General features: G+C 43.5%; 6 protein-coding genes across 15 annotated transcripts; 2 read left to right on the top strand and 4 right to left on the bottom strand.

Moving 5' to 3' along the window:
• Positions 1 to 1,314: 1,314 nt before the first annotated feature.
• Positions 1,315 to 9,524, bottom strand: prph2a (peripherin 2a (retinal degeneration, slow)). Its single transcript, XM_037081303.1, has 3 exons — positions 6,806 to 9,524; positions 5,072 to 5,318; positions 1,315 to 2,758 (listed from the first exon to the last, which is right to left on the bottom strand). Exons 1-3 carry the CDS (start codon positions 7,384 to 7,386, stop codon positions 2,552 to 2,554), a joined length of 1,035 nt encoding a protein of 344 aa, XP_036937198.1. The 5' UTR covers positions 7,387 to 9,524; the 3' UTR covers positions 1,315 to 2,551.
• A 139-nt stretch (positions 9,525 to 9,663) lies between these two features.
• tbcc (tubulin folding cofactor C) lies at positions 9,664 to 15,219 on the bottom strand. 3 transcript variants are annotated; one of them, XM_037081306.1, is made up of 2 exons: positions 14,754 to 15,219; positions 9,664 to 11,725 (listed from the first exon to the last, which is right to left on the bottom strand). In XM_037081306.1, exon 2 carries the CDS (start codon positions 11,596 to 11,598, stop codon positions 10,573 to 10,575), a length of 1,026 nt encoding a protein of 341 aa, XP_036937201.1. In that variant the 5' UTR covers positions 11,599 to 11,725; positions 14,754 to 15,219; the 3' UTR covers positions 9,664 to 10,572. The 3 variants fall into 3 exon arrangements, with proteins under 3 accessions (XP_036937201.1, XP_036937202.1, XP_036937200.1); XM_037081307.1 differs by lacking the exon at positions 14,754 to 15,219 and adding an exon at positions 14,679 to 14,696; XM_037081305.1 differs by lacking the exon at positions 14,754 to 15,219 and adding an exon at positions 14,188 to 14,320.
• On the top strand, positions 12,755 to 22,020 carry bicral (BRD4 interacting chromatin remodeling complex associated protein like). 4 transcript variants are annotated; one of them, XM_037081291.1, is made up of 13 exons: positions 12,755 to 13,029; positions 15,206 to 15,257; positions 15,431 to 15,476; positions 16,007 to 16,055; positions 16,142 to 16,207; positions 16,580 to 17,848; positions 17,932 to 17,980; positions 18,082 to 18,122; positions 18,246 to 18,295; positions 18,412 to 18,557; positions 18,677 to 18,771; positions 18,860 to 18,962; positions 19,102 to 22,020. In XM_037081291.1, exons 3-13 carry the CDS (start codon positions 15,436 to 15,438, stop codon positions 19,593 to 19,595), a joined length of 2,403 nt encoding a protein of 800 aa, XP_036937186.1. In that variant the 5' UTR covers positions 12,755 to 13,029; positions 15,206 to 15,257; positions 15,431 to 15,435; the 3' UTR covers positions 19,596 to 22,020. The 4 variants fall into 4 exon arrangements, with proteins under 4 accessions (XP_036937186.1, XP_036937187.1, XP_036937189.1 ...); XM_037081292.1 differs by having other exon boundaries at positions 15,191 to 15,257; XM_037081294.1 differs by lacking the exon at positions 12,755 to 13,029 and adding an exon at positions 14,376 to 14,515.
• A 5-nt stretch (positions 22,021 to 22,025) lies between these two features.
• si:dkey-21c1.4 (uncharacterized protein C17orf80 homolog) lies at positions 22,026 to 27,612 on the bottom strand. The gene is made up of 5 exons (XM_037081301.1): positions 26,734 to 27,612; positions 24,702 to 25,982; positions 24,234 to 24,344; positions 23,696 to 23,812; positions 22,026 to 23,601 (listed from the first exon to the last, which is right to left on the bottom strand). The coding sequence occupies exons 1-5, from the start codon at positions 26,741 to 26,743 to the stop codon at positions 23,573 to 23,575; spliced, it is 1,548 nt and encodes a 515-aa protein (XP_036937196.1). The 5' UTR covers positions 26,744 to 27,612; the 3' UTR covers positions 22,026 to 23,572.
• Positions 27,613 to 27,994: 382 nt separating this feature from the next.
• Positions 27,995 to 38,471, bottom strand: LOC119009746 (guanine nucleotide-binding protein subunit alpha-13-like). The gene is made up of 5 exons (XM_037081302.1): positions 37,844 to 38,471; positions 35,335 to 35,561; positions 32,382 to 32,432; positions 31,164 to 31,364; positions 27,995 to 30,318 (listed from the first exon to the last, which is right to left on the bottom strand). Exons 1-5 carry the CDS (start codon positions 38,124 to 38,126, stop codon positions 29,947 to 29,949), a joined length of 1,134 nt encoding a protein of 377 aa, XP_036937197.1. The 5' UTR covers positions 38,127 to 38,471; the 3' UTR covers positions 27,995 to 29,946.
• Positions 38,472 to 38,716: 245 nt separating this feature from the next.
• On the top strand, positions 38,717 to 51,903 carry LOC119009744 (regulator of G-protein signaling 9-like). Of its 5 annotated transcripts, XM_037081296.1 has the most exons (19): positions 38,717 to 39,237; positions 41,317 to 41,413; positions 42,240 to 42,290; positions 42,384 to 42,490; positions 43,872 to 43,923; positions 44,006 to 44,064; positions 44,155 to 44,231; positions 44,321 to 44,402; positions 46,332 to 46,394; positions 46,745 to 46,774; positions 46,874 to 46,935; positions 47,037 to 47,150; positions 47,235 to 47,350; positions 47,449 to 47,536; positions 47,876 to 48,014; positions 48,120 to 48,202; positions 48,380 to 48,497; positions 49,498 to 49,901; positions 49,973 to 51,903. In XM_037081296.1, the coding sequence occupies exons 1-19, from the start codon at positions 39,169 to 39,171 to the stop codon at positions 50,133 to 50,135; spliced, it is 1,974 nt and encodes a 657-aa protein (XP_036937191.1). In that variant the 5' UTR covers positions 38,717 to 39,168; the 3' UTR covers positions 50,136 to 51,903. The 5 variants fall into 5 exon arrangements, with proteins under 5 accessions (XP_036937191.1, XP_036937192.1, XP_036937194.1 ...); XM_037081297.1 differs by lacking the exons at positions 49,498 to 49,901; positions 49,973 to 51,903 and having other exon boundaries at positions 48,380 to 49,069; XM_037081299.1 differs by lacking the exons at positions 38,717 to 39,237; positions 41,317 to 41,413; positions 42,240 to 42,290; ... (2 more) ...; positions 44,006 to 44,064; positions 44,155 to 44,231 and having other exon boundaries at positions 44,363 to 44,402; positions 46,332 to 46,401.
• The last annotated feature ends 9,045 nt before the right edge of the window (positions 51,904 to 60,948 follow it).

Genomic DNA, 60,948 nt, shown 5'->3' with positions numbered 1-60,948 from the left:
CCAGCTTCAACATTTAAGCGAGAACACATTAACTATCAGATGACAGACGATCTTTTGAGGTGATAATTAGTTTCTGTGGGATATCTTAACATGTTTTCCTCACTTAGTGGATAATAATTAAGTCCTCGTTACACCAGTAACTGGATTCAGAAGCACTCTGAGGTACTGACGGATGTAATTAAGTACATTTACTCAGAAACTGTGGAGAGAAATACTCGTTCTGTACTCGAGTATTTCCTTTTTATGCCACTTTATCATTCTACCGCAGAGGGAAGTATTGTACCTCTCAACTTACTTTTGATTCTTTAAAATACATTTTTTCTGGAAATACTTCTGTGTGTCTATGAGTTTGAACTTTACCTGTAACGTTATTTCACTGCCTGTTTTTTACTTTCTCCTGTTTGTTTTCTGACCCTCTGTATCTCTGACTGTGTGACGTGAGTCCGGCAGGTAGGACGTCACCTGCTCACCTGGCTGAGGGGCTCATGCTAATCTAAAGCCGATTAGGGCTTCTTATCTACTCAGCGCTGGTTATGTGCTTTGGTCCAACAAAAATACCGGGAAACAGTTGGCCTCTTTACCGTTCCTGCTGACTCTTCACAGCTCCCCACCCACTCCCCTCCACAATCTGCCCAACTGCACTGGCTTCGATATCACGCCTCCTGATTTTTAATTTATTGGGTTTGCAGAATATATGTGGATCTCACTTCAGGTGCAGCGGGTTGTGACTGCACCTTTTATGGCTTCTCTATTTATCAACAAAAAAGGGGCCTGACAGGATCAAAGGATTTGTCGCTGAACTTCCTACCAAGTCAAAGCTCAGAGCTCAAACCCAGAGCTGATTTAAAGCACAGAAATATCACATGGTGGACGAAATCAAGAGAGAAACGGAGAAGTTCTACCTGGAAAAGTCAGTGTGTAACGTTCACACACACACACACACACACATCTGTTTGTGAATGCATCCAGTGTGTAACGTTCACACACACACACACACACACACACACACACACACACACACACACACACACACAGACACACACTCGTGCTTGTATTGGACATGTGAAGAGTCATCCCATGTCCATGTGAAAGCAGTAATGCCATAATTGCCCTCATCCTATTGACTTAATCAGGAGCCCTGCAGCGCTCGCGGCGTGCCCCGCCTCTTGATCTCAGGGATTTTTTTTTTTTGTGACTCAAGGTCAAGACAACACGACATCCTCGTTCCACTGTCAGATCACATCTCTACAATCCTTTATTCGTGTATACAATCAGCAGTAATCTTCTACACAGACACATGAAGCCAAAAAAGAGAAGAAAAATAAAATAATCATATGGAAAAAAAAAACAGTCTTTACATGGATTTAAATAAAAGATTTAGCTTAATTACAATCTTGTTTAAAAAAGTTAAATTCTTTCATCGTTTTTTTTTTCTACACTATGTACAAAGAAACTCGGTTGTTAGAATATACATACATACATACATACATACATACGTGTCAATATACAGATACTGAATGCACAAAAAGGGAAACACCAACGAGGATCTGAGATTACAGTACAGCGGTCCGGAGCCAAGATTTAGCTGCCAGTTTCAGTCGTCGCCTCCACAGGTTCGAGGCCCTGCTTCTCTCCCGGGGAGACCCCGTTCTCGCGCCTCACTCGGCGACCACGTGCTGCAACATTCACACATAACTCATACCGATTCATTCAAATCATCGTTTTAACTCCATCTCAGGAGCTCATCCAGAGGATCTGACGGTGGACTGGAGTATAAAAAAAAGGTCTTACTCAGTTTGATTTGTCTATGTACAGTATGAGCTACAAGCCAAAGTGTTAAACAGGTCTCAAAAACCACCGCTGAGCATCCGCTGCCGTTGCACCAGACTACAGAGCAGCCGGTCGGAGAATGATGCTGAATCTTGTGTCTGACAATCCTCCCAAAACTTCTCACACTTCCCGAGCTTTTTACCTCCATCAGCGTGTTTACCCTGCTGCCGTCTGACAGGCGGTACAGGAGCGTCCGCTGCCGTACCTCCAGACTACGGAGCAGCTTCTCTGACACCCCACCTGCAATAGTTTTCTTAATGATTCATTATTTTGTCATCCTTTTTTTATCTAGAATTTTGCTTTTTAAAAGCGACATAAAGGGACTTCAAAACTATCATTTTGTTATACAATCTTGAGTCTGACGATTATATCAACACACATCACATTTACCTGACTTGAAATGAAAACGGCATTTTTAAAGTAAGTCGTGAAGCAAAAAGTTGGAGCCTGAGATGGATTCATTCGGTGGAAATGAAAAAAAAAAGCAAAACAAAAACCCTAACGTAACTCTTCTTACTCTTCATCTCTGTCTATGTTTGGACATAACAGTTTATAATTTATTCATGCAAGGAGTCCGTTTGGAAGGAGTTCATAGCCAAATCTGTGTGTGTAGGTAGTGTCTACGTAATAAATGTTGGTAGAAAAACGTTGTGATCTCACACGTCCCCCTCAGCTCCTCTTCAGGTGGGAGCGGTGTCAGTTTTTGCAGGAGGGGGTTCGCTCAGCTCACCGTGGCCACCGCTACCTCGCCCCCCTCCTCCACTTTGGTTCCTTTGCCCATGGCCTTCATTTTGGCCATGATGTCGGTGAACGTCTCCCCCACCGTCTTCTCCAGGATCCAGCCCTCGCTCTCGCTCTCCGGGTCCTCCGGGTTCACCAGGGTGGACAGGGAGGTGTTCACGTACTGCAGGCCGATGGTCACCGCAAACTGAAGCGGAGGGACACATGTTAATCAACCTGAACATGAGACGTTCAGATATCACAATATCTTCTTATATGCAACCATAAATCCTGATATAGCCTGTTGTCATTGTACTGAATGAAGTGGCTCATCTCCAAAATGCAAAAGATACACGGAAGAAACCTTTATATGGACAAATAAGTCAAATATTTGACTTAAGAAACTCACAATCATCAAGATCGAGACTGTTTGTAAAGGACAAGTAGTTAAAAGGTTTTGTGTTATGATAACTTTTCATTTAAATCTTATAACTTTGCCAAATATTTTATTGATCCAGCTTCTCAAATGTGAGACTTTGCTGCTTTTAATTGTCTTCCACTGATAATAAATATAATATCTTTGGATTTTTCACTGCTGCTTGGACTAAACAAGACATCTGATCAATCTGTGATGGGTAATTTTCACTATTTTCTGAGGTTTGTGGAGCAAACAGTTTATCAAGAAAATCAATAATCAGCAGAGTAATCAGTATTGTTAAAATAATTTAGTCGCAGCTCTATTTTAAATGTCCTTTAAATATTTACAACTATATTTAAATTCTTCAAATGTGCTTTAAATTATCTTACATTATGGTAAATGTAATGAATTTGGATTTCAGATTATTGGTTGGACAAAACAAAACATTTAATTCAATTGTTTTCACTATTTTATTTAATCAAGAAATAATGTAAGTAACTATATCTTTAAACCTGTCCTCTTCTTTTTAATTAGTTTAATGCGACATAAGAAGAGGCAACATATTTTAGACGACAACAAATTGTGCAAATATCAAAAAACGAGGTCATGAGATATTTTTTCATGCGTATGTGTGAAACTGTGTGGCGTCAGGTGTGTATGTGTGTGTGATGAGAAGGGAAGTGTTTGTGTGAAGACGAAAAAAACATGTATTAAAATAAACACATATTAAATCAACAGCCTGGATGTCCACTTTGTCATTAGATGTGTTAAGTAGTAATTTAGTTTGTAAACGGTGACTTCAGATCAGATCTTCAGAGCTCAAGCTTCAGGAAGTCCGTCACGTCACGTCCTCCAGATTAACCCATTACTCCAAATTGATATCTGTGTCAGCACAGAGCTGCTTACATAACGGCTCTAAAATCTGGGATTCCTCCTACTGTGCGTCTGATCAGCTTCTAGGATGATCCAGATCTGTATTGTTTGAGAGAACAGGTGAGTGTATCTGTTTGTTGCCGAAAACAACAGCAGCTGTCGGCATTGGAGGCTCGGGGAGGAGAAAGCTGAGGAGAGGTGAGGTGCCATGTGGCAGCGGTAGGATTCTGGTAGAAAGTAGCAGGTGAGATACTGAAGGTAAGCTGCAGGTGCGTGCGTTGCCAGAGGTGCTGCAGGGCAACTTCACAGGTGGGCAGGAGGAGGAATGATATTTAGGCAAAGAGGATAGAGTTGTTTTGGAAGGAGATGGAGTAAGTGAATTTTAGATGGGGGAGGAGCCACGAGAGGACGCGCCAACTGGGTCACAGCTTCGCACGCTCACCTCACTAGGCGCTAAAAAAATCCTCACCTGACTCCAACAACAATCCCTCCCTGAATGTTTTAATGAATCACTGAGGAGATCCACAAAAAACTGTGATTTAAATATCTGGATGTGAGGATTTTCTCTGCAGATATTCTTCTTCCTTCAAGGCTCCTCTCTTGTAAAACCAAAAGACAATGTTGTAAAACATAAATCTCACCTTTGCATCTCTTTTCAGATTGATATCAGTGTAGAATGAGCTCATTGTTGCCCCACTTTAACTGACCTTTATGGACCAGAGGGTGTTTTCCACCATCCGGCCTCAGGACACCAAACCAACGACACCAAACTTCAGTGGCATAAATTGCAGCTTTATGGTTTTTATCTAAGTAATTTCAAACAGTGTTGTTCTGGTTTTACAAGAGAAAAAACTGGTTGGTTGACTTTCCCACCTCCATTAAAGGACTGCAGCACCAAACCAGGCTGATGGTGCGCTGCAGCTGAACTGGAAGTCAGAATTACTGCGTTTCCAGTCGGTCATTTCAACTGGAATGCTCCCTGAAGGTGGATTACCAACTGGGGAAGTCGGATGCAGTTACCAAACCTGACCGCCACATCAAAGATGGCCGCTCTGCTGTATAAAACTATAATGTTTATCAGCGACGTCTCATTAAATCAGTTTCACACACAGTCCAACTCTATTTGTGGACATGTTGCTTCAGTGTTCATGGGAACTACCAATCATCATTTCTAACCTATTAGAAGTGACGGGGATATAATTATGTTTGTGTGTTTGTGTGGATGCTGACCTCCAGCATCGTGACCAGCACCACCAGGGCTCCGATGGTGTTCATCATCCCTCCGTAGTAGGACAGCATGGCCTCGCGGCAGCCGCGCCTCCACACGTTGAGCTCCTCCGTGTAGTGGTCGTAGCTGTAGTGGGCGCTGTTGTTGGTCATCTGGCCCTGGATGCAGGGTCTGGGGGAGCTGGGGTTACAGCAGCTGAACGGGACTCCGTCCATCAGATACTGGCCGTCCACGTTGCTCCCAATGCGGCTAAGAGGATGAAGCAAAGTGTCATGTTAGTGTCATGTTATGATAGGATGAAGAGAAAGGTGAGTGAGATCACAGGTCATGAACTGGCCATGCTACACCTGCAGTGTGTGTGTGGAGTCAGACTTCAACCAGAATAACTACAAGGTGTGATGATTGTTGATGCAGATTATTTTTCAAATTATCAAAACTCTGCTACGAAGCGCAGTCAGAAGGTTTCTGAGTCGGTGGTTGTACTGACGGCACACATTCATGCAGCTACACTACAAACTGTTGAATAAATATGAAACATGAGCATAATTTGGACATTTTATGTCATATTTGACAATATCATACAGGAAATAAAAGCATAAATTGAACATTTAAGAGTGCTGATGAAGTGATTTATGTTGTTTTCATTGTGTTGATTCTTAATTAATCTTTTGTTTTCATCTATCACCTGTAGAGGCTGAACAATATTGTCATTGAACCACTTAATCATCTCTTACAGCATGTTCAATTACAATCATTGTGAAATCGGATGTCAGCCAAAATCTTCTTGTTCAAAATGTCTAAACCTCTAAATATAAAACTAATAACTGTGTCATCACTCAAACGTGATTGATGGTGGTGTGTCGATGGAAACAAACGTACAATCAAATCATTAAGAACTTAAGGAGGTTGGATATGGATCAGCGATTTCTAGAACCATCAGAATAACATCACAGAACAAACAGGAAGTACCACAGTACACAGGAGAGTTCGAGGTGTCCTGACATTTAGGATAATTAAGTGAGGATTTGAAAGACTTGGTCGAAAATGACAGAGAATTTTTAACACCTGTCGAGTTTTCACTGTCATCATTGTAATCAGGCAGCCAGTCTGTATAATGATTTAAAATCACAGCCACACTTTGTTTTGTTGGACAGTGCTGTTCCTGGAGTGTTGCCAGGTGCTCTGCTGATTGGACAGGACACTGATTCCTGAAGGACAACGACACTGTAATCCCTCAGATTAAAACTCTAATTAACGCTCAGAAATGTCCTGGTCACAATCGTCTTCAAAAAGTTGAAACTGCACCGTGTTGCCCAAAATCAGTCGATATCAACAAGTTCTCACACTGACCTCATATCGATTTCAATACATTGAAATCATGAACCTTTAATTCCCCTCGTGCCTTTTTGAACTTGTGTTCCTTTTTCTGGACCTTAATCACCAAAGTCCCTCCTCCCACAACTTTATCCATAAAACTGCCTAGTAACCTCTTCCGTCTTTGCAGCCCCGATGCCATGACCCCCTCACAACCTATTTCTGTCACCATTTCTGTGACGGTAATCCTTCCCGAGGACGAAAGTGAGTAATACACCTGCTCTGACATACCTTCAAATCCACTCCAGACTGAACTCTACCTCAAGTATCCCTCCACCTTGAAACACTCACTGATGATCTCTGTCACAGCAAACATTAATGATCTCTAACTTCTAATGTAATTGTGAATCCCTCCTACTTACTCTTTGACTTCCTTTGAGCTGAAATCAAGGTAGCGGTTGCTAACCCACTGAATCTCGAACCAATCTCTGAAGTTGTCATTTCCGCAGCAGCGAAACTCCATCTGCATCAGGTCCAGGGTCCTCTTCATGTAGCAGCGCCCCGGCGTGTCCGTGTCCTTGTAGAACTTCATGCCGTTCCTCAGCCCCTCGGCCAGGGTGAACTGCAGGGGGATCCTCATCAGGAAGCACAGCACGGCTGTCACGAGCAGCAGGCAGTTGAACACAACGCACATCACCAGGAAATTCTTCAAAATGGGCTTCCACTTCATGAACTTGGTAGGATCCAGCGAGTCGTAGCAGATTTTGCCTCCCAAGGCGTTGATGCCGCAGGCTACTAGACCCATGAATATGAGCAGGTTGGGCAAGAAGTGGCTCTCGTTGTTGTCCATGAGTTCTGAGCGCTTTCGCAGCTCGATCTTAAAGAACAGGCCCATGCTGAAGACCAGCACGCCAGCCATTACGGCGAACCAGTACATGAACCAGACCGTCTGGGCGAGCTTCACCCGCTTCTTCAGGTCGAACTTGACCGGCATCAAAGCCATTTTTCAAGCTGTGATGCGTCCTCGCCTGTGAAGAAGAAAGTCGATGAGGATCTAGAACAGCAGGAGCTATAAGATTTCCAGTTAGCCCCTCAGTTCAGGGAAATGTTTCTTGAATGCGCCAACCTGCAGCTCCTGTATTCCAGTCTCTTCACTCTCTGGCTGGTCCAACAGGGCAGGAGAGTCAGCTCAGCCTGTAATCCATCCCACAGCAAGGGAGCAGAGATGAAGAGCCCAGGGTGACCCGGGAACAGCCAAGAAATGTTATTTCTCCAAAGCTAACTCCTCTCCCATTGTGACCGAAACTTGAACTTTCTTGACGCTTTATTTTCCCCAAACTTTTACCAATTTGTCTTCTTTAACACACAGGTGAAGCTAACCGTGGTGTTGTTTCTCCAGGAGAGGTGGAGGATTGCCGAGGATCCTCATGATTGAACTCAAAGTTGCAGTACGTCATGCTAAGCCCCTGTAAGTAGCCTGATCCAATTTGCCAAAATCCCTCTACACAAGATGAGCCTGGTCGTAAGCCGCTGCCAGGGGCCATAATTGGTTTGAGCGTTCACGTGGTCATGGTCGCCTTGATCGAACACACCAACTAACTAACTAACCACGAACATGGGAATGGAGCTAATCACAAGAGCAAACCCATTCACAGGTGGAGGGTCGACAAGTTCAACACAAACAGGATGTCTTCACCTTCGGGCACTTAGGCCGTTTTGTTCAAGCCCCAGCATCCCATTGACTGAAAGAGAAAAGCGTCCCGGATCACATCTCGACCCCTTTATTACCACTGAATATGTGATTAGTTTATTTATAGCTGCACAAAAAGCACAAACCTGAGACAACTTGGCTGGATGGTCACACAACAATAAATATGGACGTTAATCTTGCGAGCTAATACGTAGGTTTAAGTCCTCCAAATGATCTTATTGTCTTATTACCACTCTATCTTGGCGGTAAGAATCAACGACTATCTCTGGCACAAACATGAGCCTGATCAAAGCCGAGCCTTTCCCTGAATGACTCCTTCAACACATCACTTTGACCTCACATGAGGGTTTGCAGTGATGCTTATGACGCGTCACAGCTGAGTGGTTGCTGTTCCCGCGGATCGCTATTCAGAGTCGTCACTGCACGGCTTCTTTACGCCTCTTTCATCACATCTTTCATCCACCTTTTTGTAAGGAACTCCTTAATTGCGTCTCATTTCAATAGGTTATACGTTTAAAACACATTGCAGGGGCTGGATTTAGTTCCATTCTGTATGATTGAGGCAGCAAAGAGGAGTTGGAGTGCTATTCACAGCTGGTGGCATCAAGAAGCATAAAGGCAAAGCACTGAAGGAAAAGGCTTTTTATCTGGCCTCACTCCCGTCCCGCTGCAGGGTGGGTTACACGCTGATTGAGCAGAGTAACTCTACAAGAGGTTCAGGGGTTTAGTCATTAATATCACACCTGGGCAACAGGAAGCTGAAAATTTCTTTGCAGCGATGACTATCATTAACAGTCCATTCCAGTGTTCAGATGATTGGTTCATTATGCTTAAATATCCACCACGGCTCCTGGAACACTCTCACAAAAATGTTGTATCAGATAAATGACCCTCGGCTTATAATTCCCACATTTTGAGAGCACGTTCTGATAGCAACAGGAAGACTGGTGGCAGCAATTTCCCCCTTATTCATACCACAGTTAAAGTTGTTGAACGTTTTCTGTAAGAATAAATCAGCAGGAGGTGAACTGTTCTAATAAGTTGAGTGCACAGAAAGTACAGACTGGTTTATATACTGGGGATGTCAGTCATTGTGAAAGTACCAACCAGCCCCTTACTTCAGCTTCGCAACTGTGAGAATTTTAAACTTACCTTTTTAATGTGTCAGTAAAATAACCATCTAAAGGTTTTTGACCGATCAGCAGATGAAGCAAGTGACCTGGAGATGTCGGCAAGCGCCTAAGAAAATTGTGATCAGCATTTTAAAACTATTTTCTTTCTGTTTGATAAAGAAAATATTCACAAAATCAAAAATCAATGTTGGTTGCAACATTAATTAACCACGTCTTGCCTTAATAATGCTGTATCATACATTCCTGAAATCATTTTATAACGTTCAGTTTCATTTAGTCTTATTAACTTTGTGGACATTTTGGATGTGGACTGTGTGGTGCTGCAGAACAGTTCTGCATTATACTGAGAGATGTTTCTGTTATGCAGCCGACCCTGGTTGGTATAAACTGAATGGACAAAATAATACAAACTGTGGGTGTAAATAACTTCATCATGTTTTTTTCATGTAAATCACATTTTTATTTTGACTTTTAAATAGTTTGACCACCATTAGCAGAGGAATTCAGGACTATGATTTGCTTGAACATAGTGTCACAGCAGTTTGTAAATCGTCCGGAAATAAACAAACATGACAGAGGAGCACATCTCAAGTTAAGGACTAAATAATCTGGAGAGGGCTCTGGGCTGAAACATGTGAACCACATAAACATGTCCTGGGGTGGTGGACAGCAGGTGTTGATGTCCAGTCTGTGAGGAGATTTAGACAACACAGGCGCTTTGGTTACAGTTAGGAGAAGATATTCTAAATTTGGGAATGCTAATCTGTAACATTCACTTTGGTTGAAGTCTGTCAGAGATCATGATCTGTATTTAATTTTTACTAGAAAAAAAAACCTCCCACACACTGTCCACTTCAGTTGTAGTTAAGTTTAATGAGTGGACAGCGCGCTCTGTCTCCTCCTACACACCTGACAATCCTAAAGGTGTACAAAAGCTGAATTCTGTATTGAATGTTAATTAAAATCAGTTTGTCAAATATCAACACAGACATGGAATTTTCCGTCTTGATTATATGCTAGGTGGCACAGAGGAAATTGGACAATATTGTGCCACCAAATCCTGTGAATTATATTTAGTTAACTGCTGTGATGCAGCTTGTGTGTATGTGTATATTTTAATTTAAACATCTTAGTGCTTTAACATACAAACAGCCCATTTCTCAGCTCTGTAGCGATGAAGCAGCATCTAGACCAACCAAACTTTACAGCCAGTGATTAAAAGGAAAAACATCGTTTGTGAAAGAGCATGGATTCGATTATATTTGTTTACTCTGGCAGAGAGAATTTCATTTGATGGTTTGTTTGACGTGTATTTGAGCAAACACAGGTTTTAAATGTCTCATGTCTAGGGATCCCAGCTGGTTTTCCTGTCTTCCTCTGGAATGACAGTCCAGTTAGGGGACGGTGTGCCCGCAGCGAGCCAGTTGAAGTCGTCCACCTGGCTCCAGTTGTTTCGGTCCTGGTCCAAGCCAGACACTTTGAAGTCCTCCTCCAGGGTGGGATAAGACCAGGTGAATGGGGCGACACTCACCCCGCGACAGTCCTCTATGATGGCTCGGCTGGTGACGTGCAGATACACCTGTGTGTCTGTGGTGTTGTGGGTCCGCAGCTGCTGACAGGGGAAGGCCAGGGTGGTGTTCTTACACTGATCGATGAACACTGAGCTGGACACGGGCCCGCACAGGATCTCACAGCTGTCGATGTGCTTCAGGTGCAGCGTGCTGGGGGAACCGAACAGCCGGACCTTGCAGTTTGTCAGGTGAGTCAACAGGACGTCTCGTTTCTGGATCTCCTCTGCTGTCTTTGTCAGACGATCGTTCTCCATGTTGGAGAAGCAGGTCTGCTCACTGGCTGCAGCTCCATCCACCGTGGTGACACCAGACTCAGCATCAGGTGACGGCGTGTCCGGTGTAGAGACTTTATCTGCTGCTTTAGTGCGAGACCGAAAGGCAAACTTCTTCTTGGGCATAGCCTCCTCTCTGGTCTCAGTGATGGACGTCTGGAGCTTCTGGAGAGCAGCCTGGGCTTGTCTCAGGTCGTACTGCTTCAGAAACATCATGCTGTCGTTCAGAAACTTCTGTAGCTGGAGTGTTTTGGCCGTCGCCTCCTCGAGCCTTTGGGTCACCACAGCCCGGTCCGCTCCGGAGCAGCTGGACAGCAGCTCCTCGATGGACTCCCGCTCCGTATTGAAGGCGCTGGAGAAGTACTCACCCTTCTCCTCCGCGACTGACTGGCTCTCTTTAGCTTCCTTCCTCCGCTCGGCGTCCTCGATCCTCGTCTGGTGCCGTTTCTGAAGTCGCTCCTGTATTTTAGCGGCACCGCTTTCGCCGGCGAGCCCGGTCTCCTGGCTAACATCAACCGCCGCGTCCATGTTGTTGCACTGTCACTGGATGCGGAAGTGAAGGCGTCAAACTTTCTTCTTCGTGGGTTTTGTGAGCAAGACTTATAGGCGCATACCGCCACCTACTGTTCTGGAGAGCCTCATGGCAGGACGTCATCTGGTTTTAATGACAGTAAATTACAAGTAAAAATCATATAAAAACCTCATATTCATAAATAATAACCTACCATTAAACCCCAAAGTAAAAAACGTAATCAAGGTACGAGGTATTTGCTGAGGTGCCTATCTAAAAATGTTTTTTTTTTAAACTGTTAGTAACAATAAATAACCAAGAGTTGACAATGTATTTAATCCTTGTTTTTGGAAGTAACAATAAGGCCTGAAGCTTTAACAAAATACATTTTAGCACAAAACCAATGCAAAAAAAATAATAGTTTGAATTATTAAAATTGCCGTCGCCAATAAAGGTTAAGTGAACCGGCCAGTGCATGTGAATGTATGTCAGTATGTCCAGGCATATTTACATATTACATATATTAACAACATGCCACCTCAGTCTTTGTTGGTTATCATGATTTAATCTCATTTATTACACATTTTATGTCATGTACTATTTACACTTTGTTTTATTAGGACACATTTGTTGTGTATATCTTGGTTTATAGCAAACACCAAATGAAAAAAATAAAAATAATTTTAGAAACCTGTCTCCATCAAACAGCTAATTAACATTTACCATCACCTAAATAACTTGTTAAGCTTCATAAAACTTCTATACAGTCTGTAGAGGCATATCACATGAAGTTTGATGGCATAATAAAACTAATATTTAAATCTTTGACACATGATTTTCATGTTTTTGATAATCATCAAAGCATACAAATCTGAGGATTACAAGGAAAATACAGGATGAGTGTTACTTTAATCAAATCTCATGATTTAATTTTATTTATTACACATTTCCAACACAGCTGCCATTTTGTGTCATGTGTTATTTACTGTTTTGGGGGTTTCTTACACTTCTTGGTTTCTTTTATGTTTTCCATATTTTTGATTATCATATAAGTATTCAAATTTGAGGTCCACAAGGTAAATTACGGGCTGGGTGTTACTTTGAGCAGCAGTAACCATGGTCATACCTGAGCTACATCAAGGTGTGGCAAACACCAACAGAGGTCCGCCCTCTACCGTTGGTGATGATTAAGTCCAATAACATTTATGTGCAATTCATGAGGGCAGTGAAAGATACAGTTATGGTTTAATTAATGTGTTTTACATATAAAAAATGTGTGTTTATTAATGTCTGGTGGTTTGTTTGTGTGTTTTTATATTCAAACGCAGACAGTCGCGTGCTGCCGCTGGGCACTGATGATTTGGGTCGCTTGTTCTGTGCACTACCCCAACAACCCGTGCGGTGATGGCGAGGAAACCCCGTTGACAAGGCACTGCTTTTTCATGACGGTGAGTTTCCCTTTGAGTGTATTATAATTTTGTGATAAAAATTTCAAGGAAAAAACACACACAGCCTCCTTCCTCCCTTCCTTCAGGGAGGGAAGAGAGTTTGAGCGGAGAGAAAAATCTATCCGAGACAGAACAGGGACAGTGAGAAAAATATATGAGTGGGAGAGGGAGAAGGAGGAGGAGGAGAAGGAGGGGGGAGCAAATTAAAAGTTGCCAAATGGAGATATTGGGTTTCAAGAGGAGTGAGACAGGAGTAAAGGGTTTGCCTCTTTGACTCGTCTTTATGTTTTGCTAATCGGGATTAATATGTGCGGCTCGACGCGGTTTCGTCCCGGAGCTTTTTCGACGAATTCCCTCCGACGTTCCCCGAACAGGCGTCGTCGCCACCGCGGCTAGCTAACCACAACAGGCCGGTGTTTATCGTTTTTTTAAAAAAAAATAATGCTGCGGAGCGTCCGGTCCGGAGAGCTGTCCGACCGGGAGACGGACTGCTTCTTCACAGTCCCTCGATTGAAACCCGTCGGTTCGACATATCGAGAACAAATGTGACGTTTTTTCATGCTGGCAGATGAGCCGCATGGAGGACAAATGAAAGCCTCCCCAACAGAGACAGAAAGAGATCACGTCAGCGACGACCAGCTACGGGCTGGACGACGACGACGGGCGTTTTGTGCTGCTTGAATGCGATTATCATTCTGTCGATTCAGTCTATTTTTGGAAATAAAAACTTGCAAGCTTGTACGTTAGCAGGTTTACTAAAACCGACGGCGACACCGTCTGCCGGACTAGCTTGGGCTGCGTCGAAAACATGGCACGCCCGGGCGGATTTCGGAGGCTGACTTTTGAGTTTTAAATGACAGAAATTGTTCAAACTTTTTGGATTAGACATGTTAATTACACCAACCCCGATCTAAAGTGACGATTCGTCTGCAAATTCGGCGCTTTTCGGCCATTAAAAAAGCTCGTTTTGATGACATAAGCGCTGTTTTACCCCCTTTTTTAAAATGTAACGTTAGCTAACGGTCGATGTTCTGTTGAATGCTAAACAACTTTCTGTTGGATTATTAATACAACCGAACGGAGGCACATTTAGTCACTAATTCCCAAACAGCCCGTCCACATTAGGAGCCTCTTCTTACATAAAACGTCGACATTTACCTTTAGATTTGTTTGTATTTTCTCTCGACATATCTTCCTCTCACATTCTCGTAAATCTGTCCACAGTTAAAGGACAGACGAGCCTCACAGGCTCCAGTGTTAGCGTTTTATACGCTGTAGAGAAAATGTCGTCGGTGTGGCTATTAAACAAATAAATCGATATTCTGTGATTATAACTTGCTTTAGCAGGTTTCTCAGTGTTTTAAAAGTCAACGTTCAGTTAGTTCCAAACAACATAGTGTGACCAGAAACAGCCGTTCTTTGTTTCCCCCCTCGACCAAAGATGGAGGCTGAACGTGGCTCGGTTGTAAAGACAGCCTGTGTCATGGTAACAGCCATTTTGTTGCATTGCAGTTGAAAACGTTGTGCAGTCTCAGGGACACAGCTTACATTTCTCCACTTCTCCAACACCGCACAGAAAACCTCTTATAACCTACAGTCCACTTCTTCAAATGCTGAATGAGTGACTTAATGCATTTTCATTATCTTACCATGTTCTCGTCATTGTCTCAATACAACTATCACACCAAAAAATGGATAAAATATCTTCACATCCAAACACTTACACCCCATTACTCCACTCATTTAGGCTTGTTTTGGTCCCCTTTTTTCTTATTATTTAGCACCAGGAAAAGCTGCATATTAGTGCTGGCTGACACAACATAAAGCCACCACGTCTTTATATGTTGAAAGTCAAACATCTATTCATGGTATAAATGGAGAAGGGTGGAGTTATTTACACTCAAATGCCCCTTTACACTGTGTGCAGACTGGAAAGACAACCAATGTGGGACAGCAGAGGAGGGTGATGGGTGGGAGTAAACATCTGTAGGTGGGGAGGAAGGCCATCCTGTTTTGCCTACATACAGACCTCCCACAGCACTGAGTAACATATCTGTCCCCCCCTTTAATTTCACACACCTATCTCTTCTTTTTTTTTTGTCTTCAACACTCCCACAGCCTGTCTCTCACACTTGTTATTGTGTAATCTTATTAAATGCAGTTTCTCACCCTGCAGCCCAGGAAACAGAGTGTTAAATGACTGAATCCATGCTTCCTGCAGGAAATCTGTGAGTGAGAAGTCCTTACTACTAACATACTGATACAGATGCTGAGCTCGTACAGTTTAAACACTTCTACCTCAGAATAAAAACACAATCGAGTCATCAGTTGAGGTTTCATTGCCATATCAACCATTGGTCCATACAATTATAACATGTCTACCCCCCCTCCATAATTTCAGGTGTCATGGATGATGAGGACGATCGCCATCTTCTGGATATTTTAGGGTAAAAAAAAAACACTCCATAAAACATGTTATATACATCATACACATACAAGCACTTTATAAATAGATGGTAATTCACAACATGGCCATGCTTGTTTCCAGGGTGTGACTGGGTAAATGGCACATGAGCCAAAACCCTGAAGTGCAACTAAACATTTTCATTGGCAGCACCGGTGTGCCTGACATTTAGCAGTTTATTTTAACACAGTCAGGGTAGAAATGATGTGCTGGTGAACCTAAAAGATAAAGTTAGGTGCACCAGTGCAACAAGTATGAAAAGTTAGTCTGGAGTCTCACACGTTTACGTTTGATCAAGGCTCCTCACATTAAAGTAACTGCAAACTCATTTTTTCCTCTTTTGTTGAATACAGGAAGTTAATAATCTAATGGGGATCTATATTTAAGCATATCTTATCACTCTTATTTCTCAATTTTCACACGACACACGAGTAAAAGGAAGTTTATGTTGCTTCAGATGTGTTTCAGGGTTGTTCTCAGTGGCTAACAATCTTTTCTATGCCATTTTTTCAGAGATGTGGATGCATTGAATGATTATCTCCACGGCAGCAACAGCAAGTCTGTGAGTGATGTGTTCACAGTCACGTCTGTCTCAATCATTACTTCACCTTGATGCACAAAAAACTCTCGTGTGTTTTGTTTCTGCAGATCGAGGAGGACGATGTAACAAATGCAGCTTATGGGTCAGATAGCTCCTTCTTTGCAAGTGACACGGTGAGTGTAATTGTAGTAATGAAGATAATATATTGAGCAATCCTGTTTTGCTGTGAAGCTCCTGAAATGTTTTGTGGACCACGATTCATGGAGGTGATTAGACTATCACCAAATTCTCTTTTTCGGGTGAGCTTATCATTTAAAAGCCATAAAGCCATTGTAAGTGAAAAAAACATCTGAATATGAGAACCCAGTTTGTCTTAATCAGGCGTAAACACTATTGGATGTTGTTTTTTTAGGAGACAAAAATGTTAAAAACAGGTTTTATAAAGTTTTTTACAGACACAGACCTAGAGGACGGCTGTCTAACGTGCACTTCATGTACAAATATTTTTCTGCTTTCTGCTCATTTCCTCTAAATGCTTCTTTTAGACGGGCTCCAACACTGGTCTCAAGGATGGCTCTTCTTCAATGGGTGAATACGGCGAGGATTCAGCAGGGGCTGGCCTCCAGCTCTCCAGCAGCCTTTCATTTATCGAGGATGAATTGGGGCCGGAAGCGTCCCCTGGAGGCGTGGATCTCGGGGGAGAGGACCAGCCCTTCGACATCCTCCAGAAGTCCCTCATGGAGGCCGATATCACAGAGCAGACGTTGGCTCAGGAGGCCTTACTGGACTCCCAGCCTGCTCCCACTCTAGTGCAGGCTCCTGTGCCCTTCCAGTCCCAGCTGGTCTCTGGGGGTTATGGAGGGGGAGTGGGCATGGTAACCACGGCGACAGCTGCATTCCCTGCTGGCCAGTTCCTCCAAGGGGTGTCCCAGCTGCCAAACGGCTCCGCCCAGCACATCCAGGTGTTGGGCTCGTTTGGGGCGGGTGGCGGAGTGATGACCCTGAGCAGCTTGGAGAGGTCTCCTCAGATTGTGCTGAGGCAGGGGGCTCCTGTATCTGCAGCAGGGCCCCCAGCGGGGGGGCAGGTGTTTACCCCTACACAAGGGCAGGTGGGCCAAGTGGGTTTACCTTTCAAAAACATCCCTGTTCAAAACATCATCATCCAGAGAGGCCCGGGAGGGACCCAGACTCTTGTCAGACCTATCCAGCCTAAACCCCTTCAAGCGGGGGCTCAGACTGTCTACAGCCTGGGTCTCCAGCCCGCTCCCACCACCATGGCTAACGTAGTTAACGCTAACACTGCTGCTCCTGGACAGTACACAGCCAACGGCTCCATAGTTGTGCAGCCGCCCCTGGAGCAGCAGCAGGCCCAGACAAACATACCACCTGGACAGTTCTTGCTGCCCGGCTCTCTGGCGCTCACCCCGGGCAGCACCATCCACAACGGCCCCGCCGACCCCAACGCAAACGCCCTAATTACCAGTCAGAATGCGGTGCAGATTGTTGCGGGACAGAACTTCGCTGCACCACCAGGAAGTCAGCTAATTTTGAATCAGGGAGTGGTCGGTGGGAGTCAGGTTGGAGTGGCTGTGACCCAAACATGGACAGGAGTTTCCTGTGCGAACTCCGCCGCTGTGCAGACATCGTGCGCTCCTGGGCGGCTGACTCTGGTCGGCCCGGCAACGACGGGGATCAGCAATCAAGGCCAGGTGACGGCGGGTCCTGTTCAGCGCCTTCTAGTGACTCAGTCTCAGAACTGCACTTCTCTGTCACCTTTACCTGGTACTGTGACACAGGAACAAGACTTCAGACAGGTAGAAAGTGGTATTATGTTCATATTCACCACGTTTTTATTCCCCAAGAAACCTCTGACTGACTGAGATCACTTATTTTTCAGAACTCTTCATCACCTGCTCTCAAACAGGTGCAGCTCGGCAGCATTCATGGTAACAAAGGCTGATTGATTTTTGTTACGTACTTATTGAAATGTAATCTTCAACACTTTGAACTAATGAGTTTACTTTGTTGTTTGTATGATCTTTCTCAGCCATGACAACCATGAATCAAGATTCAACGCTAAACTCTCAGGTAAATCTCTCATTCTTGTTTGTTCCGAACTCATGTTGGCCTTTATTTTAAGCTGAATTATACTGATAGAGACAGTATTGGTGGTATTATGACAACTTTTATATTCAAACTTTCTTTTTATAGGTCAGTGCTCAGAAGAGACCTGCCCTTCCACCACTTACAAGAGGAGGAATGTGAGTATTTTGACCCACCTGGTATTATTTAGATCTTTTTTAATTAGTTTTATGCTGTCTTATGTTTGCATACAGCCCTTAAAGGAGCTTGTGTCCACCCCCCGTCATCTCTGTAGGATTTTACAACAGTTGAGGAAGGATCATGCTGGAGTTCAGACCCCAGATCGGCGTCGATTTGCTACAATCGAGGATTCGCTGCAAAGACTCCTCCCTTACCACGTGTTTCAGGGAACTCCACCCAGCCAGGATGAGTTCTCACAGGGTACGGCCTCAAATTCATTACCTTTACCCTAAATCTGAGAAACTGCATGCTCATTTTTCAGCATGTTTATGCCTGTATTTGTGAAATTTAAGCGTCTTTATCTGTGGTTTTGTCTGCAGTGGATGAAGAATTCGAGGCAGTTGCAACTCAGGTGCTACTGAGGACCCAGTCCATGGTCAACAAATACAGACGGCTACTCATGGTGGAGGCCGAGGTAAGACAACACACGTGAGCAACTGGTTGTATGTTTTTCACGTTGTGACACGCACAGGCTGAGCAGGTTGCCTCTCCCTTTCCTGCAGCGTTCCAGTCCATCATCAGAGATGGTGATGATCGATAGGACCTTCAACCAAGAGGAGCGCAGCAACCTGACGCAAGACAAGCGCATGGTACTCGTGGACCCAGGTAAAAACAAAAATCTAGTTAAATACAGCAGTGAAGTATTTGTACTCCGTTACTAAGCAGCTGTGGAAGTTTCGTCGTGATATCTGTAAAATTCTGGTGTCTCCTGTTAACTCTTCCTTCTCTATTCTTGGTTTTACAGACGCCTTCCTGGAAGATTTCTGTTGTGGGATGAAATCCAAACGTTTCGAGGATCCCGTCCCCACTCAGTCGTTGTCCAGCTGTAGTTTGACTCAGTCAGACGGAGGCTCTAAAGAGCCGCCATACAGGACAGACTCCCAACCCGGGTATGGAGACCCGGGAGGGGGCGGGGCTGCAGCTGCAGGTACAGGTACAGGAACAGGTGCGGTAGATAAACTCCACCCTCCACATTTAGACAACAAGAGCGTCCTGGAACTGAAGAGATCGCAGCAGCACTTTGGGCCCAGCAGCACCAGCAGCAACAACAACAACAGCAGCAGCAGTCACCCCCAAGGTAACCGCTCACCTTTTGCAGCAACACCGGGCGGACAGACGCACTACCAGGTGTCTCCACACCTGATCCAGCCCCAGTACGCCCCGCAGCTCACATCACCCCCTCTACCCGACACAGACTCTGCTCTCGAGGCTGCAGTCAACAGCATCTTGGAATGTTAAGACTGACGCTCCGAATCATCCCTGATGTTCAGTTTTGAATTTGTTTATGTGTGTGGGTCTGTTTTGTTCCGTCAGTCTCCTCGTTGTAAGCCTGTGTGGAGAGGGGTCAACTCTTCTTCCAGGTCTGTTATCTTTTGTGATTCCATCTCCGGCCATGTAGCATGTAATTTGTTCTTTATGTTTTTGTTTTCTGAGGCACAACGTTGGAGTCAGCGACTCCGCCGAGGTGCCCGATGGACGCAGGCACTTAAAAAAAATCACCTATAAAGATCCGGGAATGTGTGCAATGCAACAGACTCACAGACGGAAGTGTTTTGTTTATTTGAACCTTATCTAAAAGTAGCTTGAAGATAAGAGTGTCCCTCTCTTCACACACACACACACACACACACACACACACACACACACACACACACACACACACACACACACACACACACACTTCATTTATATTTTGTGCCAGTTTATTATCCCCACTACCTTTGCTGAAAACAGGGATGAAGAGGAGGGACTTTGTGCCTAATTCTAGGTTTTTATTTTGAAGTGTTTACATGAAGAAATCATCCAGTCACTCAGTTCCACACATGCTTAGGTACAATGTGTTCGGTAGGTTTATGGTTCAGAGGAGTAGATTTTCCTTTAGAGACACAAATTGCACTAAACGTACTGTTGCTTATTTCAGGAACGATATGAGTGTGAGGCTCTGGTTGATTTACAGCGTACGCTAGGCTAAACAGAATGTGAACATTTGGAACTGAACCAAAATCTACCCGCCTGCTTTCAGCTGCCTGCAACAAGGATAACCTCTTAATCACACTAGAAACCAGTCAAGCTAGTCACATTATCCACATATAGTAGTGTTACTGTACTCTTACTGTGCTTGAATCACATTTCTTTGGCATTTTTTGTTTGTACCTTAAAGGTATGCGAGCCCCGACACAGACACGGACACAAGGACAACTCTCAACCACTTTTTATCATTTCACGGTGTGTTTGTGTCCGGGGAGCTGAGCCCTCAGATTGAGGAGGATATGTTACAATATGTTTTTTTTATTTAGATTTTTATTTCCTCATTTTTAGAAATGACATTTTTAAAACAAAGACAACTGTTTTTTTTTGTTTGTTGTGACGTGTTCCCCCGAGCATTGATTGTATGTATATTTGTCTGCCTTCTGCATACAGTATAATGATATATTGATCATATCTATCTATGCTTTACTACCCGTGTGTTAGTCTACACAAACACACACACACACACACACACTGGTGTATGACTATGTTTCATGTAGTTTGGTTGTTTGATTGCCACACTCTTGACTTTACTCCCATTGTTCGCTCGTTGTCCCTCCCCGTGATGTTTTCCTCTCCAGTGTTTCCTTTCAAACATTTCTTCTTTCAGCAGCGCAACCAAAATTCATAACAGGAGGGAGAGTGGTCTTATCCAGAATCACTGTCAGATCTCAAAGCTGCAGTGTTTTCCTCTGAAGCTGACTCGAGCGCCCACTGTGTTTTATTTTTGTTCTCACTTCGTCTTCAAAGCTAAGAATTAGTGAAATCCTGCAGAAGAGGATGAGGACCAACAAACTGTAACCCTGACTTTTCAAAATTCCGACTTCTTTCTCAGAATACTGAGATTAAAGTCTGAATTCTGAGAAAAAAAGAGTCAGAACCCTGAAATAACCTTCAGTTGCCCTGATCCTCTTCTGTAAAATCCTGGATTTTGGCTTTGTACTTTTGTTTTTTTTGGATTTCACCTTTTTTTAAAAAAATCTGCACTGAGCATGAAAGACAGACTTCTGCCAAACCCAACAACAGGACCAAAGCTCATCATGTTAAACGCCCTTGGGGTTGATTCTGGATACCGTCGCCCTCCCTCCTGTAAACGTGTCTGTGAAATATGCTTGCCAATAGGCTACTGGAGCAGACTGAAGGCCTTCTATGTGGGTTTTGTGTTTTGAGTGCCAGTGGCCTGTATCTCTGCCTATAGACCTCTTATATCTACCAATGCACACTGAGAAAACTTTCTGCTTTGAATGCAAATCTCTGGCGACATGTACGGTCCACGTGAGATTTGTTAGCAGTTGCTGCAAGACTTTGTGCCTCTATAGCACTTAATCCAAGTTTAAGACTCGCACAAAGTAGGGACGTGTCCAGTGTTTTGGTGAAACGTTGTGTTATCTTGATGCATATCAGTGTCCGAGGGCCTGGTAGGAACATACTGTGCTTTTTTCTCCCCTGTTTTCAAAGTGCAGAGATGTGTTTTTTGTTTTTTTTCTGCCTCCATTTTCACTGTTATTTTGTCTCACTTGATTTGTATAGTTTGTCGTTTTGTATAAAAATGAAAAGTGAAACACAAAATATTTATAATTTTTGTATGGAGAAAAAAAAGAAGAATGTAAAACACACACACATGAAAAAAAAATGAGAAAATGGAAATTATTTTTTATTGTGTTGGCTGAGAAGCGACGTCAGGAAAAAAAAAACAAACGTTATAAAAATACTGTCATTTCTTCATTTGTAGCTAATGTGTGTTCACTACAGCAGCGAGGAGAGTCAACAATAAATTCATTTTGAATACAATAACAAACTGGTCCGGTCCAGCTCACAGCCTCCTTCAGTGTCCCTCCATTACTATTCTGTGAGTGTTCACACGCTGGCACTGACGAGCTCAGCATGCATAATAACATCATGTGACGGGGGGAAGCATTCGAGAAAGAAAAACAAGATTTGTAACCCCCTGCTGCACAGATAAGATCTCTTCACGGGCACTGGTGTCAGGACATTTCGAATTTCATGTTCCTTTACATCTGGGCCGCCAGAGGAAGATTTTATCCAGTTAAAAAAAAAAATCTGTTGGTTCCCTTTAATCCTCTCACGGACCTCAGCACCAGTGCCTCTGCACAAAGGAGCAAAGAAAACTCTGCATAGCAAACATCAGAGCGTCCAGCCTCTGTGGGTCCCGTGACAGAACAACAGTGACACCCAGTGGAGCCTTTGGGACGCACACGATGAACACCAGATAAATCACAATACAAAGAGTAACAGGCAGTTCCTCTTCTCAAACTAAAATTAGACACACAGCAAACTAAATAAGATAAACATAGATAAATATATAAATAATCTGACTTAAATAACGTATTTGATGCACAGTGTCCAGAGGAGTTCATCTTACATTCTCTGTGCAGCTGGAACATTAGCTTTGTTACTTTCATGTAAATATAAACATGAAGCAACAGCCAGCATCTGGTTAGCTTTAGCTTAGCATAAGGACTTGAAACAGCTAGCCTTGTTCTGACAAATGGTAAAAAGGCCAATTTGATATTTCGCTTGGTTTATGTGTTCTGGGCTCAAGACTGAATCACTGTGACATCACACCAACAACAACAGTCACTTCTGGCAGGCGATAAAAATGTGAAAACACACAGCATGACACAGAATAAACAATCGAGTGAAAAACTCAAACGATCAATTAGATCCATTTTATGTACCCAGTTGCATTTTTAGATGAATTAAATGTATAAACTTTGAAATAACATCATGAGAGAAGACCATCAAGCTACATGCGAGCTACTTCTGTATTTCTTGGCTCTAAGCTGTTGCCAGGCAACGAGCAGACTCCAGGAAGTGAGGTGTATAAACACACTGACGCTTCCTCACCTCAGTTTCTGTGTTGACTGAACAAACAAGGTGTGCGAAAGTTAAATATGTAGTTTAAATAAAAGTTTGTGGTAAGTGGAGTTTGTTAGCATTCAACAGAGCCAGGCTAGCTATCCCACCTGTTTCTAGTCTTTATGCTAAGCTACATGTAAGATAATGAGATGCCAGCTGTAGCATCATATTTAACAGAGGTTAGGAGCAGGGCTGCACGACATGGTCAAAAATGTATATTGCAAACGGATATAATTCATGCTTGGATCTGTATAAATGTAGAAAAGATGCCGACAAGTTGTGAAGCGTCTGAACATCTTCTCTGGGCCTCAGTGGTGCTTCCTCCAGCGGTCACGCTCTGCAGAAACAACAACAGACACAGACATAATCGTTATCTCCAGATCTGCTCAGCCTCGAGATGAATCAACACTGTGAGTAATCCACACACTTACTCAAATGAGGGTAACTCCAGGTGTAGCTGAGCACACAGTATCCGGCTAACAACATGCCCAGTCCGCCTACACCGCCTTTCTTCACGTCGATGTACCTCCTGTAATACCACTGCCAGCCTGCAGGGGGCACAGGAGAGCAGCGACATCAAATAAAATCATAGCAGTAAAGTTATTAATTTTCTTAATGAAAAGAGAAGATATCACTCTCAAATCTGCTGGTTAGATTAGCGTAGCATAGGGGTGTAAAACAGCTAGCATAGCTCTGCCCTGAGGTAACAAAACCCAACAACAGAGACGTTTAAAGCTCAGTTGTTAACGTGTTATATGTAGTTAATTAAAAGATAAAACAGACGTGATGTAGTTTTACATCGTTGTTACGAGTCTTGGTTGGGACAGGTGAGTTGCTTGAGCGTTAGCATGACTTGCTATCACCAACTTGTCAACTTAAGCTAAGTTAAGCTAATTGGTTGCTGGTTTAAACTTCATATTTAACAGTCAGGTACCAGAGTGTTCACCTGTGTTTGTGAGTGATATTCACCTCTTTGCACCATTTCCACCATGTCTCTCGGATGGCTGGGAGTTTTGCAGGCCAGCCACTCAGGTAACTCCCTCAGCCTCACCTGTCCGAGCCTCCGCTGTGTCAGAACACCTGTAAGTTAATTGATAACCAGAATCAGTAAAACTTAAAACACTTTACTCTTTCATTTCACTGCATTTCTCTATACTAGAATTTATGTTTTTCTATGAAATCCTTTACAATTTCTAAAAGGAAACATATTATACTATACTGCTGTATCATTTATGTGACAAAAACACTTCAGTTTTCTCACTCTGTCCAGTTCTGCAGCACTGAGACGCTCCTGACTCTTCACAAACATGTTGACATGTAGCTCAAACTCATGGGCGAGTTACTGTGAAACAGGTTTATCGCTACGACCCTCATCCTTATCATTTCAAAGTTCAGAAGTTCGACACCCTGCCCGTCTTTTTTCTGGCAAATACTGACCTTTAGATCCAGGATCTGTCCAGAGCTGCGACTTCTCCTTCATCAACCCATCATCACGTCTCGGAGTCTCCACCCTCGGCGGTGCCAGGGGGAAAAGATGTGGGCTGGAAAACTGGGTGAGTGGTGGTGATACTGTGGGGAGTCCTGCCACCTTCAGCCCCTCGCTCATGCTTTGTAGAGGAAACTTTGCTTGGCTCACCTGAGACAACAGGTGAGGATGTGTAGGGGAGGGTAGCTCAGACTGAGGGGAACCATCGAGGGGGATTAAAGATGCTTGTTTGGGCTTTGAGTTTCTCGTCTTAACTGACTGTAGCTCAGTCTGTTGTGAGCTGCTGCTGGACAGAGATTTAGTTGTTACCCAGCAGCTATCACCATCTTGAGACTGAGACCTGGGACTAGTACCAGGTCTGGGATCTTCAGTAGTTCTAATCTGGTTCAAGATGCTGGACTGACGGCTGCTGTGAGCTCGGCCTAACGTGGCTTTAACATCCTGGAGGGTGATCCTGGCCTGATGAGCGCTTCCTGATTTCAAGAACACATTATTCACGGATAAATCGTCAAATTCCTCCTTGTCGTCGATCAAGGAGTCGTTTCTTCTTGTGCCACTCTGATTTTCTTTAGAGTCCAGAGAGCTCGAGGTGTCTTTGGTTGAGGAAAGGGTTTGTGCCACTTTCTTTGCCTTTGTCGCTTTCATTTTAGAGGAACTTTTGGGTTTGGTGTCTGAGGACAAAAAGGCAGGATGGGCGTTGTCTTTTACCAACTCAGTGTCGGGATTAGTTTTGGTCTGTGTTTGAGGATCAGCTACAAAGGGAGCTGAACCTGAGGGCAGGTCCTGTGTGGCAGGAACCTGTTTGGACTTTGCAGCTTCAATCAAAGCACGGAGACTCTTCTTTTTGGGCGTAGAGGCAGCGGGAGGTAGAGACGGTGACTGTGACTGGGCGGAGACGGGGGGAATGGTGGCGGTCTTGATTTGTTTGGACAGCTGCTGTTTCTTCTTCTTAGTCGCTGGTGGAGGTGATTCAGAACTCAGGGACAATGAAGGTGGTGTACCTGCGCTCTGTGAGGGTGTTTGTGGTGATGATGACACCGCAGGCTTCTTTCTACTCTTCTTTGCAGCCACTGACACCACCTGCATGGATGCTGCGCCCAGCTGAGATGATGATGTCTGATTTACCGTGACGTCATGTTTGGTTGGAGGTGTTTTGGAGCTCGCTGCTGCCTTACAGTGTGGCAGGTGGGTCTTCAGCCTTTTGTAGGTTTTCCCGCAGTATGGACACACCTCTGTGGGGAAGACAGTGACAGAACAGTTCACACGTGGTTAATACAATCTGTAGGGATGCAGTTTCCAATTATTCACACGATCGGTTAATCTGCAGATCATTTCCCAGCATGAAATGTAAGATACAGTGAAAAATGTCAAAAATGTCAAAAAGATCAAAAATGCTTGTTTCTTTATATTCTGTTGATCATTTCTGTTTATTTAGATTTTAGGAGGCTGCCATGCAAGGTGCCAACCAACCATACTGTGACATGCAGCCAGGGGAGCTGGGGAAATGAACTAGCGACCCTTTAGATTACTGGATGACCCACAGCCCAAATAATCAACAGGTCGCTGGGCAATGAAAATAAGGGTTAGCTGCAGCCCTAAAAGAATTATATACAGTTTATTATCATCATGCATATGACAAATTAATGCATTAAACCAGACAATATTTATAACCCAAATGATCAAAATAGTTGGTTATTAATTTTCTGTTGAATGACAACTGTTTTCAGCTCTAAATACTTATCAGCATATGACACTGTAAAACTTTAAATATGGACCAATATCAGATTTAATATAATTTCACTGTATATATTACTTTTTACATCATGTCCATCTTCTGCAGGAGCCTGTTTGTATTAAATTTATCATTGGTGCATTAAATCACAATTAAATAATAACACAGATATGTAATATAGACTGTATTTAGGTCACGTGATGTTTGCAGTTTTCCGGTAATGACAAACAATACTGTGACACTTTACTTACCAGAGCTCATTTTGCACGCGGGTGTAAAAACAGCCAATCAGGGTGAAGCATGATCTCAGAGTTAGAAGAGGAGAAGCGACAATAACGTGAAGTCACTTTAGTTTTTACATTAAGACACGGTGAATTAAATTTAAAACACTTTCTGTTAGACACGTTTTCACATTCAGGGTCAGAAGTGTTGCTGTAACTGTTGCTGTGCAGGGAAGGACCCTGTGGGTGGCGCCTCAGGAGCCTGAGTGTAAATCATTGTTAGCTTTAGCTTTAGCTAGCTGAATTATCGCCGTTTAATTAAGCGGCAGAATTTAAAACTTGGAGGATAATGAACGGGTCATAACGTGACTGTCTGGCTCAGATAATAATAGTAACAGTTAATAACCTGTGTGAACATGCAGGGATCTTTTCAGTGGGCGTGGTGCTTCCACTTCCTGTTCGTCGTAAATCGAGATGATTCACTCCTGCCCTCTTCCGCCTTCGCGTGAATCCCCGAACAAACCGCTTAATATTTTTTGGACATATTCTGGCAAATTTCCCACTAAAACCTCAGATGCTTCCGTCGCAGAGGGGAATTCAGTTATCTACGTCAGTATTAACGATATGACCGGGCAGAACAAGCTACATAAATGTGTGAAAGCGGCTTTTTGACCACGTGTAGAGTCAATACACGCTCCTCGTTTGACTTTCTGTCACACAAGCTAACTAGCAAGTGTTAGCTAACAGATCAGTTGACACGTCTGTCAGCCACATGTGAGGGCCTCAGCTGTCATGCTGGAACAATGTTTGACTTATCTCCGGTCTTATCATGTTTCTCCTGAGTTATCTCCAAACTACAACAAGTTAAATAACAAGACAATATCTCTGTATGAACAATAACATGCACATAAATAAACACCTTACTGTTTTTTGTAAATGTCTTGTGTTTTTACGTATTTATTTTCTACTCAGACATTTTCTGATTGTTTATCCTGTACTTGTTGCATCTCAAGCTGCTGTAAATAGTGAATATCCCTGTTGTGGGACAGATAAAGCAAATCTTAAATCACAGATCTTAAAGGAATGATTGATTTAATAAACATATATTAAAGAGGACATGGATAAACTCATAGAACATTCACCATATATACACATTTGTATTTCAATGAGCATTCATTTAAAAAATTTGACCCTGTTTATCTAACATAAACTTACAAAAAATCATGTCCCTTAGCTCACCAATTAACTATATATACTTAATAATATGTGAAATAAAGAGAGGCGAGCCTGCTTTCATTAGAAAAGTGTATTTTATTGATAAGGTTAGAGTGGCATGAGACTTGGCACAGGAATGAATTTCAAGAGGGTGATGAAAAAAAATTACACATAAACATCTAAATCAAAAGATCATCTTCATCGGAAAAAAGCAGTGATTGGTAACACATTCAGATTTTGGAGGAGGGGAATAACGCCATTTCTACAACCATTTACATATACGGAGATAAACCTGAATATTATTTACATGGCAACAGATTACAGTATGTACAAAGCCGGGACAAGGCAAAAAAAAAAAAAAAAAAAAAAACTGGAAGCAAACTGAAGCTCACAGGAGCAAAAAAACTACACACTGTCCATGTGAACAGTCCCGAGGAAGCGTGGGGTGATTTGGCAGAAATAGATTTTTAGCGGTGCCTGGAAGTTGTCCTCGAACAAAGATTGGCCTCCTACTGAATACAGTCGCTGACGAAAGTATTCAACTCAAATAGATTGTTTTTTTTGTCTACAAATTCAAAATGTGTATTAAAGGGAACTCCTCAACGGCACAAGATTGCAGTAGGTTCAGTGCCAACACAGATGTTCTCTCGACAGGTCACATCTTAAACCGGAACAACGTTGGATACAGTATATTCAGACAATCTACAGCAAACCTCTGTACATATTAACAGACATTCATCATTCAGGCAAACAGGGGAGGTCTGTCCCTTTAAAGGCATCTAATCAGAGATGAGAACATAATGAGAGAGAGAAGAAGAAGAGAGGGGGAGTCTGGGTCAAAGGTCAGGGTTCAAAGCCAGGAGCATCCAGTACCAAACACCACTCGGCTAACTGTACTGAGGCCTGTCTGAGTCTCGCTGCTCTGCCGCCCAGATTAACATTAGATTATTCAGTTAGTTCACCAACATTGACATCAGCATTAACGCTGCTTTTGATTCAACCCTGAGAAAACAGTGGACTGCATGTTCACTTGCCGGCACACCTGCCTCAGGTGCCCGCGAAGGTTACGTTACCCTCTAAACAACCAAACAATGAAAGGGAGAACTGGCATCCTAATTATGTTAGATCGACTTAAATTCAACAGAGACAAATAGGCACAAATGCAGGATTCAAACAGTGATTAGGTCTCCTAAAGACATCGTATTTCTCGCCGTTGTGCCCTTTTCTTTTCTAGCATTTCTTTTTCCAGAGACAAGGTGCCAGTGCTGGAGCTGCTACACCATCACTGAACTGGTACTCGTCTCGGCGAATCGACTCTGTGCCGGTACTTTCAACCCGCTCATCGAGTTGAAACAAGAAGTGAAGAGCGGCGGAGGAATGGTGCTGCAGTAAGAGGAAAACGAGGACTGTGCAGTCTCCAGACGATCAGCAATTTAACAAACCCTCTATGAACTACAGGGGCTTCAAAACCACGTTTACAAAGCAGCACTGGAGAGTGTGACAGAAATGATGGAGTGATTTTGGAGTAAATTAATTCAGTGCTGGCAAATCAACTCTGGCACGGCTGATTCTCACCACCTAACGTGTTGTTTAGACGTATTTCACCTTGCCTGTGTTTGTTGCTTGCCAAGTGTATCAGCCTGGTTGGTAAAATGTGTAAAACTCCACGGAGAGGCGCCGGCATGAACACCAGCACCGACACCTTGTGAGCTTCAAAGCCTCCCGAGAGTCAGGCCAGAGGAGAGAGAGCCCGAAGACGAAGCAGCAAAGTTCAGACGCTAACATCCAAACCGCCTGCTCCACTTTCTTTATACCCACACAGTCTTTCCTACTGACTCGTTCCCCTACCAAACCCTGAACTAACAAGAAGGCCAACTCTTCAAAGAGGAGGGTAAAAACTAATATAAAAACGGGCGAAGAAGAACATCTATCGGATTCTTCTGAGGCTGGTCTCTCCCAAGTCCTCGTCAGGAGCGAGGGGGTGGTTTGTCCCCTTTCAGGTCCTCTACGTTCACAGGTCGACAGGGGTCATTGGAGCATGAGCTGTTTGAGGTTGTCGTGGAGGATGGTGTCCTTGACGTCCCGGAACACCAGCCTGATGTTCTCCGTGTTGATGGCCGTGGTGAAGTGGTGGTACAGGGGCTTCTGGGTGGCGTCGCGTCTCTTGGCCCGGAAGCAGTCCACCATGAACGCCTGGATTTCCGGTAGGCTGTGCTCCGTCCCGGTGTATTCGGGAAAGTAGTCCTTGAGCGGAACGCTCTTCACCTTCTCCTCCAGCAGGTCCGTCTTGTTCAGGAAGAGGATGATCGAAACGTTGACGAAGACGCGGTTGTTGACGATGGTCTCGAAGATGTTGAGCGATTCACGCAGCCGGTTGGTCTGCCTGTCCTCCATCAGCACCTGTGGAAGACATCAGGAGGGATGAAGTTCAGTCACTAATGTTGAGCCGTAGCAAAAAGTGACGCCTACTCAAACCTCTTTTACTTCTTATCTATTCAAAATCATTCAGTGGAAGATATTCAGATTGGTACGTGCCCCTTTTTTATCTCTTTTTGTCTCTCCCAGGTCATTAATGTTAGTAAGCATTTCCCAGTCGGGTTACAGACACAGGGAACTGACTGTGGTTCATTGTGTGTCTTTAAACACACCAGTTATGCAAATACACAGACTAAGTGAGGGTGTATATGTTGGCTGATAAATAACGAGGCGTTGCGGCACAGAAATGCCACAGATATGATTTAGGAAGTTGTTACCATGACAGTTCTCCAACCTGAGAGAACTGACAAGTTTAGTCTTTAAACGTGAAGAATGTCCTGGTCAGTACATTTCTCTGAATGTTCTTAATAGTTGAAATATTGTTTTAGGCCTAGAACAAGTCAACCCTTTATTGTTAATGTATAATAAAAAATTATAACAAAATAAACTGTGAATCTGTTATTCTATGTGCATCAGACTAAGATGTTTTCATGGCATCTTTTCAGAGAGTAAGCCTTTTTAATTGTACGACGCTGAGCAGCCTGAGACAGATTTTTATCTGAGGAAATCTACATGTGCTTTGAGATAAACCACAACAACTCCACGGATCAAGCATGTGCATGTAGACACAACAACGACAACTTATCATCAAGTCACCAAACATTATCTGCTACACCAAACAGATTAATGTGCAGCTTATCAGGCTATCACACCAGCGTCCGCTGCTCGCTTCTGTGTGCGTTACAGGAAATGAGATGCCGTGTTCTCACCTGGTCGTATTCAGAGGAGGAGACGAGGAAGAGGATGGAGGTGACCGAGTCGAAACACTCGAACCAGCGCCTCCGCTCCGACCGCTGCCCTCCCACGTCCACCATCTTGAAGGGAACATTCTTGATCTCAAAGTCATACTCGTGGATGCCCTTGGTGGGTTTACGGGCCAGCAGGATGTCCTGCTGAGTGGGGAGGTAACTCTGCACGAGGGACGGAAAGACAAAACGAATGAGTCTCAACATGCACAGGAGATGGTTGTGAGGCAAAATACAATTTGAAGAGAGACATTCAACAACACACCAACAGAAACATCACAGCTGAAAGAAGAGTTTGTTTCATATAATCTGGATATCTGTCTTTTTTTCTGCTTGAACACACATGATGGAAGGAGTCAGCCAGATTTGTTGGAACAAATGATTCTGGGACTTTGATTCTTTAGAAGAAGGCAGATGATCTGGAGGTTACTTGAGGAAAATCAAAGAAATTATCTTCCTGTGTAAAATCATCCTGCTAATTCGTTGACAGTGTTTCTGCAGGATTAACCAAGTTAAATCTGAGACTTTTAAAAAATGTTTTAAAGTAACATTTAGTGCAATTTTATACAATTTTAATGTTCCAGGTGAGAAAAGCATTTGGTAGAAATCCAGCAGGAACAATTTGGTGTTGAATAACTTAATATATCACATTCCTTCAGTACTTCCCTGCATTATACAACCAATAATGCCTAATTTTATAATTCATTTCTGCTTTGCTTGTATCAGCACTTTGTCTTTATGTCACAATGAGTTTCCTGCTATGGCAGCTCGCAGTCGTGACACAGTTTGCTGCTGGTCTGATGGTGCCAACTCAAACTCTGCTTAGCTGAGAATAAACAGCCTCCAACATGCACAAAAATATAGTTTTTGAATGTTTGTGTCCCTACAGCCAATAATCAGCTACAACTATTGTTAATAATGAATATTACTGCCTTGAACAGGCAAAAGGAAATAAATTTAGACCTGCAGACACCCTCCCAAAGCATCCAGACTGAGGTGATGCCAGTTTCCTCATACTGGTCGACTAGTCGGAGGTTTTTCACCAAAATGTCAGCGTTATCTTTGTCAACAACCGTCTGAGTCGCTTGTCAGCCAACCTTAAATTGTCCAGACATGTTGCAATATGACCTATAACATGCACACGTCTGATTATAACAATCAGAGCAGGCAGAAACAACTTACCGGCTCGCCGAGCTTATCCAGATTATCCAAGAAATACTTCACTGACTCACCCTGCGACAGGACAGAGGAGGAATTTCTGTTAATTCTGCACAATTTATTAGATTTTCAACAGCACAGTTCATTACGCAGAACACTTTTTTTTTTCTGAAGATGCAGTTGTCGCTGTCGTTTCAGCGGAGGACACACACTCGTGAGCTGCCACAGAAACACACACACACACACACACACACACACACACACACACACACACACACAGACAAACACGAAATTGGTTTTCTGAGTAGCTGAAGCAGGATGCAAAGTATTTGGTACGACAGGAGACACGTGTTTGTAAGAGAGTCTTTGATGTACACACAAGTGTGGCTACATCTGCGTGTGTGTGTGTGTGTGTGTAGGGGAGTTTTCTAGACCGTTCTGACGCTGTTCATGCACAATTAGTGCAAGCCCGGACATGAGGCTGCCAAGACCGAGATGCATTCCTGTATCTGTGTGTGTGTGTCTTCTGTTTTCGACATAAAAGTGAAAACTGAGTGAAAAAAGCAAAAACAGATTTTCCAGCGGGCGGCCGTGTCTTCTCTGTTACACAGCACACCTTTATCAGGAGACTGTTCCTGCATATATTTTGCATCGATGACTCAGTGAAGCTCCTCCCGCGCCGTAAAATTCAAATTTCCTCCGTCGTAGTGAGCGTTTGGATTGTGTTTCTGACTGTTGGGGCCATTTCCCCCCCTCGCACTATGCTTCTGTGCTCACCTTTTGATCTTTTAAAAAACTAACCTGACCTGAAAAACCTGCGTGTGTGTGTGTGTGTGTGCAGAGTGTGTGCAGGTCTAAGATTACACAAGGGAGGGGTGGAGTGGCGTGGCACCGCGCTGAGGCCGGAGAAAAGAGGAGATACTTCTGATTTTTCAATTCAGGCTTTCGCTCGAGTGAAGGAGCTCAAATCTGAGGGCGGTGGTGGTTTTGTAATCATCTAAAAAAAAATCAGGCAGATGAGAAAAAAAAAAAGGAGAAGAGAAACGAGAAGAGCGATCGCTCTGAGTTCTCTCTGTTCGTTATCAAGCATGACGACGCCTGCAGCTCATCTGCTGAAGAAGCAAAACTGAAACATAACATTACATAATGTCAGCGTGTCGTCTGAATTGTCACCACGACGCCTCAAATTCAGGCAGATTCACCACTCACCACTACTATTTTTGGCCTCATTATCAGCAACAGTATCTGCACTGATTACAATACACAATCTCAAGTGAGACGTGGGGAGAGAGAAAACGTTTACGGGCAAATTTTAAAGGCCGAGTGTGAACTTTGTACCACACAGAGCGAGACAGAGAGGATCCTTGTGTGCTCTCATTCCGTACATGTGTTTTTAATGATAATTACAACGCAGCCTGAAGGCACTTGTGATTTGTGATGCAAATACGTAAAGGGCACGGTGAAAACACAATGGGTTGTATCTGCTGGCAGGAAAACAAATTAGAGCTCGCTAACAAGAGCTTTGTACAGAGAAACATCCCACAGCAGCAACTCTTCAGCCGCCGGGGATCGATTTTATGAGTTTCTACCCAAATGTCATTTAGACTGAATATCAAGTTTTTCTACATTACAACAGGCCGCAGTGAAGGATTATCTTAATTATCGGACAACCTGATTATTGTTTGGTCTGCAGAAAATCAGAAAACAACGGCAGATGTCCCTCAAATGTTCAGGAGAAGCAGCCAGTCGTCACATTTTAGAACGAGCCATGAAACATTTGGTATTTTCACCTGATAACTGACAAACAGTTACCAACATAGAATAACTAATTAGCTGATCGTTCATTAAATCATTAAAACTCTAAGAGCCTTGGGTCCTGACAGAGCGTTAACATTAAATCCAGCGTTTTCACTGTGGATCAGATACAGTCGCAGGGTTCGAATCCCACCTGTAGCTCTTTGCTGCACGTCACCCCCAAATACTGATGATCTATAAAATGTCACATCAACTTAAAAATTCTATAAAACAATCATAATAGTATAACGATCAGATGTCCTGTGCACGCACAGCAAGAAGCAGGAACTCCACAACTCAACAAAAACACACACACACACACACACACACACACAATCACCTGTTCAAGCTTCTGAAACGTTAAAATCTGCTTCTTCTGTTTTCTCTGATAATAATTTGAATATCTTTGAGTTTCGCTCTGTGGGAAACTGTTTGGAACATTTTTCATAAACATGTAAATGATGGTGTATTTGTGTGTGTGTGTCCTCGTTCTTGTGTAACTTGAGGTGTGAGTGTTTGTGTGCCAATAACACTGAGTGAGGGAGCTCTGTTTGTAAGCATAAAGCTGTTTAACTACAGATCAACATTCCAGCTCTTATTCCCTTTTTTGTCTGCACAACCAGCTTGCCGAATGTGTGTGTGTGTGTGTGTGTGTGAGGCTAACAGAAGGCTATTGAGAACAGTTCAGCATTATGCAACTGACAAACACATTTTAATGTACTGCTTGTGTGTGATTACTGACAGAAACTTGAACACTATCCTCCGTAACTGATGTATTTCACGATGGCTGCAGGTTGTGAAAGTGAAAAGGGCGTGGAGAAAAAGTCCCAGTGAGGACATGTTGAACGTGCCATCGTCCACAGCTGTTATTCTGGGGTAAACGTCACAGTGCTAAAACGCATGTGCTGACAGCCAAGACATAAGGAGCGGGGAGAGGTGTAAACAGGAAGCTGACTCAATCACATGTCTGACCACTCAGCAGGGAGGGAGATATACAGGGAGAGAGGGACGGAGGATGACTCCAGTTCAAGAAAAAAACAAAAAAACAAAACGGTTTCACTTTCCATTTCCACTGTCGATTTCAACTCCTGAGAAAGCCGAACATGAAACACCAGAAACCAACTCTAACTGGGTTTGATGAAAGATAACAGTTATACAAACGGGGCCATTTCAATCCACCCACCAGCTGAAACTCCCTGCGACGATCGTAGGCGTTCTGTATGCCCGAGTCGGCCCACAGAGCGGTGATGGCCGGCAGGTACTGCTGGAAGACGGACGCCTCCAGCTGCCCGGCGGCCATCTTAGCCGACCGGGTGTCAAACGCCATCAGGCTGTCCCCGTGCCGCTGGTTGTCCTGGTCACCCCACGGGATGTGCAGCTTTTCCCGGGCATCCACCAACACACGCACACCTGGAGAGGAAGTGAAAAGGTCGGCGTGTGAGAGAGAGGCCCGTCTGTAGAGCGTTACAGTCTGTTAGGTCAGACATGAATGAAACTCGAAGTGGAAGAGAGACTAGATGAGCGGTTTGTGTTGTTTTATCAGAAAGATTACACAAAAACTACAGAACAGATTTCCACAAAACCTGGACGAACGGCGGGTCTCTGCCCAGAAAAGAGGCCAGAAACTTTTTGAGGCTGATCCAGAAATTTTTTCTCACTTCCTTTAAACATTGCAAGATTCTGTGATTTCCACCAACTTCTCAGAGAATGATGGGAAAAAAAACCATCCAGAGTATTTCAGTAGCTGGTCTTTATGATGCAGATTATGTTGACTGTTGGGCCTCGGTGGAGGTATGCACTCTACCATTCTGGTTTGTCTGAGTGACGGAGCAGGTTGGAAAAACAAACAAACAAATCACTTTCCTGTATTTCAAGTATTTCTGTAAAAAGACTGATTCACATTTTTTCGCCTGTTCCTAAAGGTGCGATATGTAATTATCTTAGTTGGACCTCTAAAATATTTAAATCATCCAGTTCTGACATTCAAATATATCTTCTTAATTTAGCATGCTAACCAGCAAGCCCCGAGCCGTCGCAGTCTACAGCTGCTGTCTCTGGTTCTCCGAACTCACAGTCCAGACTGCTAGCTGCACAGCTAACTGAGCTAGCTAAATAGCAGCAAACAGTTAGCAACAGCTGGTGATAACTCTTGCTATATGCTGCACCAGTTTGAATAGAATTTGACAGGTGGAAAATTGTTACATATTGCACCTTAAAGTCATAAAGTCGGGAGACAAAACAGTGTAGAAACAGAATATTTGTCTCTCCGGGCTTCCGTACAGAACCAATCACCATCTCAACAGTACAATGCAGAGAGGGGCTAGAGGGATTTTTGGCCTGGTATCACGTTTCTGTTTTAGTCAACCCAAAAAAAAAAAGAAATAGTCCTAAAAAGGCAAAGCTGCACGCTACATATTAATCCACCACACTGTGATGTCAGTCTGTGACACACTTAATGACTGCAACTTGTCCGTACCCACATGTGCCATCATTTTAATGTGACGCAGCCATAAACCCGCAAAAAGCAGAACGTGTCTGGACTTAAAATCTTTAAAAGTCAGGATACATATGGCTCATTATAGTCTTTTCAATCTGTGTTAATTAAACTTACAGAAGTTTAAACCACAAAGAAAAGTGAAATCAAGATGTCACGGAACTCGTTTGAGATGATTTTAATAAAAATATCAATATCTGGTGTCAGAGTATCGATCACTGTATTGAGGAAAGATATCTTATAGTTTCTCCAACATGACGTTAGTGAACTGAGACATTAAACTTAAGCTTGAATTTATAATTTCACTTTTCAAAATTAGTTAGTTAGTCACCTGTGACATACCTGAATTCCTATTCATGTTATATTGTGAATCCATACACATTTGGCCTTAACTCACTCTGAGTGGTGTATAAATTATGATAAGCATCTTTTTCCACACAGTAATTTCAAACAGGGACATTTATTGCTAATTAAGCCATAGTGGGATAAATAAAGGATTATCGTTTCTTATGACATATTGACGATAATATCAGCTAATCTATACATATCAGTCGGGGAAGCCACACAATATATTGCAATAATACTTTTTTTTTATCCAAACCTGTTTCTGTAATAGTAATTAACACCCATGTGCATGCAAATCATTAGATTTCTGAAGTCTGTGATATTTTATATAGCTTGTAAATGTGCTGAAGCTGTCAGAGAGATATTAGTAATGTAAGCATGTCTTTGTTGGGTCTCTGTCAACACTGATCTGTATGTAAAGATGCTCTCTGTGCATACAAAGAGTGGACAAACAGGAACACCTTACATCATACTGACTGGTGGGTTCACCCTCCATTAGCTCCATCCCTGCCTGTAGCTGTTGAGCAACCAACAAAAAAAAAAAAGAAAAAAGAAAACCTGCATGTGGCTATCTGCTAACTGCTGGCGTGTCTGTTAATGGCTGTGGCAGGAATATAACACGTTAAATAAGCAGTGGCTGATCTGATCTCCCGGCTGAAAGGGGAGCAGCCTGGTGTGGATCGTGTTATGGGTGTGCCGACAGCAGATGTAGACTGTTTATGTCCTCTCACCAGCGCAGCGCCGCTCAAACAGATGTGGAAACTTTCCCACCCGGTTTAAAACCCACTTCTGTCGCACCCAAACAGCCCGTTCCCCTCCTGTAGTGTACCTGCCCGTCCGCCCAGAGGGTTACCTTTGATAACGTTGCTGTAAATCGTGCCCCTGAAGTCCTCTCGGGCTTGCTGGTCGAAGTCCTCGCCGTGGATGATCCGCATTTGTTTGAGGAAAGTCGACTTGCCGCTCTCGCCAGCGCCGAGCAGCAGGATCTTCACCAGCCGCTTCACGTAGGTTTTCTCCCGGGAGAGACATCGGTCGATCTCTTTGGACTTCCTAATCTGTTCGACCTCGCCGTTGTTGAGCAGACAGACGGGTAGACAAACTTTTAACACGGACCTGGTCGGCAGGAAATCCGCCATGTTCGCACAAACTTCATCGATGCTAATTTGATGCGCGTTCGCGGGGCGCAGGCACGGGACCAAGCCCCTTCCCTACACTCAGGAAGTAGTGTCGCTGACTGTTTACCATCAATCTCAAGTGACTTAAGTTGAGCTATTTGAGTGCAGTTGGGTCACACAAACAGAACATTTCGTCTTCAGTCTTAATGTGTCTTGACACACGCACACATTTACCCACACGAAGCTCAAACACCAACAAGTTAGCTAGCTAGAAAATTAACGACGCAATTACACAATTTACAACCAAAAACGCCCAGATTATAAACACTTATAATCAAAGTTAAATCCTCAGTTATGTCACAAACTATCCAAACTATGAGTTATATCTGAATAAACTAAAATAAATCGGAACTTTTGACTGTTAGCCGGTTTGTTGGTGCCATGTCGCCCCCTGCTGGTTCTTTCGGGTCATTGCGTAACACCGTTTCCCTGATAGAGAAAGCCGCGCTCTGATTGGTTGATTCCCCTCTCGCTTTCGTTATGCTGCCTTCAGGGGGAAATGGAAATATGAGGATTCACACTTTAACGCACTTAAAAAGATCAATAAAATGTACATTTACGCGAGAAAGCATCGATACTCTGTGAGCAGACCTTTCTCTGACTCTTTAATGTGCTTATCAGGCGATTGTCATAGAAAAGTTTTCATTTTATTCATGAATAAAATGATTTATTTCCATAATGTTTGACTTTTCTTTATCATTTTATGCTGTTGATGTTGTGCATTTGGGTGATTGTTTTTTATTACATACCCGCATAATCAAAAAACGAATTAAATGTCGACCTTCACTTGAATGCAAAAAATAAAAATAAAAATAGAAATGGGAATGTAACTGCATTTTCCCGAATTCCAACCCTCTACCTAACAGCTTACGGGCAAACACGTGAAGGCAGCACCGGTGTCTATCACTGCACTTCCCTTCTCGCATCCACACACGACACACAGCGGCTCACAGGCGACAGGACCGTCGGATGTGAGTGTTTGTGAGAGAGGGTGAAAAGCATCATGACCATCAGAAACACTCTCCGGGATCATGGGCAGAGGTATCGACCACGGATGGCCTGTCTCAAGAAGGTAGGATATCCTTTTACATCAGACCTGATGACCACAGGCTCCCAGACTGTACCTGCAGACGCACCTATAGATAGATCACTTACAGGAATCCTCTAATGCAATGCTCCAGCTGTAGTGGTCTGTTGTTACCTAACAAACCCTGGTTCTGTTAACATTTGCTCTCATGAACAGTTGCAGAAGAATCCTGATTTCATGATGGTTCTATCGACATTTTTTTGGAAAGCAGCAAAGCTCAGAGGTGCCATTTGGTGTCCAGGAAATGCAACAAGCAGACAAAATGTGCCATGTTTTTAATTATGCATGCAAATCTGAATTTATAGGCACCTAATTGATTAGAATTTGGAGGGAAAAACAACATTTCATAAGAGCCAAGCCATTAGAAATACATATAACAGAATGACAAGATGTCAAAATAACAAAAGAAATGTCATGTCTGTCTGTCCGTCACCCTAAATGTTAGACTGTGTTTTGTTGCAACCTTTCCACAGTGATAAGGTCATTCAGTTTAATAAGCATTAAGCCTGGATCAGTATCAGCACCTCCATCTACACCAACCAGCAGCCGGAGGGAAGTTAATCCAGGCGCTGTGCATTGATGAGGCTCAATTCATCCCCTCACATTTAAGATTCATTCGCTCCTGGAGTGTCAGGAGGTGGACATTCATCGCAGTGACTGAGTTTAAGGCGTCAGAAAAAAAAAAATGTCCAGGAAATAATTAAGACAAAAGCTCATTTTCAGAGTGCTGACGAGGTTCCGCTCTCCAGGGGAATGCTCACCATTCAGGAGAACTTTGTGTTTTGGGCCATGAAAGCCCACTTTGGTCTGAGCCTGGAGCTCAGAGCCTCTCCAGGATGACTTCAAAGCACAAAGCCACTTCAAACAGGCCCTGGAGTCAGACACACACACACACACGCACACACACACACAAACTGAATTAATGCACCGAATGAATTCTTCCTCTCCGGCACACACCTGAGCTGTGGATCAGATACGATAAATAAGAAGCTGTTTAGAAGGACAGTGACTCACTGCAGACCTCCCACACAAACCAGACAAAAGCCTCGACATCAGGGCAGGAAAACAACCTCTCATCTCACCTCTCGACATGTTTAAATGCAGCGTTAAGGATCATTGAGTTGTAGGTTTTGGACTCAGTAATGTTGAGAGAGGCACTAAATGCATCTTTCTAATTCGCATCAGAGTTAAGGCTGCAACTAACGATTATTTCATGGTTATTTGATTAATTGTTTAGTTTATAAAATGTAAAAATATTGTGGAAAATGCTCACCACAATATTCCTAAAGTCCAATGTGACGTCTTCAAATCTCTTCTTTTGTCAAACCATCAATCTTAAAACCAAAGACTCTTTATTTACTGTCAGGAATTACAAAAAAAAAGCCAGCGAAGCATTTCATTTAAACTTTTAACTAAAAATGAAAATGTCATTATAACTCACCCTCATATTGATTGAAAGTCATTTCTTTTTTCCTCCTAAACAGCTGAAGTAGCTGGAGACGTGTTTACATAACAAGTAACTCCATACAGCTCGTCTGATGATCCGAGTCTCCAGATCCTCCGAGCTGATTTGAAAATACATTATTTACACCCTGATGGCAGTCAAGCTTGTGAAACCCACTTTAGTCGGGGAGCAAGTAAGCAAACGCTTGTAGCTCAGCAGCAACAGTTTAGATTTCTACTTGAAAAATGACTAAAACAATAAATCAACCAAAGACTCACTCCTTCACTGTCATGAATGATAAAGAGAAGCAGTAAATTCTTACATTTAATGTGTCATTTTTTTCACTCAAACAATACCTGAAATGATTAATTGATCATAAAAATTAATTGTTGCAGGTCTAATTAAAGACAATTTTATCTGAAAAAGATGAGATTTCAGTCACAAATCCATTTAAATCCTATTAAATCCATAAATCACAATAGTTTCTGCCGTTTCCCCCCCCAACAGCTTGTTGTCGGATCAGTCCATCGCCATGGTGACCTCTGCACCCCCCCACACACACACTCTTCACAATCAGTTGTCGTGGAAACCGTCTCACCGCTCATCATGTCTCTCTGCAGGCGGAGAAGCTGATGCTGGAGATGCAGGACCCCAAAACAGGAGTGAAGTCACAGCCTCAGAGACTGGTCATCACAACAATACCACACGCCATTACAGGTGACACACACACACACACACACACACACACACACACACACACACACACACACACATTCGGCAGCTGGTTGAGTGATTGTGCCTGCATAGTCTCACTGGAGGATACCAGAGCTACAGATTTAATCTCCATGACAACCCCTGCGGTCTCGGAGTCAGAGAGAGAGAAAGTAGGAGGTGAAGGAGGAGGAGGAGGAAGAGGAGGAGGAGGAGGAAGAGGATGAGGAGGAGGAAGAGGAGGAGGAGGAAGAGGAAGAGGATGAGGAGGAGGAAGAGGAGGAGGAGGAGGAGGAAGAGGAGGAGGATGACTGAGCGGGCGACAGGAAAAGGAAAGAACAAGTAGCAGAGACTGAAACAAGGGAGACACCAGAGCGAAACGGCGAGCAGGTGGAGGAGGAGGAGAGGAAACCCAGACCGCTACGTCAGCTGTAGCTTTGAATTCAGGCAGATTCTAACAGCTGAGACGGCTTCTGTCCTCTCCTTTCCTTTCCTCTCCTCTCTTTCCTTTCCTCTCCTCTCCTCTCCTCTCCTCTCCTTTCCTCTCCTCTCCTCTCCTCTCCTCTCCTCTCCTCTCCTCTCCTCTCCTCTCCTTTCCTCTCCTCTCCTCTCCTCTCCTCTCCTTTCCTCTCCTCTCCTCTCCTCTCCCCCCCTTCTCTCCCTCCTCCTGTCTCCCCCCATTAGCTGTAAGGTCTTACAGCCTGGTGGTGGATCACAGAGGGGTCTTGGCATTTAGAGGCGAACACCCACCTACACTTATTTACTCTTTGTGGTTTCCTGTCAGAGCTGCTTTTGTAACTGCTGACATTTTGTTGCCGTCTCTTCTCCTCAGGTGAGGACATCATCACCTGGTTAGCGGACAGATTCCAAGTGGACGCACAAGGTTTGTTAAAAATCAAATCAGCTCAGTCTGAAGTGGACGTCAGCAGAAAGTTTAAACCTCGTGCTCGTCTCTCTGTTTGCTTGTTGTCTGCAGAGGCGAGAAGCTTCGGCTCCACGCTGGTGGCGTTAGGATACATCTACCCGCTACGAGACCACAAGCGCCTGGTGATCAAACCGGATGCATCCCTCTATCGTTTCCAGGTAAACATGGCACAGTTCAAGAAGTCTCAGGACAGTTTTTAACCACTGGTAGGACGACAGAGTTTTGCTGTTTGGTGGCGTTGACGCACTAAAACATGGAGGAATACGCCGAGACAAGATTCAAGACGTCTCCTAAATCTCACAGATTATTAACAGGCTGTATTAAAGCTGCTGTAAGAGATTTAGTTTACTTCCTGTCCAGCCCCCTCCCTCCTCTCTTTGTCTCTTTCTTCATCTTAAAGGGTTTTCCTTCGCTCAGCATGTTTGGTAGCATCATAATGTTTTTTTGTTTTTTTTCTCCAGTGCATCTGTCAGCCGGGCTGTACTCGGTTTGACCCGGTTTCAGTTTTGCTTTCCCAGCAGAACTGGGCCGCCTGCTTAAAGGTCCCCACAGTACCATCAAAGAGTCACCGCTCAACGTGTTTAATTTCCTGTAATTTCGTTTGAAGTTCGTCACAATAAGATGATGAAACAGTAAAACACAGCAGATGTTTGAAAGAACAAACAGGACGAGAGAAATTAAAGAGATTCAGTTACAAAATCCAAACGTACTGACAGCTGAACACACTTTTAAAAACCTCCTTCTCCCAAGTTTCCTGCACAGACGTGAGTTCAGTGTAGGTTTCCGGGGTCAGATGGTGCTTGATGCTATGTGAGAGTCGATCAAAGCTGAATGTTGATAAGAAACTTAAACGTTAACTCAAATTCACAGAAGTCGCACAAACAAGCTCAGCGATCGAGGCAGCAGCAGACCGACTCTGATGTTTTAGAGGTAAAATTGCTGTTTTTGTCGATGGAGTCTGGTGGCTTTGCAGAGATAAAACAGCTTCGGTTCCAGTTAAACAGTGAAGATATAGCAAACACTTAAACTGATATAGATTTTTTTAAGGTGGGTCTGTTTTCTTGTTTGCTGAAACACATTTTGCTGCTGACCCCGTCTACAGAAGCAGCATTCATTGTTGTGCTGATCGGTTTTGATCAGTGGACTGATCCTGAAGTCCATAAGATGTCAATAAATAATGAAAAATGCCCATCACAGCTCCACAGCGCCGTTCATGATGTTTTAAAACAAAGCTGAAACCAGATAAAATCGATTAGATGGAGCGTTCGTACAGAGAGTCTGGTGGTTTGTTAATAAGAAAGAGAACAAATTTGGAGCTTCATAGACTTAATGTGCAACTTCCTGTAAGAAAGTTTCCCATTAGAGGACAAAAAAAGCAGCAGGAAGGAGACAATTTTGTGGTTTTAAAACCTCAAACTGCTCTGGTTTTGGTTTCCTGTGCAAAAATAATCTAGCTTGATATCCTGTCTGCAACTAACAGATCCAGCTCACCATAATGTTTCTGTCTTCATGTTACTTCTGTTTTTTGTCCTTCTCCAGACGCCATATTTCTGGCCCACGCAGCAGTGGCCCGTCGAGGATACAGATTACGGTGAGTGTGACTTTACTTTTCTTTCACACATTTTGTTGCACGTCTCCCTCTGTTAACACTCGCCTTCGTGTCATTATTGCAGCAATCTATCTGGCGAAAAGAAACATACGCAAGAAAGGAATCCTGGAGCTGCATGAGCAGGTGAGAACGAGACCCGCGAGTGATTCATGTTTTTTTTTTGGTTTTTTTTCCCTCGCTGGCATTTGCTGAGGTGTTATTTCATGTCCACAGGAGCAGTATAACCGCCTGCACAAGTGGATGAATCATAAATGGGATTTCATTGTGATGCAGGCTAAAGAGCAGTACAGGTAGGCGTGTGAGGGAAACTCAGAGAGACGCGGCTCCATTTTAAGATCGAGGAGGTGTTACGTTTTTTTTTGTGTGTGTTTGTTTGTAGAGCGGCGAAGGAGAGGAAGAAGCCAGACCGTGTGGTGTTTGAGTGCCAGGAGAGAGCCTACTGGGTGGTTCACAGACCTCCGGTGAGAACACACACACACACACACACACACACACACACACACACACAGATAGCTATCGGGCTGCAGCCTCTTGGAGATACGAGTGGGTTTCCAGCACACAGCGAGGTCTGAAAATAAATTGCACTCCACCTCTTTACTTCCCAGGGTATCTAATTATCTCCACCCGTGATGCCTCATTACCATTACATGTCCAGTCAGAGGAAAAAGGGCACATCTGATTAATATTTCACACTGCGCAGGAGAATGTACTGCCGTGATTTGCACCTTGTTGTGTTTGTGAGACCCTCCGGGGTCCCTGAACGCCTCAAGTTCACCATGTGTCACTTGTGTTTTTTGGGGTAATTTGATTAAATTTAAAACGAGGAACGATATGAAACAATTTAATACTGATGACCTAGTTAAGCAAACAAGACCATCAATAAGAGGATTTGTTTTTTCATATATAGTTTTTCTTTTTCTTGAAATTAAAATACCCCCTAAAATCACAAATTGACCATATTCCCTCTTTCTGAAGGCAAGGCGTTAAATAAATATATATTTTTTTACATATATTATTAAATACAAACACTCCAGTCAGTCAGCAGACAAACAGTTGCTGCTGCTGCTGTGTTATTATTAATCACACTACTTTGCTCGGCATGAATCAGAATCAGAATCAGAAAAAGCTTTATTGCCAAGTATGATTTTACACATACAAGGAATTTGTTGTGGTGATGTTGGTGCATGCATCAAATAACTATTAAGTGAAAATATAACAAATTAACAATATAAACTATTTAAAGAATAGAAAATATAACAAATTAACAATATAAACTATTTTAAAAAGTAGAAAATATAACTATACAATATAAATATATATACACATGACCCGCCCCACTCAAAAAATATTATATTAATATGTCTTTTGAAAATTAAATGATGTAAAGATATTCTACCAGGACTTCCAAATAAAAGTATGAACCTGAAAATTAGCTTAACATGAACTCTTTAAGTCTCTAAATCAAACCTACACAGCTGTACTGCAGCTAGCAAACATTAGCCACCCTAAGCTAACTGGTTTTACCAGACCAACTAATGCTGCAGCAGCAAAACCGCTAGACTGTTTCGTATCAGTAAGGAGTTTAACTTTTCATCTGCAAGAGGAAGATTGTGTTATTTCTTCTTTTAGAAGTTCCATAGTGCTTAGAGAGTCAGAGGAACAAGGCGAAACAGATTCAAGGCTAGTTTTTGCTCTGTAGCGGGTCAATCCAGCAACAGTTGTGTGTCATTCTTCCTCTCCTGAGCTAGGAACGTGCTGTAAGTCTTGATGCTAAGCTAGGCTAACACCTAGAAGCTCTTTCTCTACAATAAGCATACAGACATAAGGGGGTATTGATCTGCTTATTCAACTCTTATCAAGAAAGCAAATAAGCATATTTTCAGTGTTTCAGTGTTTCTCTTCCTTTTCCACAGAAAATGTTCACACTTCTTCTTAATTATCACTGTTTATAGCTTTAGTTGCTGAGGGTAAGAGGGAGCAAAGCACAGATGCTGTTTGCATCTGAACACAATAAAATCAGATTTATGTTTCCACACACAGACTCCCAGAAGTCAGTCGGCTCTACATCCGAGATAATATCACAAATCAGAGACACGCTTATCCCGCGTTCTTGTAAATCTGCTTTCAAGTTTATTCGTCTTTTAAAGCCTCTGCAGGGAAACGAATCACTCTGATTCGTATTCGTAATGTTCATCAGTGAATTCACAGCTCAACATGACCGGCGCCCGGCCCGCTGTCGCCTCAGATGGCCGAGAGGAAAGTGTGACACATCATCTGCCTACGATTAGCATCAGAAAACAGCCGTCTCATTAATAAGTCATTTGGTAAACACACATTGTTTTTGTCGTGTGTGTGTGTGTGTGTGTGTGTGTGTGTGTGTGTGTGTGTAGCCGGGGACGGTCAGCGCCATGGACTACGGGCTGGATCGACGGATAGATCCGAACACAGAGGAGGTAACAGGTGAGTCGGCTCGTGACCTGAGGGAACGTAATTCCTGTCAGTCAGATTATATTCAATAAGAGGCTTTCATGCATGAATGCAGGTGCAACGTATCGTCTCTGTCCTCTCCCTGCCTGCTGTCTCATTTATCTTTTATATCTTTTTACTACAATTAATCTCCTCTCCTCTTCTTCTCTTCTCTTCTGCAGGCCTTTCCCACGGCTCTCTTTTTGTATTCTGACTTTTTAAACCAGGATGTAAATAACAAAACTCTGCTCCACAAAAAGACAAAACACACAAACACACACATCAGATTCTGTGATGACGCCTGTAATGCAGCGTTTAATATATTTTCCCTCTGCAGGTGAAAACACCCGACTACTACGAGAGAATCGTGAGTGAGATTTCTTTCTTTTAACACCTCAGCAGCGATCAACAGACGCAGATCTGTTTTTTTTTTTTATAGCTGTCGTCTCTCCTCCGCTTCCTGTAGATGATCTTCACCCAGCAGTCCATCATGAGGCCCAGGGTGAAGTCGTCCGTGTCCATTGGCGCGTAAGCTGAGACCGGTTCAGTCATCTAGTGAAGCTCTGAAAGTGAAATCTCCGGTGCTGAATGAGCTGCTGTTAAACTCTTTCTCCCCTGTGTTGGTGCAGTTTGGTGAAGTACTGCGCCACCTACAGAAGCCACGATCCTTTCCTCTCCAAGTGTCTTCCCAGCAACCCCTGGCTCACCGACGACGTCACATACTGGACGTTAAACATGCCCAAGTGAGTCATCAGAGGACGACGTGTGATTTATAGTGTTTACATTGAGATGTAACTGAATCTTGAGTGTGTGTTTGTGTGTGACAGTGTGGAAATCCCGACTAAGATGCGAGTGGAGAGGTGGACGTTCAGCTTCGGAGAGCTGCTGTCGGACCCCCGAGGACGAAACGACTTCAGACTCTTCCTGAAGAAAGAATTCAGCGGTACTTTAACAAAGTCACGTCTAAAAACAAAAGATTCTCCATTTTTTTGGTGTTATTCTGATCTGTTGTTATATATATTTTGTTCACAACCGTCTCAGGTGAGAACTTGGCGTTCTGGGAGAGTTGCGAGGATCTGAAGTGGGGCACTGCGGCGACGATGAGAGAGAAAGCCGAGCAGATCTACAAGTAACGTCTTGATTTATTTTCTCCTCGAACAAAATATCGTCTCGGTTTTCTCTGATGAACGTTGACAGCAGCAGAAATAATACGATGGTTAACGACCTCTTTCTGTAATCAGGAAATTCTCTTCAGTTTCTTCAGTGTATTTTTCTCTACAGTTCTTCAACAATTAATTGACTAAACAATTAATTATTTATACGTTAAATTGCTGCAAATGAATTCATAATGAGGTGATCGCTGGCTGCAGCCGGTGGAGGAAATCACTCAGCCTCATACTGATCAGAGTTTAAATCAAGATTTTGTCCACGAAGACGTGAAGATCCTCAAAGTGTTTTCGTCTCTCAGGACGTTTCTGGCTCGTGGAGCGCCGCGGTGGATCAACATCGACGGAAAGACGATGGAAGTCACGGTGAAAGGCCTGAAACACCCTCACAGATACGTCCTGGACGCAGCTCAGACTCACATCTACATGCTCATGAAGAAGGTCAGTAAACGCACCGTGAACACAGGCGGTGTTGTATTATTATTACATCATATTTTCCCCCCACGAGCTCGAACTCAATCACGATGAGCGCGTCGTGTTTTTCAGGACTCGTACGGCCGCTACATGAAGTCTCCGGTGTTTAAGGACACGCAGTCGAAGGCCATCTCGCCTGATGAACACAAGTTCAGGTACACGTGATTTAATTCAGATGTTAGTTTAGATTTATTTCAAGACATTTTGTCAGATGATGTTGAGCTTGAATCAGGAGGACGGCGGCTGATATTGGCGTCACTGCAGCATCCATCATCTCCAGAACTTTTCTCTTCATCTTTCTTCATTATTCTTATTGCTTCTTGGTTTCCCAGTGATTCCCAGTTGGAGCAGAACGCGAAGAAACGGCGGCCCAGTCTGAGCCCCATCGTCCTCCGGCAGCAGGAGCAGGAGCAGAAGGCCAAGATGGCCGCCAATGTTGACATCACGCAGGTCATGACCAAACTCAGCAAGCAGGGCAGGGAGGGCGGCAAGACCTGAACACACACGGGACGAGTTTTATCTCCTCGTTTGTCAGGATCAGGATCTTTTTATCTTATTCAATTATTTATCTGAAACATTTAAATAGAAAATGTATTTTAATTTAAGTTTAAAGGTGCTATAATTAATATCTTAATAACAGCGAAGGATCAAATGATGTTTAATGTGAAAAGAAAGAAAACTTTATCCCCACGGCAGCTTTCTTTGTTAGCTTTATAGCAACTTTAGGCTCATTGTTTAGGATTTACAGCCGACAGCTTCTCTTGTATCGTACGTCAGCTGCTCAGCACCGACCGGGGGAACAAAGTGGATCATGTAGCCGCTAAAGATGAATATATTTCTGTATATGGAAGGAGAGCGAGCGATGAACTCTGTATATCTGTTATCATCTGTTGTTTCTGTCATGTTTCTGGTCCATCTTCACTCACTCACTGTATGTCTATGTTCATATCAGTATCATTGAACCACTGTATGTTTCCTCTGTCATCAGTCATGAGCTAATAAATCCCCCACAAACCACCTCACATCCATGTGTTTGTCTTGAGTTGTCGTTCATTCACTGTTTTCATCTCTTCGTGTTGTCGTTCGTCTGGAAAACTGTTGACCAGAAAAAAGCTGAATATCCTGGAAAATCTTGTGTTGTCCTGGAACATTATTTAAACTGTGGTATACGTAGTTTACTGTATATTATTAGAAGTGTTATGCAGTGTTATTCTGAGCTCATGAAACGTTTCAGACACACGCTGCTCTTACAGGACAGGGATGAATACTGATGATATTTGGTTAAAGGAGGTAACATGTTATATTAAGGTTCATTGCTCTCTTACATTCGGCTTCATTCTGCCTGTGTTGTCTTGTTGATTGTTATTTATGGAGGAAATGATCTGCTGATCATCTTCCAACACACTTTTGGAGTGAAGCCTTTCTCTCTTTGTGCTCTTCGACCTCACAGCTGTGCCGCTTCACCACGCCTGTCCCTCACCTCGCCGTCTACTCTGGCATCTCTGACTTCCCCTCTGCCAACGCCTCCCCCTCGCTGCCCTTCCTGGCCCAAACCCCGGCCTGCCCGTCCCCCATCAGCGTGGCGTTGGACAGCACGTCGGCCTCTGAGCGGCGGGTGGAGGCCAGTGAAGGAGAAGGAGAGGGGAACCCCGCGGCTCCGGCAGCCGTCGGTGGGAACGCGTCCAAGTCCCGCATGGCTCTGTCCCTGCGCCGCCTGCTGAAGCGTGGCTGCACTCCCACCACCATGTTCGCCAGCTTGTCGCCCAAGTGCCACTCAGCTGCTGGGACGAGTAGCCGCATCCAGCCCATCAGTCCGGATCAGCCCAGTCAGGCTCCACCGAGACGGATCGCCAAGTGAGTAGAAAACAAAGAGCAGAAACTTTCAGAGGATCAGTCGTGTGTCTCACCACGTTCTCTCTGTCCAGTTTTTTCCAGATTAAAGTTGATATTCCTCCAGAGTGCCGTATCTACCCCATAGAGTCCGAGGATGAGGACGAGGAGACCAGGGCCGCCTCTCGGGGAGGAGTGGGAGCCAAAGAGATCATCTGCCCCTGGGAGAGCCTCAGTCCACAGAACGGGACCGGATAATAGACCGCAGTCACACGACAGGTTTCTACATCTGAGCAGGCAGATTTCTGCCTCTTCTGCAGAGAGGAAAAGATCTCACAGAGGTCAAATCTCTCACCAACTACAAGACCAAACACAATCAGGACTGTGACACCAAACAGTCCTGCTGGGGCGAATCTACAGATGCTGCTGGTCTCCAGCAGACTGAGCATCCATGTAGTGTCTCAAAGTTTTAACTTCTCATACGACCCAGTTTCACGCCTGCTGCAGTGTAATCCTCTCCTCCACCGTCCACACTCAGTGCTTTACTCGCTATCGCCGTTTCTCCAAAATATGTCTGAATACACGTGTTGTTCACAGCTGTTTGCCTTCGCGACCAGACGGGATCACAGAGCTCCTGAGGTCATGAGTCCTTGTTCTTATAATTCAACATTTCGTTTATTCATTTACCTAGTAAAAATATTAGAAATTTAGAAAAAAAACAGATTTCACTCCCAGGTCGTCAGATATCAGATGTTTTGTGATGTTCCTGAGCATCTGAATGAAAGTGTTTCTAACACGTGGTTAACTTCTGTGGTTTGGTTCAGTTTGGGTGTCAAAAAACATCAAGAGTTTGAGTTTAAAAAGAAGTTAACTTGTGTTTGAACATTGTGGAAACATTTGGGATGATATAAGTAAACAACTCAACATAATAACAGTTATATTGACGTTTTCAGAGATTTAATGCAGAATTCTTACATATTATATCTTTGAAATGAGTCGACGTTGTTAGGACACTAACAACGGTCTCGGGGATAAATTCTGTTTCTTACTGATTGACTTTTATTTTCTTCACACTAACTCTCCTGACTTGTTCTCTGGACTCGGGAGGCTGGAGGAGATTCTTTGAATGTCGCGTCTAACAAAACCGTCCTGATGACTTGATGTTTGTGGCTCTGAAGCTGAGATGCACAGACGCTGTATTCAGAGATATTTTGAAGTATTTGATAGTTAATTCAACATGTTCTTTTGGTGGATTATTCCTTTAACTTCAGCCTTATCGACACCGACCCTGACTGATGTGAGCACCAGCCGAGCGGAGTGAACAGGGCATCCCGACCTGAGCTGTAGCTTTCACATGTGAAACCTCATTCGTATCTATACACGAGCAGCAGCCTTAACGCCGACACGTCAGATACTTTGTGTTTGTTTCCACCCAGCAGGCGTGTGCACAGACATCGTCCGGAGCTGCAGAGGAAAGAAAACCATTACAAACAAACCTCACAATCATTCAGAAAACTAAAAGTTTACATCCTGTACAGAGAGACAAACCAAAGCAGACGGACTTCCTGTGCACACGCCTGCTGTCAGTATAGATAATGTATTTATATCTTTATTGATTCTGAAGTGTTCTTGTGCTGCTAAATAGACGTAGAAGCCTCATCCCTGATTTACTGACCTCCTCATCCATGAAGCGACAGACTGGATGCAGTTCAGGTGAGATGAGAGCACATGAACAGTTTGCCTGCGTGTTGCTGTTTTGCCGATCGAGGGTCAGAAACAGTTTCGTACGCTCTCGTGTAGCGGTCGTACGCCGAACTCCAACCCAGAGACAGCGGCGTTGATGTTTTCTCCCTCACGCGTCTCTCCGTGAGCTGAGGGGAAGTACAATGTGAATTAACTGTCTGAATGTATAATCTCTACCATGTTTACAGATGCAAGAATGTGAAAAATATACCTTAAAATTTGTCGTATTTGATTTGTACATTCCATAGCTTTTGTCAAGTGCCTCAATAAATGACCGTCTGAACGACCAGAGTCTTCGATCGACGTACGGACGAGATGCAGATGCATGACGACTCACCCGCATTACAGAAACATATATATAGATTTTGAATATCTTATTTATTGATTTAAGATGATTATCAAACAGAAATGTTGTCCCTCTCTTCGCTCCCCCTCCTCCAAAAACAGGGTAGAAAAATAGACAAACATCATCTGAAGATTTTATGACATTGTGTTTGAAAAGTATAAACTAATAAATGTTTATCTGTAGGTAGAAGACATGGAGGTGTCATGAAGGTATCTCAAAACTGTGATGTCATCAAGGAAGGGCCGCCATCATATAACATTTTCTCCACATGTATAAAATACTTGAGTCAGACTTCAGAACATGAGGATATCTCTTTGTTCTGGACCTTGAGGATGATTTCCTGGATTGATAAAACCTTCCGGTGACTTCGATTCTCCAGCTGCCGAGAACAGATGATGTCCATGAACGTATTTTTATCCCACACGTGCAGATACAGGTAGGTTTGGATACAGGTAGGTTATGATCTGTCTGCAGCCTGTAAACGATCCACAGCAACAAGGACACTTTGGAAAGACGTGTTGTGGTTGAAGATGGAGGCAGAATTCTGCAAAGTCTGAACCAGAACAACCAAACTGGCTAAATCACAACATATAACTTGTGGTAGATCAATATTTGTTTTGTAGGCGAGTGACAGAGAGACGGCAGGATGGATCGTGATGAGGTCACATATTTATATCTGATCGGACCCGAGCACAGGTGTTAATACAAACCATATAAAAACAGCCACCTGTTCATTTGCTGCTCCAGGTGATTTATAATCATCAGAGGAATCAGAGGCTGTTTCATGAACACTAAAACGTTCCTCGTGGTCACTTTAACGTCAGTCTTCTCTTTCTATTGCAAACAAAATGTTCTGTACCCTATTTCTTAACATTTATAGATTTAGACTTTATGTACATACCTTAGTAGGTTTTTCAGGTATTTATATTTCTTGTCCTTTTCTACATTTTAACTTTCTCCTCGTCACATTTTCAAAACAGCCTCGTTAGTTCATCAACTGATAACCAACCTGGAGGACCGACCTGATGTTCAGTAAGCGGTGATGACTGTGATTGACCACTGGGGGGCGATACAGCAAAGGCAATCCGATCGAGAAGTTAGTGACATGATGTAACAGAAGCTGGTGGATGTAAATCAAACATCTGGATGTAGTTTATCTCCAACATCAGGAATACTGACAGAAACAACATGACTTTACCTTTTATTACGAATGTTTCATATATTTTTCCTCATTATTATTTTGATTGTGTGAAACATCAGAAACAGAGGCTGTTGAAGCAGCGTCGAGTGATTTCTCTAAAGCTCCCCTGGTATCTAATTTCCCACACAAATCCTAAATAAGGTCAAGTTATCTGGAATAAACAGGATCGTTTCCGTACGGACGGCAGTGTTCGTGTGTGCACAACAACAACAACAACAAGCGTGTGCGTTCTCAGTCAACATCGAGCAAACACGCCGATCATCGAGGTTACTGAACTACAGGCCGGAGCGCCGCTTTGATCCGAGCGCGCGTGTTTGTCGGCGTCTCGGAACAGAACGGTCCGATCTCCGTCTCACAATACTCACACAGGGACGTCCACGCGCAGAGCAGTCATACATTAGCTTAGCAAGGAGGCGGGAAATTTATGCAACACATTTAACATTCATCCGAGGTGTGCATATATTAAAATACATTTGTGTGGAAGCATCTTTTAATGAAACCTCTTGGTGTTTGCTGTTACACCTGACTGAGTCGCTCCAAAGTCGTATCGTTGCTTTAATGTCGTGTGTGTTTTCCTTTTTTTTCAGGATCAGCGTTTCTTTCCCGTCACAACTCCTCAGCATGAGAACATTTCTCTCCCGTTATCTGTCGTCTGCCTTCGACTCTTTGATTTTCCAGTTATCTGTGGAAGGAATTATTAGAGAGCAGCAGGAAAAAAGGGAACAAATCAGCGTTTTATACAGCAGGAAATTGCAGCCGCAACTTAAAAATATCTGATTCTTTACACAGTATTTGACCTCAATTGCTGCTTTGACACAAAAAAGTGTGAAATATGTTTCAAATCCCTCTGATATTCTGTTAAAGGGACAGTTCAACATTTTGGAAAATACATTTGTTAACCCTCTTGTTGAGTATGAAATAAGGAGATCGACACCACACTTGTGTCTTCGTGTTAATAATCTGATAGTGTGGAGGCAGTTAGCTTAGCATAAACACTGGGAGCAGGGGGAAACTGCTAGCCTTGTCTAAAAGCATCCTCAAAGCTCCTTAATTAACGACACAAACACGAATGTGAAGGCAACACACTACGAGTATGACCTCGACCAATCACCGCTCACGACCCTCTCAAGCTCATAGGTCATCGGGGGAGGAGTTACAGGAAACTGTCAGTCATGGATAAAGAAGCTAGCATAGCTAACTGTCCGCTATTTCACGTCAACATTTTTCTTTTTCCGGCTCGGTCATGGTCGTCCCTGGAAGGTACGTGTTCTTCTTCACTATCCCACCTTCTTCTTCTTCCTCGCCATGTTTACATACACGCATCAGAGCACTCTGTCATCCTATTGGTCATCGTCAAGGAAACACGTGGTAGGAGGTGTCAAACTGGGCAGGAAGTGTCGCGGAGCGTCTCAGATGCAACATGGCCGTTCTTCAGTTGTGTTAAACCACACGTCTGTTAGTTGTTGAGGTTTCCTGCTGCGCCGGATGTGTTAGCTCAGCCAGAGAGAGCTACATCATCATCCTGTTGGAGTTTTGTTGTAGCCGAGCTGATTAAAACTCAACATTTACTCATATTTCTGCTCTCGTTTGCTCCTGAGAAACATATCTGACTCCTCAGATTGCAGGCGCGCAACGTATTTGCTAAACTGGAGCAAATGTTGATCTACTTCCTGTTTGCCTGAGTAGAACGGATCAGAACAAACAGGAAAACAAAGCAAAGCACGGTCTCATGCCAACACACACACACACACACACACAGCCGTAAACATGTGTCGGCCGCTGTGTGTGACCTCACCGTGACATGATGAATGACCAAATCAGACGCGTAATGAAACGCCGCACATTCGCCTGCTGCTGCTTCTCCATGTATGCATGTGTGTGTGTGTGTGTGTGTGTGTGTGTGTGTGTGTGTGTGTGTGTGTGTGTGTGTGTGCCCAGGACCTCAATCAGAATCACAGGTGACCCGGTGTCTCGCTGGGCCTCCTCCGTTTGACAAGAGCAGATAATTACCAGCGACCCCCCACCTCGTAAAATCAACCAAGGAGAGGAAGCGACGAGTAAAAACTTCGAAGCTTCAGATAAATTCAGGCTCTTCTTCTCTTCGCACCTCCTCAGTTTTCTTCCTCTCTGTTAACCTTTAACCTCAACACACCTTCTTGACCTTTAATTTCTCTCCCCGTCTCACGTACCTGGAGGACTCTGGACATTATTATCATGATCAGTAAACCTGTCAGCGTCCTGATGAGAAACACACACAACAGTATCGCTCTCGATCAGGGAGGTTTATTGAGTCTTGAGTTCACACAAATATAAAGTTTTATGTCTTTTAATTGACCAGTGACACACACTCATGCATTTATAGTCTCAGCAAGTGTGTCAGGTGACAGGTGGGGCTGAAACGACCTGAGGAGTTTAAATAAATATTAAGTGCTGTCTCTTAAAAGCAAGCTGTTTTATTGAAACACGGTTCTGGAAATGTGACGGAAAACACGGAGCAGTAGAAGTTAAAATGGAGGAACGAAACACTCAGCACGTTGATATGACCAAAATAATCTGATCTGACGTCTTTACGTGCACTTTATCACATCCGCTCGCGTTGTTACAACATCCGGTTTCTTTATGTTTACGTAAATGTTACGATAAAGCGTATCACTGTTTACATGACCACTCCAATAATCTGATAACTCCATAAATCAGATAAAGATCAGTTTATTAGTGTTCATGTAAACGTGCTCGATGTTTCTGTGGTTACTTTCTACATATTTACTTCAGTCGCTCTTCAAAACTAGACGACAGAGAAGATGACCGGTTGCTTTTCTTAACGCGACAAAGGTAAACGTTGCGACGGGTGCTCGGAGAAAAGACGAGAAACAGATGATCACAAAAAAAGATATTATTAAAAACAACAACATGTTTCGACCGTTAGGTCTCATCAGGCTCTGAACAAACAACATCATGTAGTGTACAGAAACCAGTAGGAGGCGTTCACGTGACCCAGATAGTGACGAAAACCTCCCTCTGGTCGACTTTTCGTCTCCTGTCCGCCTCCTCTGCAGGTTTGATGGGCTCCATGTCCTGGACATGCAGCACAGAATCGTTAGCAACCGGCCGACTGAACCGTGTTTAATTAAATAGTCATTTAGTCGTTTCAGTCAATAGTTTTCCATCAAGAAATACAAAGCGATGCTTCATAATTCTTCATAAATGCTCCTGAAGTTATCGAGCAGGAGCCCCGGAGAGGCCTCCCGTCACGGAGCACGTCAGCAGCGTGGTAATGTAAGCATTTATGCATAAGACGAGTGAATTTGACACGCTCGCCACACTTTTTTTCCATTTCCTCCTGCTTTAGCCTTTAGCCCGCTGATATGCTCTTGACCCCCTTTATATCCGTCCTCCCGTCCTGCGGATCCCAGAGGACTTCCATCATTCTAGCATCAGAGAGACGGAGACGTCTGTCCGGTGGAGGTTTTACTCAAGGGCATCCTACAATTCCTGCAAGACGCCAGACGAGTTACTGAGCCAGAAACCCAGAGAGGTTTCTCTGTGTCACTGAGCACCACAGGAGCCTGATTATATAAAACCTGTACGACTGTTTCTGCCATATTCATATGAAAATGATCAAATTTAAACGTTTTCGGCAGCGGCTATATTTGTTTTATAAATACGTGATTTGAAAACAAAATACCAAAGATCAAGAATACGTATTAGAAGCCAAGAAACCAACAATAACTAACTTAAGTTTATAACTTCTGGTGCAGATCCAGGATTTGTTTCTTCTCAGCATCTAAACATTGTGCAATTTCAAGAGGATCAAACATGTGGCGAGTTTAAATCCTGGTTAAGCAGTTATTGTTGGTGGCTATCTGTCTTTATATCGGATGAGGATTGACTGGCGGAGGTATGCACTCTACTGAGTCCCATCTGGCTCAGTTAACACCCAGTAAATGCACACAAAGAGAGACAGCGTGTCTATCCAAATATCTCCTTGTTTTCTTGTATAAACCGTGATCATTTGGACAATATGTAATTTAGTTTTGTCAATAACGGAGCCGGAACAATCGTGCTAATAAAGGTTATTTGAACTTGAATCGTGGGCGAGCGACGGGCGAGACGGCGCGGCCACGAACAGCCGGGATGTCGGGAGGATTTCAGACGGAATAAACCTGTGAAGTCTCCGTCAGCTGAGCCTCGGGGCCAAGTTTCTGCACAATAACAAGCCAACACACACACACCAAAACATGCACGGACATGCACATGCGTTGTTCATGTACGCACACACACACACACACACACACACACACACACACACACACATTTATGCACGCCCACACATACAATCTTTGTCTCCTGAGAAATGGTATTAATACCTGGCAGGCTTTAAAATGTCAGCCGGTCTCAAACAAGGTGCAATTTATTTATGGATCTGACACTTCTCACGTCTTTCTGCTCTTGAGCTATTTTCGCCTTCAAAGTGTGTCTTTGGAGCGAAGAGGAGGAGGAGGAGGAGGGAGATGAAGATGTGGACAGACAGACTGACCGACTGCTGGGAAAGGTGTGTGGCCCGGAGGCTAAACGAGCCCAGCCAGCGAGGCCCCGGGGGAGCTGGTATTTTAACCAACACTTTGGGGTAAAATGTCCCTCGGAGTGATTCTTTCCGCCGCTGACGCGTGGCTGCGATCAAAGAGTTGCATTCGGTGATAAAAATAACACAAATGTGGGCTAATCACAAATCTGCATTCAGCCCTGATGGCTGCTTTCTAATATGAGCTGGTGGAGTTTATTTACTCTCCGCTCCGTCTTCTTCCGTTTTGTCTCTCTCTCTCTGTTTCCTCCCCTCTTAGTATTCACCTCCACCGTCACACACACACATTAGTCCAATCTCCAGAGCTGTTTACTCGTTGAGTGATGATTGCCTGTTTAAACATCTGTCCACACCGGCGTACACAGCGTCGCACACAATCACACGATCACACACACACACACGTCTGATTGTGTCCCAGACAGGCGGCAACATCAGCGAAACACCAGACACATCTACAGTTCTAATGATAATAAAGTAATAGAGGACTGGAGCTGCGTTTTTAAATGTTTGTGTTTTAATTCATTCTGAACCAAATTGTTGTGAGTTGGTTTTGGTTTTATGCTGCCTTCAAATTGAACTTGTGATGTTGTTTGTCATAGTTTCATTGTGCGTTTGGAAAACTGTCGCCGGTGACACTTCCACAAATTACATGTAACCACAACAACAGAGAAAAAACCCCTGAGTAAAAAACCAGACGACGACAACAAACAAAGAAATTAAAGCCGCACTAATCCACATTTTTATATTCACAACTGGTTAAATGACTGTCTGTGATGTAAAAGGGGTCGTCTGCAGTGACAATCCCACATTAAATTATGACCCGACTCTGAAGTTCCCCACAGCTGAAAGCCTTTTAGTGCTTTTCTGTTTGTTGTTTCCGGCCTGCGACTTCATTGTTTTGGGTTCATTGTCATTTCAACGGTCAGTGAAAAAAGCCGAGTTGGATCCACCACAAGTCAAACAGCAGACAACGTTAACGACAAGTGAACATAGAGAAGCGCCGGAAGCAAGAGAAATGCCAAGATATTTTTATGGGAAATCATTTTTCTGATTGTTCCGAGAACCGAGTACGTTTCTGTAAAACCACAGATGAGCTCAAACCGAATGTTTCTCTGTGTTGCTGCTTTACGTTTGTTTAGGTTGAATTTTCTGTTTCTCTCTCGTCACAACGCTGTGCTGAAGCTCTGGTTAGGTTTAGGTGTGAACAATACGTGGTCAGGGTGTAAAAAAACATCATGGTTTGGATTTAAATGACTGTTTTGGTCGCCACGATCGTGGACGGCGATGGTTCGATAGTCAGCTAATAATCGTATAATGTGACCATGATATAACACACTTGCTCCATGTCTACCTCATATGTGTGGTTGGAAACGTTAGCTAACATTACATCCTGGCGACTGGCCTGTAAATGCCGCGTCATCGTGTTGTTCAGGTAAAGACTTCTTGTAAACATGACTCAGTCTGAAAGAACCATTACGAACATTTCCCAAAGGTCCAAATATTCTTTCTGGTTGAACGAACCGATTGTTTCCTGACGACCAGGCTCAGAAAATAAAATCAATAAATTCACTCTGCCGTGCAAAAGAGCCTCCGCGGGGCTGCTGTGTGTTTGTGAATGAGTAGACGAGCGCTTTGTGAACGCAGCCCATTTAACATTTCATTCAGTTTTGAGGTTAAGACTCCCACTAATGTGAAGAGTTGTTCGTACGTGATAATCAACACCTGATTTGCAGCTCGTCAGTGTGAAAAGGCAAAGAGCCAAAATAATTCAGAGCCGTCACATTTAGAAACCCAGAGAGACCCTGATAATTGTCTCGGGAGCCGGTCGGACAAATCGGAGCCAAAACCAGAGTAAACATTGGATTCCAGCCAAATCTGATCTGGAATCTGATGAGAGTGTAGTTGTTCAATGCTCGGATGAGTTAGAAGGACCATGTCTGGTTACACAACAGCCACAAGAACGCTGCAGGCTGACGTAGTTTGGAGACTTTGCTGCTGCAGTGGTTTAAAATCACTAAACTACCACCAGAATAAATGTTGGCAATGTACATTTCTGCAAACCAGATCGTGCTCTGGTTAGGTTTAGGAAAGAGCATGTTGTGACTTAAAAGACTTGTTTCTGTTGCCATCAAACACCAATTGTTGAAAGGTCTTCGAAAAAATAAATACAACTGAAGAGGGCAGCCTGGTCGCCAGAACAAAATGTTGGGATTTTACGTTTTGCACATTTAATACGTGTCATATCAACATTTGTACAACCTGTGTTCTGTCACAGTCAGATTACAGGTAAATGAGCCAGATCCAAAATCTTAACTTTAAAGTGAAACTCTCACCTAAATGCAACTGAGGCTTTTCTGTGAATGTACCCGAGTCAAAAATTCATATGAACACGATGAAAGAGGCACTTTTAAGATTTACTGTATTTTCGTTTTCAGGTCAAACTCATTTTCAATGGGTAGAATCAAAATCTGTATTTTTAAAACAGTAAGAAGTCTCGACACAACATGAAACTGTGCTGGTAGCATCACCAGGGTCTCTACACATGAACACCAGCACTGACAACATTGTTTGTGTACACAGAGTTACTAAAAAGAAAGTTTTTGAACAGCTCATGTCAGCAGTAGCTTGTTCCACTCGCCGCCGTCCTGCCAGTGGAGAAGAGTCGACCTCAGAATGAGACGTAACCTGGAGGACAGTTCAGGTGGAACTACTGTCGTCCTGCAACAACTATCCACCAGATCTCATGTAACATTTTCGCTAACAACAAAACAACAAATTATCTGCAATTATATGGAACTAAGTTTTAGGAGCGTTCAACCTTAACTGTCCTCCAGGTTACGTCTCATTCTGACATGAGAGAGTTTCACTTTAAATGTTGTGAGAATCAAGCAAGTCAAAAAGTCACAAACCAACCAAGTCTCAGTAAATTCACATAATCCAACACAGTTGAATCAATTAGAGGACGGCGGTCATGAAAAATGGAGTTTTATTTTCAACATAAACAGAATCTTTTGCTGTTGCAGCAATCAATATCAAGCCTCTATACAGCCAACAAGTACACTAAAATACCAACGTGTTAGCTAAAAGACACACTCGTGTTTGTTTCCTTTGTGGGGTTTGAAGTGACGGATGAAGTGGTGACTGACTCGACTGATAACAGCTGACAGGAAGTTACATCTGAACTCAAAACGTCTTCCCA

This window comes from Acanthopagrus latus, chromosome 20 (genome assembly GCF_904848185.1).
Source record: "Acanthopagrus latus isolate v.2019 chromosome 20, fAcaLat1.1, whole genome shotgun sequence".
Taxonomy (NCBI): domain Eukaryota; kingdom Metazoa; phylum Chordata; class Actinopteri; order Spariformes; family Sparidae; genus Acanthopagrus; species Acanthopagrus latus.
The sequence above is the reverse complement of the archived record's forward strand: the minus strand, read 5'-3'. Positions and strand labels throughout refer to the sequence as shown.

Coding starts and splice junctions, on each gene's coding strand:
- bicral (XM_037081291.1), top strand. CDS start 15,436: ATGGATGATGAGGACGATCGCCATCTTCTGGATATTTTAGG. Junction 15,477..16,006: donor CATCTTCTGGATATTTTAGG/GTAAAAAAAAAA, acceptor CCATTTTTTCAG/AGATGTGGATGCATTGAATG. Junction 17,981..18,081: donor GCAGCTCGGCAGCATTCATG/GTAACAAAGGCT, acceptor GATCTTTCTCAG/CCATGACAACCATGAATCAA.
- prph2a (XM_037081303.1), bottom strand. CDS start 7,386: ATGGCTTTGATGCCGGTCAAGTTCGACCTGAAGAAGCGGGTGAAGCTC. Junction 5,319..6,805: donor AGCTCAAAGGAAGTCAAAGA/GTAAGTAGGAGG, acceptor TCATCCTCTTAG/CCGCATTGGGAGCAACGTGG. Junction 2,759..5,071: donor TGCTGGTCACGATGCTGGAG/GTCAGCATCCAC, acceptor CCTCCGCTTCAG/TTTGCGGTGACCATCGGCCT.
- LOC119009746 (XM_037081302.1), bottom strand. CDS start 38,126: ATGGCGGATTTCCTGCCGACCAGGTCCGTGTTAAAAGTTTGTCTACCC. Junction 35,562..37,843: donor TTACAGCAACGTTATCAAAG/GTAACCCTCTGG, acceptor CTTCCTCTCCAG/GTGTGCGTGTGTTGGTGGAT. Junction 30,319..31,163: donor CCTCCTCTGAATACGACCAG/GTGAGAACACGG, acceptor TGTCTTCCACAG/GTGCTGATGGAGGACAGGCA.
- tbcc (XM_037081306.1), bottom strand. CDS start 11,598: ATGGACGCGGCGGTTGATGTTAGCCAGGAGACCGGGCTCGCCGGCGAA.
- si:dkey-21c1.4 (XM_037081301.1), bottom strand. Junction 24,345..24,701: donor GACAGATCCTGGATCTAAAG/GTCAGTATTTGC, acceptor ATTAACTTACAG/GTGTTCTGACACAGCGGAGG. Junction 23,813..24,233: donor GGTGGAAATGGTGCAAAGAG/GTGAATATCACT, acceptor TGCCCCCTGCAG/GCTGGCAGTGGTATTACAGG.
- LOC119009744 (XM_037081296.1), top strand. CDS start 39,169: ATGACCATCAGAAACACTCTCCGGGATCATGGGCAGAGGTATCGACCA. Junction 42,291..42,383: donor ATTCCAAGTGGACGCACAAG/GTTTGTTAAAAA, acceptor TGTTGTCTGCAG/AGGCGAGAAGCTTCGGCTCC. Junction 46,936..47,036: donor TCGTCCGTGTCCATTGGCGC/GTAAGCTGAGAC, acceptor GTGTTGGTGCAG/TTTGGTGAAGTACTGCGCCA.